This window comes from Falco punctatus (assembly GCF_963210335.1).
Source record: "Falco punctatus genome assembly, chromosome: Z".
Lineage (NCBI taxonomy): Eukaryota > Metazoa > Chordata > Aves > Falconiformes > Falconidae > Falco > Falco punctatus.
In genome coordinates, this window is record NC_137586.1 from 3892682 (window position 1) to 3964770 (window position 72089).

General features: G+C 45.0%; 1 long non-coding RNA gene across 1 annotated transcript; it reads left to right on the forward strand.

The window, feature by feature from the left end:
* The first annotated feature begins 287 nt into the window (after positions 1 to 287).
* LOC308056368 lies at positions 288 to 10734 on the forward strand. The gene is made up of 2 exons (XR_013924797.1): positions 288 to 893; positions 2506 to 10734. It is a non-coding gene; the product is annotated as an uncharacterized lncRNA (long non-coding RNA).
* The last annotated feature ends 61355 nt before the right edge of the window (positions 10735 to 72089 follow it).

Here is a 72089-nt window from a genome sequence, read left to right on the forward strand (position 1 = left end):
CTACCTTGCTGCAAAGTGAGCTTGGTATTTCTCTTCTGTTTGGTCTGGCACTGGTGAACCAGTACCTACTGGCCAGCCTGGGAGCAAGTGTGCAGCATGGCAAGAGGAGATGCTATGGGTGGGAAAACTCTCCTTGGTGACCTCCCCAGTGATGGAAAGGGTTGAAATTCAACAGAAGATCTGGGAATAAAGCGCCAGAGGTGGATGTTTGGAGGTGATGGGGAAGCAGCACGTATAGCACTGGTCTTGTACAACCCTATGCGAGGTGACTGGACGAGTTGGTAACGCACTGACCTGAGTTATAGGTGATGCAAAACATCATACTGCTTCAGCACCAAACATCTTGGCAGCGTCCTGGCTCTCAGCAGGGTCTGGTTGGTTGACTCCTCCATCAAACTACCAAAGATTTTCTGCACAGGTATGTTCTGCCCAAATTTCATTACTGAGATAATACTCTGGGCTTTTGGTGCTGCTGCTGCTGTGGCATGAAAAATAGCGATTTATACCTTTTAAATTAGCTACTCTTTTCCACGAGAAGTGCAAAACAATGCCAAAACCCTTTACAAATGCTGTAGTTTGGAGCGATTCTCGAAAGTCATGTGGCATGTCATGAAGAAGATGCATTTGTGGTATTGGATAGGAACGGTCCTTGTCTGGGGCAGCTTTTGGCTGCTGGATGATTATGTCAGCAAAGCTGGCTGGGAAATTAAATGTGCATTGCTTTTCTTTCTCTGCCTGCAGCTTCACTTCCAGTGCATTCAGCACCAAAAGATCTCCAAAACGCTGTGGTGCCCTGCTCAAGACGAACCCTGCCCTGTGTCATCTTGGGCATCCACGCTGGAGAACTCCTGAGCAAACGCGTGCAGGAAATCTGGCCCTGGGGTCGTGCCAAGGTGGGTGCTGGTGCTAAGTCCTGTCACTGCTTAAAATCTTGCCTCTGCAGGCGTGGGATTTACAAGGGAGGTGCTGGGAGCAATAAATAATGCCAGTCTCCCAGATGGAGTCGGATCCAGACCACTACCTTAGACACAAGACCAAGACCCAACAGTGCTGCCTGCTGGGTCTGGCCAGCTTGTTGTGGTCTCCAAAATCAGATTGCTCTTGAGAAAGGGGAAAACAGCAGAGATCTTCCTATGTCTCCAGGATCCCATGGCTTCGTCTGCATGACTAAAGGCCGGGGAATCTCCTGCCCGTGGCCTAGATGGTTAAACCAAGGGAAAACACACGGTTTTGCGGCTTTAACCTGAACAAAATCAAACATCCACCTGATGGCAGCAGAGAACGGGGAATGGGGAGAGCCCGGGCTGGCTGTCCAGCGCACCAGGGACTTGCGAAATGTGGAGCGTGGGTTGGTGGGGTGGCCTTCCCGTGGCAAAAGCCGATGTCCAGTGTCCTGGGGAGAGCTCCCCAACGGCATCTCTGTGCCCTCCTGGAGAGGAAAAGGCTGCACAGGGTTTGGGTACCACTTTTGGGGATGCCATGATGCGACGAGCAGCATGAAGAGCCCCGTGCGCTTGGAGGGTGGCTTCTGCCAAGCATCAGCATCTCCAAAAACGAGGTGGTGAGGGCTGGATGACCATGGTTGCTCCTGCAAGTGGTGCTGGATCCGGCCACAGTCCCTTCAGCCACCGGCACTACTTCTGGTGGTGGCTGGAGGTGTCAGAGTGACAGCGGGACATGGATGTAATGGAGAACATGGGAGTTTACTATGGGGTATTCAAGTGTGAGAGCTCCTGAAGCAAAAACGGGGAGGTGTTTTGCAAGAACAGAAGTACTCAGTAGCAAGAGAAACGCTGGTACCAAAACATGTCTCAGGGAAAGGGGTGAGACACACCAGTGACCGCAGTTTGGAGCAGGCGCCTTTCTGCTTAACACAAATAGCATTTTCTGGCCGTCCCACCAGCATCTCCCCAGGGCTTGCTGGAACAGGCAAGGACGTGGATCTTCCCATGTGCCATGGAGTTGCAGCCATCCACAGCACGTTGCGTTAAAGGAAACCAGGGATAACTTTCTTAAGTGAAACTCCTGTTGAGGAATAACCCCACTTCTATGATTTTTAGCATTGCTTCTGCCACACTTCTTGGGTCACAGGAAGGGGATTTTAAAAAATGTAAGGAATGCTTCAAAGGAACGCTCTCAAAGCAAAATAACTTTTTCTGTTCAAAATATTTTTTACTTAAAATTCAACTGTTGAGCAAAAAACTTTTAAACGCTCCAGTTGAGAAAGAAGTTTGTCCGCCAGTTTAACTTTTAAACTTATTAATACTTTTTGCTTTTATACTTCCTGTTACGTAATCTTTTGTAATTGCTAGAGAATGGAAAAATCTGCTGTTCATCTGCAGTGATGGCTGTTGTCACTGCTACCCTGTGGCATATTTGGCGCTAGACAAATAGACACTATGGTGAGAAGTGAAATGAAGTTACATGAAAAAGAATGATGGGGGAAGCACAGAAAAATATTTCTTTTTGCTTAGAATAATTTTTCTCTCCTCTTACCCTGTGCAGATCCCACATACAGAAATGGCATCAAGGCAGTAACGGGAAGGTGGGAGCTTCATCTAGCATAGGAAAGGTCTCTGGGGCAGGGGCTGCCCCAAGCCTGCCCTGCCTGGCCCCTTCCCGCATGACATGCTGTGATGGCAGCAGGAGGTCTCATATGGGAATCAGCAACATCTCCACCAGCCTGTTCTGTAAGTGCCTTGAACTCTGAAATGACTGTGCAGAGACAGAAGAAAAGGTAAAAAGCATCCACTGGGTATCACACTGCTCAATGTGAAGCCCCTCCTGCCCCTTCCCTCCCCCAGTCCCCTTAGGATGTCCCTGCCATTGCTACCGCGTCACCAGCCAGGATAGAGATGCTTTGGGCTAGTGCCATGAAAAGAGTGCCACTTGGACCCAAAGCCCCTTCCAAAACCAGCCAGAGGGTAGAAGCTTGTCGTCATCCCAATGGCAGATGCTGTGTCCACACCCTGCTGCCTGGGCTCTCCTTCCAGTGCCTTTCAAAGGACCAAAGGGAAAAAACAAGGAGGAAAAAACCCCACCATAATATTTTGAAAGATATTGCATGCTGGCAGAGTAACACAGATGTTTTTTGAACTGGAAAAACTAAATTCAAACGGGAATGACTGCTGATGTTAGCCTTAAAGAGCTGGCTGGTCTTTGCAGGATTACTGGCCCGTTTATGAGAAGAATTGGAAAACAGTACTTATGTCCATGTGACCTTTCATTGACCAAGTAATCAGAGCAACAGCACATCAATGATTTGGTGTCAGGTGAAAAGCTGCTGACACCAATAGATTGAGGCTCAGGGAACACGGCAGCGATGGGCTGGAGGGCAGCCTTCCTTGAAGACCAAGGAAAGCCGAACAAGTTGATTTCAAAGATAACCTCATTCTGCATTCAAAGCAAACCTTTAGCTAATAATATTAAATGCTAACAAAAGAGGCTATGGTCAGTTACGAGTAATAAACTATTAATTAGAGCTTTGTCATAAATGACTCTTGAACTTTGAGCCAAGACAATAAGCAATTGGGGATCCTTTGTTTCCATGCTCTTGACTCCAGCAGTGTCAAGTGTTGGATACAGGTAAGTTATGTTGTTCTCCCCCTTTGGGAAAGGTGATGCCTGGTAATTTGAGGCTATTTGGCAACTTAGAAACTAATTAGTTTAAAATTAAATTTTCCACTCTGCCAGATCAAGCACAATAAGACAGGTCTTAAGACACAAGAAACCACTTTGGAAAGGAGTAAAGGGAGAATGGGCACATGAAAGAGCTGGCACACACTTTGGGCAGATCCCGCCACCTTAATTAAGTGGAACAGAAAACTGTCCCCCTGCTCCTGCAGACCTGAGCTGGTGTCAGCGCACATGGGGTCTCACAGCCCTGAATGTTGCCAGGGGTGGGGGAGGCCCCTGTGGTCCCCTGATGTCCCCAAATCCTCCCCATGTACCTCCTTGCCATGGGCTGGTCTCTGCCAACCTATATGTTCTGATTCCTTTTCACCCTGCTCCATGGTGCTGGGACTCATCTGATGCATGCAGCAAACCGGAAGGAGAAAACAAGCTCAACTACCCAACTGAAGGCCATTTAAAAATTAAAAAAAACCAAAAATTAAAAAAAAATAAGATTTTAAAAATCATTAAATTAATTGTGGGCTGAACTGATGGGCTTGCAAGACAGCACTGTACCTGTTAGGTCTCATCGCTGATCGGACTGAAAGTCTGCCTGTGAAGTGTAGTGGTCCAAACCCTATCTCTTCCCTTACCTTGGGATTTCCTTCATTGTGCTGCTTGCCTGCAAAGACCCTCTTTGTGTGAACCAGTTGCTCCCTGTTCCCAAGGTCCTGGCCAGCTCAGGTTTTCTGGGAGGGCATTTGTGGGCTCCTCCCACCCCATGGCCATCCCAGGGCTGAGTACAGCCAAGAACTTCCAAGTTCTTGTTCCAAGTTCAGTACAGCCAAGTCTTCCCTTCTTGGCCAAACACGTGGTCATGGGACATGCTCCAACACGCATGGATAGAGTTTGTGATGTCTGTGATGAGGAAGGTGAGGTCTGCCTGTGGGATGTGCTTCACTGACTAGAGCCTCTCCACAGCATCCAAACTCTGGAAATATTTGCAGGATTTGGCTCCAGTTGAGTAAGTCCTGCCAGGTCGGAATCCCCTCTTGAGTGTGATCAAGTTGCAATTAATCTGGGTTCCTACAGAAAGTTCTTTTTAAAATAAACCAAACCCCCCCTTCTGAATGCCCTCCAAATATATACATTTAAATACACAAAACTAGAAAGGGTTATGTTAACATTGCCAAAAGCCCTTCCCTGCTCCCCCAAGAGCCCCAAGCCCCCACTCTAAGCCAGCTCTGCCCTGCAGTTCCTCTTCCTTGTGGTTAGTGCCACTGAACGCTGGAGAAACTGTAATTGTTCATAAGCAAAGTAGCGCTTCCCAAAGTACGGTATTTGCTTAATGGATCGTTAAACCAATATAAATAACACTGAAGCATGCATGGAAGCAACGAGGATTTAAATGTAATTACACAGGGAAAGTTGGAGCATGACTGTCCGTTCTCTGAGGCTGCAGTGCAGCATGAGTAGCATCTCTGAAGTAAGGGAATTAAATCGAGCTCAGGAAGGGTTTGACTCTCCAATGCATTGCTTTGGGTTTCTGCATTTCTTTTCTGCTTATAGAGAAAATTTGGGGATGGGCTCTGACCATTTTACTTTGTTCCTGGAATAATTTCCTCTGTAACAATTCCATCAAGATCAGTGAAATTAAATTAAAAAACAAAACAAAGCAAAGCAAAACAAAAACAAAAACAAAAAAGACCACTTCTACTGCTGTGGATGCTGCTGGAAGTGAATCAAGATGTCACACCGTTTGAGGCCAGTTTTGGAGAACATTTCAGAGTTGTCCTTGTGTATACTCCACCTATAGATTCAGGCTCTAAAGGGGAACTCAATGATCGTTTCACTGGGGCTTTGCCCCACCATCCCTGCCTCCAGCCTGGAAACTCCCAACCCTGAAGACATCCACCCACCTTTTTATTTATCATGGACTTTGCATCGTGCAGAGGTAATGCAGGTTTATTTGGGAAAGCTGCTCAAGCCATAAAATAACATAACGTTAAAAAATTAAATCTACATAATGAAAGCCAAAATCTGCTGCCAGGAAGGTCTATGCAATATGAGCGAAGTGTGCATGGGAGCACAGCTTGATATGTGGCATTTGCAGCACAAAATGCATATTCACACCACACCTGGTAGCGAATAAGTTTTCACGTCTCTTTTCCCAGGTTCTAGCCAGCCTGGCATCAGTGAGCGTGAACTTGGAGTTGGGCTGATTTTGGCTATTGCTCTCTGGAAGCTGCACCGTGGTCACCTGAGACAGGGTGTCCTGATCTTACGGTCACCGACCTAGCGCTGAGAAAGTCAAAGCTCCCAGAGGAAGGTCACAGGATGCTCAAAGAGGTGAGTATTTCTATTTTATCAGCTAATGGTTGCATGTCACTGGGTTACAGCTGAAGTATTGTTGGATTAAATTAATCTGTGCTATTAAAGCAAGTGAGACCAGGGAGGAGGCACCATAGGATGCTGATGGGATTATTTGCAACCAAAGCACCAAGTCAAGGATGGTTTTGACTTATGCAACTTGTCTCTTAACTTCTTTTTGCTGCATGGGAAAGTAATTTACTTCTCTGAAAATGCCTGTCATCAGCCCTAGTGCAACCTCGCTGGCTGGTACAGACACGTAATCAATGAAAGTTTTTTATTCTCTTCATTATTACTTAAGTTAGAACAAAGAAATTTGCCAATAATAAAAGATACTGCACAAGAGAGCATCAATTGTGCTAATAATTTCAATGCTCTGCATACAGCAGGAGCAGAGATGCATTTGGGAGCTCCTAATATCCAAAATATGACTGTAATCTGAACTGTGCAAAAGACACAGCATCTTCAGTGTCTTCATCTTCCTAACCATGAGTTTTAAAGTAAAACACTGGGAATCCCTTGCAGAGGAAGGGTCAATCCAGTCCTCACATGCCTCCACCACGAGGATGTGAGGTCTTCACGCACACCCCATGCACTGGAGAGGAGGTTATGTTCCCATTTTCATGTTGAGCAGAACCTTGGGCTCTCCACTGTGTTTTAGTATCTAAGAGTCATGGGTTTCATCCTTCCTGTATTTCCATGGGTGTTGCAGATGGAGTAAGAGAGAAGCAGCAATACGTTTTCTGATAGAAAACAGAGATTTAACAAAGTTTAATAGTAAATGCGACAGCGGTTTAACGAGGTTTGACGTCAAGGTGCACTTGATTATTTACTGCACAGAGGATGGGGTCAGACAGAACTGTCAGGGAGACCCTCCTGTTGGGCCATGGGGTTCAGAGGGGACCCCTCGCGTTCTAAACCCCTTCCCGGAGGGAGTTCAGGTGCAGCTGGATCCAGGCTTAGTCCCAGATTTGGTTGACAGTTTATGTCTGTAAAGGATTATTTGTGCGCCATCAATCCCTTCTGTCACTTTGGTAAGATTTCCCAGTTTAGCATGCCGTTAATCACCTACCGAGGGTCTGTTGCAGCAAGGCAAGGGCTCTCTCAGCCTCCAGGAGCCCCCCTGGGAGGGTCCCTGCTCAAGGGGAGCCCCTGGGGTGCAGCCCGCTGCGTGCAGGGGGGCTCCGCGGGCCTGGGCTGCCGCTGGTTCGGGCATCGGGGAGCTGGCTCACGGTCGCATTTGCCTTCCGACTGCAGAAATCACTTTCTTTTAAACTTGGTTTGAGTTGGCCTTGCCCTGCGCTGCGGTGAGGTGGGCACCTTGCTCCAGTTAGCCCTTGGCTATCCTGTTATCTTTCTCCCCTGAAACCACTTTGAATCCAATGCAGCCGTCATGGCTAGACGCACACATTACAGCCACCACCGGTGGTTATCACTTGGGTAGGGCTGTGGGAAACAAAGGTCGGGGGGGAGCACACCATCACAGCGGGTCCCCATGTTGAGGTGTTGTGGGGAGGAGGTGACCCCAAGGAGCCATGTAGCTCTCCGGCTCTTGCTGCAAGCCCCTGGGCATGTTTTGGCATGCAGCTCCGCACGCTTTAGGGAATGTCTACGAAACCCTGGCCCATCTAATGTGTCCAGACCACTAAGCTCTGTTTTTTCTATTTTCTAAGCAGCTGGATGGCCAGAGGGACCTATCCACCCTCCTTGCATCTCCTCAGCCACCCCAACCCCAGCTCTGGAGCCCAGCGCTGTGTTTTCCTGAGCCAGCACCATCCAAGTGATGCTACCAGTGATCCCAGGTTAAGCCCAGGCAGGCTGGGACACCCAAGGGTGCCCCAGGTGCAGCATTTCCCCCATCTTTCCCTGGGATGGGAGAGGTGACAGCTCTTCCACCTTCCTGGACCTGGAGAGGGCAGCAGAGAAAAGCGGAGCATCCCCGGCTGCTAGCGCCTGGATGGAGCAGGAGCAGCTGCGTTTCAGTATCCAAACACACTTCTCTGTGAGGAGGGTAATTTAGAGCAATTACACCGATTATTATTGCTTTTCTAATTAGTGCTTTTCCTACAGAATTAGCTGAGTGTTTATTAGGAGCCGCTTGTTGCCAATAGCTTAACTGCTTCAGTACCAGTTTTTATCAAACATTAGAGGGCTTAATTTTTTTTTTTCCCCTATGTGTAACTGGTTTTGTTATCTGGTTTCACATAAAAGCCCCAATTAAATATTCATTTTGCTTTGTTACATATGGCATTAAATTTTCATGAGCTGTATGTTCTTCTTGAAATTTGGGGGGGGGGTGGTGGGGTGGTGAGGAGAGGGGCGAAGTAACCAGCACTGTCTTAAAAGCAGGGGTACACTCACATGTATTTGCTTTAGTGTTAGAGAGGGAACTGAAAAAAAGAAGAAAAAAAGAAAAAGAAAACAATAGGAAAAGCCTTTTTCTCATGTACTATAGAGATTCAGCTTTAAACCCATCAGCTTAGGGGAAAAAATCGCGAGGCAGGTGGAGTTTCGGTCCCTACCCTCTTGCATTGCGGCACAAGGCTGTGGCTTCAAGGCTGATCCTAGGGGAAAAAAGATTTCCTTGAGGACTGAGAAGACAATTTTCACTCTCAGCCCTTTTTCCACCTTCCTTAGTACCTTTGAGCAAGTTTCATGGGCCCGTAGCCCATGCGGTCCATCCTCTGTGCAGTCAAGGTATAAACTTGTACTCTGGGGAAGGGGTTACCTTGTAGTGATGCTGAGGAAAAACGCTGGGATCCATGGTGGCTTGATCAGGGGAATAAAAAAAATTAGCAACAAAATAAAAAAAAAAATAGCCACAACATTAACAACAATTAAATCCTTACCCTCCTCTCTGCTGAGGGGTATGGATTTAAAGAGCTTGCATTTACCTTCCCAGGTGCATGAAATTTTAATTTGCCAGCGTTTGGTTTGTACGTGCGGCTGTAGCGCCGGCTGACCTGCCGGCGTTCCCGAGCATGAGGCGTTTTACCTGGCTTGGCTGATCTGCAGCGGGAGCACGGCTCTGGGGCTTCTTTCTGGAGGAAAGGTCCAGCAAAGCCGAGTGGTTGTGGCCCCGTGGGGTTTCATGGCATCCCAGCGGGGAGCTGCCGGGGAGGCTCCAGGTTTTCCCCCCAGCTTCAGTCTGGGGATATCCCGAATGCATTTCCTGGAGGAGCAGCAAAAAAGTTTACATGGAAAGCATGAGTTTCTAAAACATATGTTGTACTGCAAAGCGAAAAGGGAGGAAATGCAAAATTCTGACTTTGTTTTTTAAGTCATTTTTTAAGCCAGGAAATTTAAATTATAACAGCAAAGACAAAACTGCATTTGAAGCAAATGTCTTTCAATATCTCCTATAAAAAAACAATTAAATACTTTCCCTGAAAATACAACTTGTTCTTAAGACACTTTAGAGGTTTGGGGCTGGGCTGGATTTGCTGTTGTTTTTGGGGTTTTTTTTGTTATTATTATTATTGTTATTGTTTTTTATCAAGGAGGAAGTATGTTTTTGGTCAATTATTCAATTTTTTCAATTCTTTTAATCAGTTCTCAAGTGATCTCATGACTTTGATAGAAATGGAGCATGCTCTTCTGTGCATAAAGCGCAGAAAACTATAACCCTTCCCACCTGTATTTGGAATTTAAGAAGGGAACAAAAATTGAAAGATGAGGGAAAAGTGTTATTTTCCATTTTTCTTCCCCTTCCCTGGCTTTCAGAGGGCAGATGGGGGTGGTGGAACATGGAAAGCCAGGACAGAGCTGTTATCTTTTTCCTCCTCCTCCCCTCAAAACTAGAGGAAATAACCCAGTTGTTTTCAATAAGCCTGTGGTAAGAATATTTCTGAGGACTTTAGCAATAATATAGTGAGTTTTAACACAGGATACAGAGAAATTCACGTGTCTCAGCAGCAGGTGATGGGATGAGCGTGTGGGCTCTAGCTTACCAACAGAGGGATAGAAATTATTATCCGTAATAAAAAAAGTTTCTAACTGGCAGCATTGCTGCTAACTCTGGGTAGCACAGTCATGCCTGGCCGCCTGTCATGAGCTCGAAGAGCTGCCTCAAGCAAGGGAATGCCTTTATGTGCCTATTTTAAGGTAAAACAGGCTCAAAATGCTTGCCTGACTTAAGCAAATCAAATGTCCTGTGTGTTTCTGGTTGTGTTTGGTATGGCTCTGATTTTATAGATATAACACAATACAAGTGAAATTATCTCTAATGTTTTTAAGGATGTTTTTCTCCACAATATTAGGGCTTGCAGAATAACTCCTTGACGAAACATTGAGCAGAACATCAAATCCTTCAAATTATGTCCTACTTATGGGTTTCCAAAAGCGAGCTTTAGAATAAATTCCCAGGGATAAGTAGGATGGGAAATACACAGGCTAATATGTGTACACGCATTGCAAGCGACGCTGTTGCAACTGCTCAAACAGAGGAAGGTGGCAAGATAAATGAAATTCATAGTCAATAGATCATTTCTTATCCTCCTCTTGGGGCAAGGAGTTCAGGTTTTGTTTGGGTTGGAATTTTTTTCTTTTTTTTTCCCCTTTATTCAGCAGTGATTTCTCTGCAGCTATCCCTGAATGTGAGAGTAGGAGTGGGGAGACCTTGGGGTACCGATGGGACCATCCTGCCCTTCCCAAGGTCTCCAGGCACATCCATGCCGCTTGGGGATGATCTCCTCTGAGGCACCAGAAATTCTGGTTTTGGGTAATGTAATAAATGTTGATCTCTTGTTTGTTTGTTTGTGGTGGTTTTTTTTTCCCCCCAACATGAATTATTAATTCCTTTCTTTGTTTTAAATGGCAAATTTTAAAATAAGCTTAATTGTGAAGAAGCTGTGGGGCATATTAGAGGTGAATGAAAGTTGGAGGAGGGAGAAGAGAAATCATTCCCTTGTTAAAAGGTGCACTTGGGGGTGAACAAACCCATTCATTAAATAGCATCAAATTAAACACATTTTGTCTAGAAAAAAGTGACTCAAAAATTTAGAGGTAAAGCACCACTGTAAGTTAATCTAAATGCAATATCTATATTTCTACATAGTATTTTGACACTATCCAAAGTTAATTCGAAAATGTGAAGCCCTTGCACCCACTGCTTTCTTGGAAAAAAGTAAAACAATTAGGGTTAAATAAAACATTCCCTTTATTGAAAGTAAATGTTCTTAACTTTAAAAGAAAAAATAAAAAAAAACTTTGCTTATGGGTTAGACAACCTGTTTTTCTCCAAAGTTTTGCAGGGGTTAGAAACAAGGGAGGATGGTTCACCTTGATCCATGGGACAGTGGACGGTTGGTGGGGAGGACGTTGAGTGCTCTGGGCAGGATGGGCACAGGGGTGGCTCCGCTCTGCGCCAACATCTGTGGAAAAGGGATTTTGATGCCCAAACTTTCTCTCCCTGTTGGTTTAAGTATGGCTTTTTTTGGGGTATGAGCACAGATGCATCGTGCTTTGAGAGTTTGTCGAGTTTTGGCATTGAATTTTTTCTCTCATATAGCATGCATCCACCTTTAGCTTAATTCTTGGAAAATTATCCTAATGTCACCCTCACCCTTCCAAGCCTGTTCCCATTAAAAGATGAAAGGTCTTTTCTGGACAAGCCATTTCCCAGGGCAATTTGTGCAGCCCTTGCAGGTTTTCCTCGAGAAGGTGAGACAGATGAGACTGTAGCACTACAAAAGGGTACAGGAGGTGCCTTTGATTCCCTGAGATAAAGGGGAATTCATTGAAAACCGGGGGGGGGTTTGATTGTGGAAAAGCTAGCTGCCAATTTTCTGCCTCTTCTTAACATTGTTTAAGTCTCTTCAGAGTTTTGTTCCAGATAGGGGAAAACACAAGCTCTGCTCAGGGATGAGTTCATCGCTCTGCGAAGCCGGTCATCCCATTTGTTTCATCGGTTTCCATTCAGTTAGGTGAGTAACAATTTGAAAAGTAATTCTGGGCACTTTGCCATGCAAATGGCTCCAGCTTTCCCATTGCTGTTGCAAATATAAGGACCCAGGGTCTGCTGGGCCCAAGAGAGCTGCTTGTGTGCCAGCCCACGGTGCTGCCCACCCTGCTGCACCCCAGATTTTGGTTCACTTCAGCAGATTTTGGAGCCGCCAGCAGGATCAAGGTGCTGAATTTAGTGTTTTCTCCATTGACTGTCGTTCCCTTGAAATCCTTTATCTCACACCGTATCTTCCTGCGACTCTAAAGGGGGTTGTGTGGGGAGAAGACGGGACAGAAAAATTACATTCTGCCTAGCAAAAGCAAAAACCCCACAGCTCCGTTTCATCCATTAAAAAGTGGGAGGGGTTTAAAACTTAAAAACAAAATTAAAATATCATCTTGGGAGTGGTTTTAAACTTAAAAAAAAAAACATTTATGAAAGGAAAACAAAATATTTGGAATCAACCAAATGCTGCGTATCTAACCACAATTTCTCTGAGTTACAAATTCAAGGAAAGGCTTCTGCTTTAGACTGAAGCCTGAAAGAAGATCAGCTAGCCTAGGTCTGTGTCCTGTACTCCCAGCCAGTTCTTTTTTTCTTTTCCTAAGCACTAACGTGAGCAGGCGCTCGCTGCCCTTCGTCTGCTCCACTGCACCGAGTGGGAGCCGGTGTCGCTGAATCGCAAAGCGCGGCCGTGCAGCGTGTGAGGCTGCATCGTACATAGGGGTCTCCAAGAACCAGCTTTTTGAGTAAATTCCCCGGGATCAGTGGGATCGAATAAATACACAGGCTAATATGTGTACGCACATGGTGAGCAAAACTGTTTTCCTAACAGTTTAAGTAGTGCAAGGCGGGCAGGGATGAATTGTGATCGTTGCAGTTCATCTTCACCCACGATGCTCCGGTGCTGCCAGGTGTTTTTGGTAGCCAGACGGGTACCAAGGAGGGGTTTGCTGCTGGGATGGTGGGATAAATCAGCCCAGCAAGATGGTGCTGGGACAGTGCTGGTGTGAAAGGGGACAGCTAATGAGGGCTGTGCCTCGTTTGGAAAATGAACCTGTGGGTATTGGGGCTTTTTGGAGAAAGTGGCCAGTTTTGGATGGGTATTGCTGATTTTCTGGCCACAAGCCAGCTTGTGGCAGTGACGTAGTAACTTGCAAATAGTGCCTTGCTTGCAGGACTCAAAACTTTCCGGGAAAAATTTGGTAGAAGAGCAATTAACTACAAATCTAGGTCAACCCCATCTTCACCCCAGAGCTAATGAGGGCTGTCTGGTGGATCTCCTTTTCTTGCTTTCCCCATGTGGAAATGCGTCCCTTACTTGGGAGGAGCCGTGACACCTTTCCTTCTGGTGACAGCCACCCCGCAGGGATACCAGGTGTGAGGAGCATCTTGTCCCCTGGAAACCCCCACTTTCAGAGGCTGGTATGCAATTACCCAAAGCTGGAAAACAGCCAGGGATGGTGAGGGATCCATAAAAACCAGCATGGGCCACCTCTTAACTGTACCAGCCCCACTGGGAGAGACAACCGCAGCAAGGCAAGGGCACTGGACCCTGATCCTCCAGCGTGAAGATCAGACTGTGTCTCTGTAGGGCTTGGGTTGGAGGTTGGAAATCGAGCCGCGTTTCCTGGCCCGTAGCTTGATGGCATGGAAACAGAAACGCCCCAGCAGGTTAAGAACAGGCTCTTCCACCTAAAGGATGAAAAGGAGAAAAAAAAAAAAAGAGAGAGAGAGAGAAAGAGCTGCTGCCATTGAATAATTGATGAGTTTCAGACCAATCAATGCGACAGCAGAGCAGGGCTAATTAAAGGTTTCTAAGGAATCCCTGTAGTAATTTACTTGAATGTAAGAAGTTCATTCTCTCTCTCCCTTTTTATCCCCTCCCTGTTCCCAGGAATTCCAGTTTTAGGCTTCGGCGGTCTCTAACCACCGCTCACTTTTCCCCTCCAGGGGGGTGTTTGCTATGGAAATATGCAATTAATATTGCAGCGATCGTAATTGCTAATTATTAAAACAATGCTACCCCCTTTTTCATGGCCTACTTTCTTGCTCAAAATCATTTAAATAACAGGGAAAAGAAAAAAAGAAAAAAAGAAGAAAAAAAAAAAAAAAGCCTAGACAGGCTGGCTGGGACTCAGCTGAGCCAGGACGAAGCGCTGAGCGTGGCTGGGTTTGGCTGTAATTCGATGCGTTCCTGCCACATCTGCCTGAAAACTGAGGGCAAGGTGCTGCTGCCGGTGGGTGCCCCTGGCCGTAACCTCGAGCCATGCCGAAAAAATGCTCCATGATGCTGGAGCAACCCTAACCCATGTAGTGATCGGGGTATCTGGACAGTCCGCCTGTGTTTCTGAAGCAGACGCTGTGGGGGCATCCTGGTGCTGACTGCTGCAATGAAATATTCATAGTCGGTGATGAGGAATTAACTGTTGGAGGTGTAGGCTGTCAAGGGAAAGGTGAATCAGGCAAGGGAGAGGTGCTCAGCGTGAGGGACCTGGTCTGGAGAGGAGATGCAAACCGCTCTCATGCCTGGCCAGGACCTGCGATCCCAAAGGAATACAGAGCTTTTGGATAGCCCAGATGTTGGGATCCTGAGGGAGCAGAGGAGAGCATGGCCAGCTCGTGGTGCTTCCCACAGGAGTTAAAAACCCAAAGCCATACCCTGATGGGCAAGAGCCAAAATGTGTGGGGCTGAGCTGGGAGAGGAGCCCTGGGGCTGGCTCTGGTTGCTCCCCATGCTTTGCATCCCAACCCTTTCCTGATCCATTACTTGAGTCACATCATAGGGGAGCTGGACGAGGGTGGGATGGGATGGAGGGGAGCACACACATGGTGTCATATGAGGTTGCATGGATTTGGGCATGAGTGAGAGGCTGTGGCAAGAGCTGCTGGTGGAGGAAGCCCTCATGGAGACCTCCATGCCTGTGGCAGTTGCGAAAGCACGGGACTTAAATAACAGACCGCACTTACAAACAGCGCAACCAAGATGTGCAGAGCACTGGTGGGTTTCATCGTCCATGTCAATGTGGAGCAAAAGAAAGGGTGAAAAACCTGCTCCTGAGGGTGCTGGCAGTGTGTCGCTCAGTTTGTGCACCGAGCATCAGACTGCAGGAATCTGGAGAGGATCTGCCGGGGGTTTCTGGAAGCAATGTATGTGGAAATAAGGCTGAAAAAAAACACAAGTCCCCTTGTGTGTTGAGGCTAGTAAAGCAGCCATTTTCTCCTGCACATAAATGAAAGCAAAAATTGGCAGGGTTATAATAAAACATGAAAGGCTTATGTGTAAGCTAGGAAGCAAAGCTTTGAATGGGTTCCTGGTGGTCTCAGGTGGTTGAAGGTGTAGCTATAATACAGCAAGCAATTAGAAACAGGTTTGCTATTAACTGGCTGGCTTCGCTGGCTGCTTTGATGGAGCTGACCTTTCCCTCCCAGCCTGTCCTGGAGCAGGCAACAGGTTGGAGACTGCCTGGCCCTCACCCCTCCGCGTTAAGCACAGGTTTCGGTCCCACGTATCGGAGCTTTTGCTGCCAGAGGGGGAAGGTTCGGGGTCTGTAGAGGTGATGGTGTGATGGCTGAACGCTGGCTCTGATTGCAGAGTGTAGGCAGTACGAACCTGGGAATGGGAAGGCAGGAGGGATGGGCTGAGCTCCCCATCCTCCCTGCAAGAGCCAAAAAAACCCCTGGTGCATCTGGGATGTTCTTAGGAACTTTTTTTTTTTCTTTCTCTCGTGGTAAATGCTTCACCTCTAAAAATCCCTATTTATTTTGTAACACCGTCAAAGGTTCATTACAGGTGTTACCAGCTGATTTGCCTGGAATTGCTCCCATTCTCCTGATTTGCTGATTTTTTTATTTTTAAAGGACTTGAACTAAGTAATTTTTTCCTGCAGCTCAGGAAGCTGCCTGGAACTTACCTGATCTAGTTTCAAATCCACCACTGATCCTGCTGGGATTTGAACTGATAATTTGAAGCAAAGCTCTGCTGCTTTCCTTAGGTGTGTGCTGCTTTCCACCGCCACCGTCCTGTTGGGTCACCCGTGACGAGCAGGGACAGCGGTCAGGGGGTGGTTGACTTCTGCGGAGGGAGAAGGGCAGTTGCAGGCCCCAGTTTGGATGCGCAAATTGGTTTTGGACTGGGTATGGCAGAGGTGGGAGAGCTGCCTCTGAGACAGCTCCGGCCAGGTGGCTCCTACCTCCATGTTGATGTTCACCACACCTGAAGCGGCATCTTTTAGGCCTGAATAAAAACAAAATACAGAGGCAGAAGCATCTGCCAGGAGTCACTCAAGGCTTCTGAGAAGCCAGGAGGGTAACCGAGTCTGCTTCACACCTTTTCTTAACCTTGTGCTAGTCAGAGCTTTGACCAACATAGCTTCCAAATCAGTTTCCCTCACCTGGTATCTTCCTTCGCCTCCAGCACAACCTCAGCTGCAGCTCGCTCTGCATCTGCAGCTTCAGGGAATGTCCATAGTCAGTTATTTAAAATAATTCCCAGTGTTGGTGCTTTCAGGCTTGAGTATGCCTCCAAAACACTGTTGAGAAGATCCACACCAGGCTCCTAGTGCTGTGTCTAACTTGTCTCCTTCTCAAACCAAACCACTGTGTCTTCATCCACAGTTGGTGGGTGAGAAGTTCGGATTTGCCCCAACTTCTGAGCATCTTGGAGCCCATTGCTGGTTTTTGGGAGGAATTCGAAGCACAGATGAGACCATCCCCACCTCGGTGTGAGCCAGCAGGCTACGGGGACCCTGTGTGCCAGGAACCAACTCTGCTCTTGGAGAGGAGCAGATGGTTGAACAAACTAGAATGTTAATCCAGCCAAATTATGGCAACATGTTTGAAGATGTTAACATTCAAATTCAAATGTTTGCCCTCTTGGATGAACTAGGTGCGATAAGGGTGTTCGTCGATTAAAAGGTGGGGAGAAGGAAAAACAAAACAAAACAAAACTTAAGAAAAAGGTGGTTGTGTCACAGCACTGGAAGGTTTTTCACTGCCTGTAATCAGGTGCAAAGGGAAGAGGGATGGACCTCACATGATAAAAGAGCAGCCCGTGCGCGCCTCCTGCTAGCCTCCTGGGATGGATGGAGCATCCCCAAAGGAGAGGAACTAGTTAAAACCGCAGCTCCTGTGTAGCAGCAGGATCCGCTGCGTGAGTGGTGAAAGATTGGTGGGCTGTAATGATGTGCACGGGCTGTATGGAAATGCCCACCAGCCCTCGGCAGCGGCCACGGCACAGACGGGGGGACGCGGCACCGAGAGGCAGAGGGAGCGTTATTGATGCGCTCGCCTCGGGGAGGGAAGCGGATAATGGATGTGGGATGTTGGCCGTGCTTTGTCATCAAACGAGGGGCCTGAAAGATGGTGCGCTGGAATATTATCAGTCATTCCTTGATCAAGATGTAATGCTCTCAGGGTCCTTCTCTTTTTTATTCTTTCTCTCCCGCCGCACCGGTGAATGCTTTTATTTCTTACTCTTTGACCTTTTTGTTCCAGCCTTTGGGATGCTCGGATCTGTTCCCCTTTTAGCCAAGAGCGCATCGCCCTCCCCTGTCGTCTTCCCTCCCTTCCCCCAAGCCTGAAGTACTGGTGTGAACTCGAGGAAATAATCTTTCCCAGTCGCGTGGCCTCATCTTGAAAAGGCCTCTTGCTTTTTATTCCCCTCCACCACACTGTTAATAGATTATGTGTATGCATACACATACTTAAGTTTTATTTCTATGGTACTATAGGTAAGAATAGTGCTTCATAGACAAATAAAAAGGTCAGTCCCTGCTTTGAGATTGCCATAACACAGCAAGAGATGTCAAATAAGGGGGTTTATTACATCTCACCTGTATTTAGGCAAATCAAACAATTGCATTTTTTACAGCCCTGTGTAATGGCCTGATGCAACCAAATGAGACCTCTCTCCCGGGGAGTTTAAGCAGCATATTAGCTTTATCACTTGATGACCCATAAAATGGTTGTGCACCCCTTAATGATTACCTGACTCTGCAGGGAGGATATTTAAACATTTTTTGCATTATCAATTTCATAATGTCATAGTTCTAGTCATCAGCCTTTTAAAGGTGGTGGCTTTCCTTTTCATCTTTGTATGGGGTTAGTAAACTAGGGAAGGTGGGAATGGGAAGATAAAAATCAGGTTTCTCCATGTCTTGCAGGTGAAACTAGAATTTGGAGCATCTTCTCTTCCATCCTGTCTCCTCTGATGGCATTTCAGTGCATGAGAAACGTGGTAGTTGTGAACCTAATTGTGATGATGGGCAGAGTAAGTGGAGAAATCTTCCCTCCCACGGGAAGCGGCACAGCATCAGTGTGTGCTGCGGAGTGGTGTTAAGACACAGTACAGAAAAGCAGCCAGAGTAAATCCTGGACGTCATTGCTGCAGGCTGCACGTGGCCTGAGAGCCCCAGCTCCTGGGCTGATCTTCTGGGCTGTGGAGCACTTCATCCACCTTCCCACTCTGCAACCAATTTTTGTGCGTTTATCATTATCTCTTTGCTAGTTATCTGTAAGCATGGGGTGCCACACCACCACCTTCATGTGTCTCAGTATCTTGACTAGGGTTCATTTGCAGAAATGCCAGCTTAGAGGCTGCTCCCTGGTAATGGCTGTCCACAAGTGGAGCAGGTGCTGAGAAAACCCTCCCCAGCATCCCATTAATTCACCTCTCATAAATGAGAAGCATCGCTTTTCTGTGGCTGACAGAGGAATTTGTAATTAGAGGAACTCCCTGGGTTGGCATTAGAAGGAGCATTTCAAAACACTTATGGACAAACATCTCCTCCACTCCGTTTGGGGTCATTTCTCTGTTCTTGAGAATTACTCACGCTCTGCATATTCCCAGATAAAGTGTGTGATAACAGCACCAGCGTTTGTATGTAGATGAATTCCAGTAAACTCCAGCTGGAAAAGTAAAGAAAAGTGATGCAAAAGGAATGGGCTTCAGAGCAGCTTTTGAGAGAGCAACAATAACTGGGGAGGAACGAGATCCAAACCCCAGGGCCTTGGAACAAGAATTTCTACCGACAATGTGTTTGAGCATCTTGGTTTTGGGGAGCTGCTTTGTGTGTACAACAGTTTGGAGAAAAGATACTTTTTCATTTTGTTAAAAACTTCAAGGTTTCAAAACTCACATTTTACCAAGATTGGATGAAAAGCCAGTATTTTGGTACCTATTTGCAATCAAATTTTGGAAAAAAGTCTGACAACTATTTCATTGGGAAAAAAAAACCATCCTACATTTAAATTTGGGGGTATCCTACTGAAAAGATGCCATGAAATAAAGTATGTCTCAAGATAAATTGAAAATAATTGAAATGACACCTCAATATTCTAAAAGGTTTTTCCATTTCTGTATAAAAAGTCTTGTTGCAATCGGTATAGACATGAGAAACTCTTTGGTATGGCCAGAAGTGCGTGCTTCTGGGGCATATCTTCTAATGATAAATGTGTAGACCATTCTGCTTTTTAGGTAGGCACCATAGACCCTGCTTCCCCCCAGGGAATTATTTCCTCTGGTGTGGGCTTCTCAAAGGTAAACCCCACCGGTTCTGTGGCCTGGGAGTTGCCCTCGTTTGTCCTGGTCACCACACTTCTGTGGGCAAGAGCTGAACTACAGTCTGCAGAGCCTGGAGCTGAAATCGAGTGAAAACAGAGGTGTTCGATCACATCTGAGATGCCTCAATGCACCCAAGGTGATCACCAGCTGCTGCACAAAAGATGTGTCTCCTGGAGGTCATGACTTCGTCCTGCTATCCCCTTAGAGATGTGTTGGATAGTCTTAAGGCATCTTAATGGAACCTCATTCCCATACCCTTTGCAGTTTGGCCGAGAGCAGCTGTCCAACCTCTCTTGGTTGGAGGACGCATTGAGACTCATTAAGATTCCATCCCGCTGACCTGCATCATTGTGGGGCTGATGAGATGTCTGAGCATCAAGGCTACCTAAAGCTCCTGCACCATCTTTCCAATGGACCCAAATGTCACCAGCCTTGAAACTGAGTCCAAAGTCACACCATCTTTGGGCTGCAGAGGAGGTTAATAGTAGAGGCTGTCCTGTCAGCCTCTCAGCACAGCATCTCCCTCTGCCCGCGGCTTGAGGACCACCAGGTGCCAGGTATGAAGGCTAATCTTCCTATCTGTGGAAAATTTTAAGGGGATGGGGTGAGCTATCTTTTCTTCAATAATTCTGCACACACCTCCCTATTTTTACTGATTTTCTTTCATCAATCACACTGAAACTTTGTCGGTCTCTGTGGGAATTCAGTAAACGGATATCACAAAGGGTGTGCGTGGCACAGTGATAGATCATCTATCCTGAAGAATGCACACTGAGCATCTCAGTAGTAAGACTTACTCCCAGGAGCATCCCCCAGAGATAGATCTCAGGCCTTAGTTAAAGACCACTGTCTCTATTCATTAGCTTGTCACTGGTTCCAGCACTGGTTTGATCTATAGGTGGTTGTGTAGGGAGCAGAGCTTAGTGACTGGAGGAGGAGAGCACTTTGGGGTTCTGTCACTGACTACATGGACTCACCTTGGGGCAAGTCATTTGCTCCTAGGTCATGTAAAATACATTAGCACTTCAAACTTTTTGACGTGGATGGGAGATGGTGGGGGTTTTGGGGGATGTAGACCCTCATGTCGCATAATCGGTGTGTACTTCACTTCCAGGTCCTGGGGTTAAATCTGCTGGAGATAGAGTGGGTGGGAAGGCTGCAGGGTCTCACAGGAGCTGTAAGAGAAGGCATCATTTGGTGGCATCTAGAGCAACATTGGGACACTGCTGTCCATTGGAACAATGTGCCTTGGGGCAGCTGTGGGGAAGGGATTTATAGGGAAAGGGGGTTTGGCAATTATGTGCTGAGGGTCCCATTTTACTTGGAGATGTTCTGCAGGTTAGGAGGAGGGGAGATGTTAGCTACTACTCTATTTAATGACCTTTCTCAAAGTCCTTTCTAACGAGCAAGGCAGTCTTCTTTGCATTTCTAACTTTATTTGGTAGGTAGTTGAACTAGATCATTGTAGGTCCCTTCCAATGGAACTGTTCGGTTATTGTTAGAATTGATCCTATCTATCATTTTCGTGTTTGTTAAATTCACAGAAAACAAACTACCCATCCAGCCATCCTAATTTTTCCTTCCCTGGAAAAATTCAAAGGGCTGAAGACTGCTATCTGGACGTCACCAGCTGGAAAATACTCAGCCGAGTAAGGGCTAAACCGAGGTAGGTGGCATTGACTCATTCCTAATTTGCTCAGGATAACACATGTTCTCTTCTCATATGCACCAAAGGCTGAAGCTTCCTTGCCTTTTTCCATTTATTGCTGCTCCACCAAAAGCGCCTGTTGCCTTAGAAATTGCTTACATCATTTTTCAGCTTGCTTTTGGATGTCAAACCAAACAAAAGTCCAGGCTTCTGAGACAAATGTGCCTTCTTAAGCAATTTTTTTGTTAGTCTTCAGTCTGCAACTTCACTCAAATGCTTCCTAAATCAGGACTCTGCTTCGGCTTTGACAATTCTTCAGTGATTTCTGGGACCTCAGCAGCTGGCTGGTGGGGGGTCTGCTGCGGGTGTTAGTTTGTGGGAACACATTCCTAACTATTCTGGTTTATAAATACTGAGCCTAATGCTGTGAGATATGCATCAGTGAGTTCACTTGCAGCATATTGGCATTTTAGGTTTTGACAATCCCATTTAACCATCTATATAGATTGCAGGTTTGGGCATATACAAAGGAACCTTTTCAGGGGGAATTTGAATTACATTGGAGCACAAGGAAAGCACCAGATCACTTGAACGCACTTCGATATTTAATTGGCAATCCTGGGATAGTGTAACTTCAATTAAAGTGAAGTCATCCCACGTACCTGACTACTGACCTAAGTTCCCACCTGAGCATGACAATGTTTGACAATGAGCATGGAGAGCATGCAGTAAAACAAGCCCGAGGTATCGGGTCTCCTTAAGGCACCCTTTCCTTTTGTTTTTTCTTTATCATTATTTTTTCCCCTGTGGTGGCTTTACCCACCTGTAATTGCAATAGAAAGAAGGAGCCAGGAGATATTTCTTTGCAGACGAGACAGTGGTTGTGTTATTATGGTGTATTATGTTACTTTCCATTAGACCAAAAACTTTTCATCTCTAACCCTAGGAGGTGACCTACAGTAAATACAGTGTCATATTTAGCTTTTGTAAATAGCTTAGCTCTCATTAATGTTTTATAGTGGGGTAAATATCACGTTATCTCCACTTATTTACATCCGCACGGCATCACAGAAGACTTGTTGGTATTAAATATTAATTGTAAGCTTCAGTGAATCTATGCTTTTGTCAAGAGTGCACTGGGCCACACATCTTTTTTGGCCTCACACGTCGAGAAACCGCATGATCTTCTGCAGAAAGAACTGGAAGTGCATTACCAGTGTTTTTAACCAAACTGCCCCTCAGCCTGGTGGCTGCAGCTTCCATCCCTTTCGCTCAGCTGGGAGGACGGGGAAGTCATGGACAGAGATGTACATGGCTGACCCACCACTTTGACCTTAGTCTATATATCTTTTGCATCCCAGGGCAAGTCCCTGTGGAAGGATTTTGGAGATTTATGAAGGCCAGAATGGATCAGCCAGTCTCGGTCCAGTGACCCCCTTGACTGAGCCAAGAACTTGTGTCTGCCTGAAGTATGTCTTCCAGGGAAGCAACCACGCTTTTGGCTGGAAGACATCAATCAATGGGGAATCCACCATGTCCCTTGGTACGGTGCTATTACTTGATGCATGGTTAATTAATTTTAGAATTACCAATTATTTCTAATGCCATGCTATGGTTTTCCTGGCTTTCACTTCCAGCCATGGATTTACGTTGTGCCTTTCCTGGTAGATTTTCAGACCTTGCCTAGTACTTTGGACTTTCTGCCTGGGAAGAGCAGGTTCTTGATCTCCTGAGGGAGGGTAATAATTTGTCTCTTTCGATATGCTAAATGCATGGAGCTCTTGCTCTCAGTCAGATGTTTTCTCCAGTTACAAATTGTCTGTGGCACTAAATTGTGGCACTTGTTTTTGTATCTCAGTCAATTTTTGCATCTCTTCTATTTTAGAGCAGGGAGCTGTACTCAGTACTCCGGGGTCAGTCTCTCCTTGGTGCATGAAATACATCCCCCTCGAGGCTGCTCATTCAGTATTGAGTCTTCTTCCAGAGTGACCATAATTCATTGAAAGCATTGGTTGTAAAGGATTATCTTTGGTGGTGTTTTTTTTTTTAATCAAATCCATAGGTTTTCATAGATAGGTCTTTGAGAAACTACTTCAAAGTGAGACACAACTTTGGACATGAATGAGAGGTGCTATTATTATTGTCTATGAGCACAGTTTATGTTTCCCCCTCAAATTTCAGAATAACTTTTCTCAGGCAGTGAGCATTTCTGATATTGCTGATCCACGTGCTCTGTGTACCCAACTAAATTTGCACTGAGGTGGCATTTCAGACATGACAGTAGGGATGCACAGAGCCATCAGCATCTCTGGTGGCTGGTTGCCATGTGTCAGCATGTGGTGTTTGTTGACTTCAGCAGCTTTTCACTGACCTAACGTTCATTGAGTTCATGTTCACCCATACTGGTGCACCTCTGTTGCCTTCCCTCATGTCTCTGCCAAATTACAGAAATATGGGAGAGTAGAAAATAGGCAAATTGGGCTAAGGAGGTTAAGGACCAGCTCTCAGTGGAGGGAACAAAGACTTTATGTCTTTGAGGTATTCATTTTTAAATAATCCTCCAGAACGCTTCATCTGAGAGATGACTTCTCCCTTTTCCTGCCTGTTGCTGGTGCCAGTTGGGGTCATCGTTTATGCTCTGGCTGGTATCGGAAAGGTGGTTACTTAGGCAAGGAGGAAAGCTAGTGTAATGGAGTTTAACAGCATTGATTTTACACGGAAGGCTCATTCTGCACTTAAACCCCTCCTTTCCCCATGAATACCTTATTTAAATGGTCGGTATATAATTTTTTAATGAGACGTTCCCTAATCCATCCGACCAAAGACTAGGAAGACTATGACTATACAAGAGGGACAAAAAGCTTCTGGTTTTGTTAACTGTCTGATTTTCTGATTCATTGACTTTGGTGGCCTTTATTTGGCAAGAGATTCTTTTCTGCCCCACCTGACCCCAACCCATTAAAAAGATTGGAGAAACCAGAGCAGTTGCTGGTGCATGCTGGAGTTTGTCAAGAGTAGCAGCCTGGTTATTTTTAATCAACGCAAATCAAGTTTTGAAGCATCCATTATGTCCTGGTCCAGGGACAAAGTAAACTACATTACAAAACACTTAAGCCCTTTAAAATTTCCTGACCTCTGAAATCTCTTACGACCTAGTTGCAGCTTCACAATGTCTAGCGCTAATCTCTCCATTAAAGCCTTTTCACCTATTCCCTAAACTGCTGCACAATGTATGTATTTAGACAAAACCAGCAGCTTTCAGACCCATTAAAGGCTCAAGCCAAAAGTAAAGATGATTTTCTTATGGCTGAGGATGTCTGACAGCCCAGGGGGGTTGGACAACACCATGTTCTTCATCTGACCCTTATTTAAGATAACCTGCGAGTGTCAGGATTATGATGCTAAGATTACTGTGGTATTTAAATATTATGTTATTAGTCAAATATTGGCATGTATAAGCCCAAGATAATTTGGCTGAGGGGAGGGGCACGGGGAAGAGAGGAATTCAATGCCAAGGCTCAGATTTAAGCTGTTAGATTCAGCTCACAACTGAGTCTTTAAAAACATGCTCTTCCCCCTTATAAACTGCCATTTGTATTTACGGCACCAAATTAAATCTTTCCCCTCCAGCGCGGTGATCTCAACATGCTTTCTTTTCATTTACTAATCGGCAAATGACCTTTCTAATTAAATCAAGTGTGTTCCATTTGTGGGAGGGTGCGTGAAATCTGCCTCGTCACTTGGAGGGAAGGAGAACCCGAAGTCTGTGTAATTCTCCCCAACTTTTTAAATTCCTGAAGCTCCCAGGACTCTTACAAAGGACAGGCAAGAAAGACCAGGGACTTTTCTCTCCTAAGGAAGAGCTCGGCTGCCAGCTGAGCAGAGGGTTCGCTTTGCTGAGAAGAGGTGGGATGTAAAATCCAAATTAAGGGTCTCTTTCAGACTCATCCTGATCCTTCAGCCTTCCCACAGGAAGAGCAAGGATCCACACGAGGTCAGAGGTGTCACCTCTATGAATCTCCTTCTCCACCAAATGGGCAGAGTGATTAGTCTAGCTCTCAGGAGCGCAGTCACTGATGTTCGAAGGTAAGTGGGATGGTTTCTACCTCGGCACACACACACAGTTCACCTGCTTTGCAAAATACCTGTTGTGCAAACACAATCCCATTTGTTCTACAGGTTCATGAGATAACGAACCCATGGGTGCACAGGCTCTACTGTGCCTGCATCACCTTCCCCTGTGGAGAAGTGGGACCTGCCCAAACCCCTGAGAATTTTGCAAACTTCAGTGCAGCTCGTGTAGCTTAGACACCATCCTTAGGGTGGCCCTAGTTTAGATGCATCATCTGTAGGAGCCTTGGGTTCCTTCTCTTAAAAACCAGGGTGGTTGCAAAGCCCCTCAAGATCTACATGTGCAAAATGCAAGGACTGGAGCAAGTTATTTTGGAGCAGCAGACACGGGGAGGCACGGCGGACAGAAGGGAGTTTCCCGCGGGAAGCCACTGGCGTTGCCTGCACTGCCTGAGGTTGTGTTGTTCGCCTTCCCTTAATCTCCCGCTTTTTACTGGAGTTTTGTTAGTTGTCATTCTTCACAGCACTGTGGTCTCAGGATCCAGTTAAGCAAACCCTGCATTATCCACACTACCTAACAGTGTGACATCTGTGAATGGCTTTCTAATTACTCAAATAAATCAGCATGATTGGAAATTCTTGAGATTTTATTGGGAAGGAAATTTATAGTAATTAAACCCAATTAATTTTGGATTTCTGTTAATCCAAAGATGGTTTCAGAAGATTTGGGTTCGACCTGCGCTGTCTCCAGGAGGTGATGTGGGTGAAAGAATGAGAAATTAATTTTTTTTGGACAATATAATAATAATAGGAGAATTTTTCAAATGAGTTTGTTATGCATCTTGCATCAATTGCAGAGGCTCTTGTCTGGCATCTAAAAATATCGTTTGGGGCTTTTACTAAAGATTCAAACAGACTGAAAGGAATCTTTTTTAATCAAAATAAAGAACCCTTTTTAATTACTCAGACTCCTTCACAGTTGGAGGTAATAATTGTCTTACGTTCTTAAGTAGTGCTGTTATTAGCCTGCCCTGGGGCTCTTCTATTTTCCAGAAGTTAGCATTGCTCTCTCTTGAACGCCAGGATAGAGTGTGCGATAGCTTAAATATTTCTATACCTTCGATGCTGGGAATGACACAGATTGAACCCAGCCTCTTCCTTTGGTGCTGCCACTCCCAAAACATCTGTACACACCAAGAGGAGCCTGGGAGCAGCGGTTAACACCAGGGGATCGTAAGCCCGTGTGCTGCAGAAACTCATGTTTCCAGGTCCACCTGTAAGACCACTGTCTTTTGTATTTATTTTTCTCAAGCACTTTTTTGTTGTTGCATTAGAGTGGGGGATTTTGGCAAATAATTGTCAATCAAGTGACTAAATGTTTTCCCTCTCTGGTTTTTGCTATGTGTTTTAAACTTTCCCTCCACCACTGATGGATGGGGATGGAGAGCATCCAGGCAGTGCCATGGCCCTCCAAGTGAAGGTTTGCAGACTGTGCTGCGGGATCATCAGGATGGGAGTAAACATTTTATGGGGAAAAAAAGAAGAATTTATGGGACCTAGGACTGCTTCTTCACAAAGACCTGCTTGATGCCCACTAGAAACCTGGCTTTTAATAACTAACTTCAAATTAACAGCTCCTGATGGAGGGAGAGTATTGCAGACCCTGAGAAAGGCTTTTGAATATTTATGCTAGATGTTTGTCTCTTCCTCATGTTCTTGGTACTGGAGATTGCTCCTGCATCCATCTATTTTTTGTCAAACCACTATTCAGTTGATACTTTTGGTGCCTGTTGTTTTTTTGTGGCTTCTTCCAATGCTGAGCAGTATGACGGTGCTCTTGAAAGTCAGTGAGAACAGAATGAGCCAGCAAGCCTTTATCCCTGCCATGCACCAGAACACAACATAGGTATAACATTGACGGCTTTGGAGTCTGTCACTTTGTCAGCTGTAATCTTTTTATGCACCACTACTCCTGATCAAGCACTCTTGCCCCTTCCTCTGTAGGTGAAAAAATGAGGTGAAGTAAAATGAGGCTCACCCCAAACTGCTCAGAGAAGAGGCTGGGTGCCCAGCCAAGGCATCCTGACCCCCATGGTACTGCTGTGAAGTGACCAGCTCTCCAGTTTGGTGCCTCCTGGCTTATGCAGTCTGTCTCCTGTAGGCTGCCTTAAAATTACAGAGTGATTTTGCTTGGAAGGAACTAAATGTGTTTCATTGCTATGAGAAGGGAAGCACCCAGGACTGGCAAGGAAAATTAATCCATCATGTACAGCAAGACCTATAGACTACAAGGTCTGCTGAGAGAGGGAAAGAAAGAAGAAAGAAGAAAAAGAGCAAGTGGACTGACCGTGCGGATGTTCCCTCTGTGATTGCAGGTATTTGCCAACCATCTTTGGTTGGGAGGTAGTTGCACTGCCCAGCTGCATGCCAGGCTGAAACAGTGATGTTTCCATATTTCCCACCAAAAGCCAAGAAAAGCCTTGTGCCATATTACTGGGAAGAAGAAACTACTTTGGAAGACACCCCAGACTTCACATGTACCGGCAACTGGTGTAACGGCTGCATTGCAAACCCTCGGTACAGCCAAGCAACTACCTTCCACTGAAGCAACTTCACAGGGCTTGAAATACTGAATTTTCAGTATCTCTGGCTCTAACCGAGGCAATGTCTGGGTGAAGACCCAGCAGGCAAAGATTTAAGCTGCTTTCATGTTCCAGGTACTTTCTGCTGAAGAAGCCCCGTATTGGAGGGCTGTGGCTTTCTGCCTGTGAGTTTAGACTGCTTTTGTGCTAATGCATTTATATTGTGATTGTGAAAAGCCTTTTTTAAAGAGGAAGGTAAATCTTACCCAAATCTGATAATCATTTTTTAAAATTGCTGCTGAGATTTATGTAAAAAAAAAAAAAAAAAAGAGGGAAAAAAAAAATAAAAAGGAAAAACAACCACCCTACTGCATCAAAGACAGAAATAATGGCTTGTAAGTACTTAAAAGCTTATGGATAGGAAACTTAAAATACTGGTCGGATTCAAACCAAATCCTATCAGATTTTCTTGGTTCTCATAAACCTTTAATCAGCTCCCATGGGGCATTTTTGCTAACCATAAAACATGTGATTAGAAGACACATGAACTACTGGAATTATGACAGCAAGATGGGCTTTGACTTTAGTCTGACTTAAGAATGGGAATTTAAGATGCCGTTGCAGTGATAGTGGTAGGTGGCTGCCCTGGGAGGGAGCACAGCACACCATCATTTCTATCACGAAAAGCCAGACTGGTGGCAGGACCCTCACTGATTGTGCCTCAGCCCTATGAGGGGTTTTTAGAGTCCGGGCATCCTCCTTGATGAAATCCCAGTGCATTCTGTGTGGGATGCGTGTGCAGGTCACTGGGCTCTGGTACCTACTGCTGCTAATGGGGCACGGGAATGGGGCAACCCGGGGGGGAAACAGCACTGTATTTTCAGCAGAAAACTGGGATGGTACTAATTGCAGAGGCAACGTGGCACTTTTCACCGACCTTTTCTACGAAATGATGTCTGGTTGACAAGGGTAGGGTTAGCCCCAGGGTGCCTGGTGGCATCCTGCCCCATCCAGGTCCTGGTACGTGCTCTGATGCCAGCCTGTGAGCTTGGCCCAGCTGCTTTCCATCTCAGGGCTTTGTTGGTTTGAAACACCAGTTTTCTGGAGCATGAATTCCCTCTGATGAGACAGGGCTTTGGAGTCAGATGCAATTCAGTCAGGATCTCTGGGTGCTTCTGTCATAGAAATAATATCTGCCGGGGCACAGTTGCTGAGACAAGAAAAGATTTTGAATTAGGCTGGAAACAGCTCTTTTGCTCCTTTATGGGAGAAGAGAAATATTTTATAATCTATGTGTAAAGGTCCCAGACTTCAGCAGGATAGAAATACGCTATAAATAAGCATAGAAATTACCAGGATGTTAGGCATAAGCTGGCCTTTCACTCTATTAAATGTTACTGACAAACATGTGATTGACATGTGAATTTGTATTTCTGTCATTCAAAAAATGCTTTATTTGGAAAAAGCAGTGGCTAGAGAGAGACGGATGGGTCTTTGTAGGACACTGCGTGTTTGGGATGGGGGTCCATGAGATGGAGGACTGCTCCAAGGGGTTTTTTAGTAACTAGTTGTGAAGTCTCCATGAGATGCCTGCAACTGGAGCAGAAGCAGATTTGCGTTATAATAGCCTGGAGTCCCACAGGTGTATCACCAAGCTGCTTGTTGAGTCTGTTCTGGAAGGACCCTCATGGCTCTAGAAGTTGCATTGGTTGGACAGCTGGGAAAATTCTAGTTTGAAGACTCCATCCAATGAGCTAGGATGATGCCTGGTGGACGCTTGACCACGAGGACGTATACACTCCTTGCAGGCATCAAGGGGCTGCAAGTCTTGGGACAGGCAGCATCTCTTGTGTATCCCTCAGTGCTTGTCACCATTGTCCCGTGGCAAACCCTGCAGGCAGCTGTATGACTTGCACAGAAAATCTGGGGCTTTATACTGGGTCCTGCTGCTTTGACATGAACCTACAGAGTCCTCAGACACCTGAATGGGTATCAGAGAAAGCATGGGGTGATGGTGCAGCCTCTGATATAAGAAATAGAAGATGGTAACCAGCCTGAACCGATCACCCGGGGCAGATACTGGAAAAGGAGATGCTGGCAGATTTTTCCATGAAGGATATTTTGTTTTGTAAATGACTTTGGTTCTGAAACTACGTCATTTCTCATAGTGTTTAAGAAACATTGCCTGTCCTATCTTTTTAGTTGGGTGAATACACAAGGCTGGTATTTTAAAGGACAAAGGGGTTTAGGATGTACCTTTGTTGGGTAATTTCAGATTAGGGCAAACTGCTGATCTTTTAACTGATACCACTGCAATTTAAAAATTACCTCACAAAACACATTTGTTCTTTGTACGTGGCTATGATAAAAATTCCACTTAAATAAAAAAGGCGAACATAATATCTCTGCTAGGATCCCAGCAAACAACTCGAGCCTATTACCAAAAACCTAACAACATAGTCATTTTAGCACACCGTGCTAAAATAATTTCGATAATTCTGTATATATGACACTATTTTATCCAGCTACTAGGAAACTGCACAAATAACTTAGTTCAATGTCTCTGGTCTTTTCCAAATTCCGCAGGAACTTTCCTGAGTGTATCTGGGAGGATTATGTAGGTTTACGTTACGCTAGCTACCGCAGCGCTCTTTACTGTAAGATAAATTTGTAATTCCTAATGCTGTAATGTCTGCAGGAGGATTATTGTGTGTTAATGTGATTGGACTGTATACTGGCTGGAACAATACAGAAATGATAAAGAGCCTGATACTGTGAGTTACAAAATACAGAATTACTGGTACCAATGAACTCCTGGAAAAATACCGAACTCTACAAGCATTACTTAGAGCAAAGGACTAAGCTAAGAGCACCGGAAACACGAGGTTCATATTCAGACCAAGGACGAGCTCAGATGCTTCCCTGTATTGGGTGTTTGTCCTTAGGAGTCTGGTTTGGCCAGGCAGAAGAGGTCATCTTTGTTGTGGCCATCAGCTGGGTCTAGTTTCCCAGAGAGGTGCCCGATGGCCCATCCCTGGGAACATCCAAGGCCAGGCTGGACGGGCTCTGAGCAACCTGATCCAGCTGAAGGTGTCCCTGCCCATGGCAGGGGGCTGGGCTGGAGGGACTTTGAAGGTCCCTTCCCACACAAACCATTCTGTGATTCTGGAGCACAGACAAAATTTGGGAGCTACTGGGACCCTTCCCATGGTAGGACCCTTTGAGGTGCCAGGATGTGGTCTGCAGCCTTCTTGAGTCAAAAATGGGACTGCAATTTAAAAAACAGCCCTCTGCACTGTGCCACCCACTTTGCACATAAAGGGATGACGGGTTGCTCCTTACCAGCCCTTCGCATCGTGTGGTTCTGCTTTCACCACAGGGGACATGGGCCATTGACTTGAGCTGCTCTGCGAGACCTCATGTCAATTCTCAGCCTCCCTTCTGGTTTATTTTTTTTTCTCCCCAGGGTTCACAGACATTTCTTGGATTTTCTAAGCAGTGCCGGTCTCATCACTGGATAGGAACCAGCTAAGGAGACTGCAGCAGTGACAACCATACAAGTCACCAGAACACGTACTGTTCTCCGTCAGGGCGAGTGATCACCTTCCAGCCTGGCATTGCTTTGGAGACCCAGGGTCAGTGACCTGAGCAAGACCAGCTGCTTGGACGTGGTCCCTCTGCTCCACGTGGGTGGGTAAGAGTGGAGTATCATTGCTAGCATCCTTCGTGGAGGTGCTGTGGCCAGGCTGGAGCATCACCATCCAGGCACACTCCATGAATGTTTTGGGAAAGGCGCTGTGTCAGTGTGCCCCGTTATTCCCAAGGCACGGGAAATCTGTGTGTTACCCAGAAAATACAGCCCAGTTGTGCAGGAGCCTCCCAGGTAAGAAACAAGACCTCCACTGGGAGCCCAAAACTAAGGTGCCACATGCATTTTCTGGGAAATCGGAGGGAAAAAAATCCCCACCTCGTATTTTCCTGTGGCCACATGGCGATGGCTCGCATGGAAATACTTTGGTCGTTTGGACTGGAGTCTTCAACTCACAATGACTTTTAACAGGCAACATCTGACAGTACCAAAGCCCTTTGCAGCCCTGGGTGAAATTATGATAACAAGAGAAAAAAGCTATTACTGCCACCATGCTTTCATTATGCAAATGATATTAAGATAGGCTGTGCAGATCGCCTGTGGCTATGCTATAATCTCCATGCAGTGATTATAATGTGTCAAACTTAGTCATTTTGATTATGACATGTTAATTACATGCCATCCTCATGCAGACATGAATATTACTCGCAGTCAAACAAAACACAAATTGGGGGCATTGTTTTTTGTTGTTGTTGTTGTTTCATCTTTTTTTGGTTGGTTTGTTTGAAATTTTGTTGATTAAATGGATTAAAAGATAAAGAGATACGTAACATTGCAAACTCATTAAACATCGGCTAAGTCGTCCCTGGCTGCCTGGGTGGAGAGGGGGGCTTCCATCACAAAACCAGTCTGTAGCTTTGCTCTTTTTCTTTTTTTTTTTTTTTTTTTTTTTCATCCCAGCAGGGGCGGCATTTTAAAAATATATAGTTTATAAACTAGAGAGTTGTGTAGGGTTGAAGAGCATTGGATCTGTTAACTCTTTCTGGTGTTTATCAGAAGAGGGTGCAGATGGCTGGGGTGTCCCCAGTCTCCATCGTGGTGCAGCGCTAATGGGTCACTCTGCTCTGGATGTTTCCCATCATCATCCCCATCCTCAGGTAACTTAATTTCACAGTTTTTTTTAATTAAAAAACAAAAACAAAACAAACAAAAAAAAACATTCCAAAGTTTTCTGAGGACAAGCCCTTCTTTCCTGCAGCCCCACCCTCGCCCTATGGCAGATACTCCTTAATACTCCTACAAGAAGAACAGAATTTTTTTCCTTATGTTTTCCAGCAAAAACATGTTTTAAAATATTGCTATTCCAAATGTCTCTCGCCGTAAAAAACACAGTTTCAGGGGAGGTGGTTCAATACAATGTTTTCCCATGATGAAATATACCATTAAATATAGAAACAGATCAGATATCTGCTCTTCCCACCGAGATTCCCTGGGATAAGATATCTAGGTAAGAGGCTGAATTACTGAGACACCTCAGTAGGTATGGGAGTGGAGGAAAATGAAAAAGACACCTTGCAAGGGAACAACACTTAGCTAGGCTTATAAAAAGCTGGGACTGCAACTTGCCTGATTAATTTGGGAAAATAAGCCTCACCAAAAGTGTTTTGCAAATTCGTCAGATTTCCTTCTTTAGCCCTCACTGATACTTAAAAATAAGATATTAGCATCAAAGCTAAGACTTTGGTATAGGTAATTGAACACTTTGAGTTATTCATTCATTATCGGGGATCTCTGCTAGCATTGTCTCCTCTGAGTTACAAAAAAAAAAAAAAAAAAAAAAAAAGAAAAAGAAAATATAAAGGGTTAATGGCGATCAAATTCAAATGTGCACGATAGACCGTTTGCAGCTCAAATTTGCATGGCACCGGGTGGGACAGGACTGAGATAAGGGAAAGAGCTGAAGGCTATCCAAACATCAAGGAAGAAGCTTACAATTTGTAATCACTGCACCCAAAAGCAAAGCCTTTGGAGTCTGGAGAAAAGTCCTAGCAAAACTTTTCCCCCTGCTGCCGCTACACAGGCATGTTGGAGGTAACAGCACCACTGGAGCGACCTGCCATTGTGGTGATGAGCGCAGCAGGGTTGACCTAGTTTTTTGGGTGGAATTTGGGACACCTGGGCTGCGGACTGACCTTCCCTGTGATGGCTGATTTTCAACTTCATACCACAGTCACTGTTTTGGCAGCTCGTAGGCAAGTTGGGTGTTTGCCTTTTAATGTGTGAAATAAATTTTAAATAAAATAAAAGGCATCCCCCTAAACATTGTGTTTTTACAGAGGGACATTTCAAGGCAAGTTTTACACAGGTTCAGCCCAGAGGGAAATTAAACTCTACATGTAAATGGAGATTACACACAAAGGAATCCATTACTTTCAATATTTCTCAGCAGGAGGGTTCAGAGTTATTTAAATAAGTTTAGATATTAAACCTAAAGTAGCCATTAAAGGAATGTGGATTTGTTTGCCTAGTTTTTATATAATTTTTTTTCCAACTGACTGAAAAATCCATTGCTTGCATGATGGTGAATATTTTTAATGCATAAAAATATCGAAGAATTTTCAATATAATACTTCCTTTGAATTTTTAAGCACCAAATTACAGAATACTTATTATAGGAAAATGTCTTCTTTAGGAGAGATTAAACTGCAGACATTTTCCTTACTTTTTTCCCTTTTCCATCTATTCTTTAGAAGAGAGCTAATATAAACACTGACATTAAACCATATTGGCTATGTAAGGCACTTTGATTGTCATTGAGATTATTTTAAAAGTTATTTAGGTCCCCGTGTTACATCTTTGCAACTGCATGGAAAATGTTTCACCATGTTTCTCTTTGCAACATTTCTTTGGGGATTCATAAATATTGATTGTACCGTAAAAAATTGATGGAATCTTGAAACAGACTGCAGTCTTGGTAGCTGGGGAATTTACTCAATTTTTCTCAATAGCTGCAGTCTATAAAAAGAGGAGATTTTGCAAATTGTTTCTCACCTTGTCTTTTTAGTATTTAATAGCTCTCAATTCTGTAGCCTTCTGAACCATGCACCGGGTGCGTTTTCCATCAAAACTGTATCAGGCCTATTCAAAGGGAATTAAAAGGCAAGGTGTGACCAAGGGGTTAAACTGCCGCCACGGCTGGCAAGCCTGACTTTCATTACTGGTGGCAGTGTAGAGCTATACTACTGCTTTTTGTGATAAACTTCTGCTAAAAAAAAAATAGGTCTTTATAAGTTAACGGATGTATGCGGGTGGGCAGGGGGTGGGGGGGTGGGGGGAGGGGAACCCGAAGCCGGAGATTTTTTTCTCTTGGTTTAAAAATAAAATTAAAAAAAAGAAACAAAAAAGAAAATGTTTCCTTGGATGGCAAGGAATCCTTCGGCACTTTAATAGTAAGTGCAGGATATTCTTCTTTGACACGGAAAAGTTTTAACTCCATTCACCCAGGACTGGCAGTGAAGGAGATGCCCCTGGCAAAGCCCTGGGATAAGCCTGCGGCTGAACCCCAACCCGTCCCGTCCCATCCCACCGCACCAGCTCCAGCCCATCCTTGCTGGAGCATTCGCTAAATGCTGGGATAGTTTGGTAAGTGTTATAAAAAGGACCTGTTTATTCCCTTTCAAGGCTCTGGTGGGAGTTTCCATGCTCCTTAGCCAGCCACAGGCACAGCGAGCTTGGAGGCAGCAGCGACTTCTCATGGGCTTGGTCCTGGCTGTGCCGGGCAGTCATGGGTGGTGACAGTGATTCCCTCTTCCCCAGCTGTAAATATAGATTTCCCTTTGGATTATTTAGCTTTCTCAAGAAAAACACCAATGTACACCGCAGGGCAGGTAGGGCTGTGTGCAGGCAGCAGTACCTTTGCTTTGCTTCTAATTCAGTTAATGAGCGTTCCATGAATAAATGGGAATAAAAGGGGCAATGAAAGATTACTGTGATGCTGGTGGGCTTTGATTTTGCTCATTCCTGCTGGGGGCAACCCTGGGATTTTTTTGTGAGATGATGCCTGGGTGTGCTGTGGAGCCATGTTTTGCTGGAAAGCTGCTCCGAAGCTCTGCCTGGGGGTTGGCTTTTTGCAAAGGCTCTGGCAGTGGGGCTCAGTTGCACATCCAAGAGCCATCCTGCCCTTTTCTATCACTCTAATAGGTCAGACCTAAAATCATGGTGAAAATCTGGACAATAGATCACCCAAGCAGAGCAACAAGCAGTGGGCAAGAATTGGGGTGAAAATAACCAGCCCCTTGTGTTGGGAGAAATAACTCAGAAAAGCATTTTATATGCTGCCACCTCTGCCGCATGCATCCAGCACTGGGGCTGTCGTGTATTTAATTTGGCTCCCATACATCAGCCAACAATAAGCAACTGTGCTGGTGATGGGAGAAAACATTCTAGTTAACCAAGAAGCTCATAAAAGTATCTTTTTAACTAGGCAGCTAGATGTCCAGAAGAAAGGTCCACACAAAGGTTCCATCCAGGTGTCCACAAGACATGTACTTATCCATGACATGGATTTTCATGTGCCAGGACTCCACTTTGCTACCTGTTACAGACTGCAGTGTGGATTAGGCTTTCAGCCAGTGCTCAATAGGAATAATAAGCAATAACAGGAACGTTGCCCATGTGACAATGGATGCTTTTCCTGTCAGCTTTGAAACCCACTCACTGCCATTAGAAAAGCCTGAAGAGTTTTTGATAACCTTCACCCAGTACATGCTCTGTAAAGAAAGCAGCCAGTGCTATCAAGACTGTCTTTCCTCAGAGTCTTTGCTGCTCCTCTTGGAGTGTAACATCCATTAACATTAACATTAATGGCCATACAAGCTATGGAAAAAGCCTGCACAGAAGCTGGGCATGCTGCAGTGATGGATGGTGAGGTCCATTTTATGTACTCGATACTTTAAGTTTTTATTCATACAAATCGGAGTAGGAAACCCAATGGCTGGAACCAAACAGCAGAGCCAAGCTGCTGCTGCCTTCAGCATGAGCACGGTTGGCAATAGGACTGTAATTATGGGGGTTAAGTGGGGCTCGTGGTGGACCACCATAGGCATGTGGCCAGTACTTGGGCTAGGGCTGGCCAGTACATGACTCGGACTGCACATGGTTAGGTCCTGTTCATGGTTTTCCCATCCACAGGTCATCTCTTGCTGGGCTGGGAGTCAGTGCGTGGTCTCTTTGCAAAGCCATGCCTTCATGAGAGCTTGCACCATTATATCTGTTCATGTCATGCTGCTGTGCTTTAGAATGGCCAAAGAAGCTGAAAGCCTGAAAGTCAGTGAAGGAAGTTGGGACAAGAAGGGAGAGGATGTTACTGCAGGGCTGTGTGGCCCCTATATTTCATCACAAGAAATACAGAAGCAAGGTTTCCTTGGAGAGTATCCGAGAGTGGAGCATTAGCACCAGTGCCTCCTTGGCTCCAAACCTGACAGCACCCAGCTTCTCAGGATGAGGTTACCTTATCAGCAAGCAGCAGCAGTAAAGGCCAAATCCTGCCCACATCTGGTAAGAAATGGAGAAGATGATGCCCCAAAAAGATGCAAAGTTGGGGATACACAAGGTATCGGAGAACTGGGAACTGGTCATGTACAGTTACCTTAAAGAACTGACGCAAACTCTAGGGGAAATTGCTGAAATGTTATATTACTGTTGTAACTCCTGTTTTTCTTGCAGAAATGTTTGTCTCCTACACTGCCAGGGTGGAGGCTTGAGCATGGGCATCCCTAAATCTTCCAGCTCCTTAACCTGCACATGAGTACGAGCCATCATGTCTTTCTTGGGGATGGCATCTCTGAACAACAAACATTGCTGCTGCAGCCAGGAAGCTGCATCCCTTTCCAGTCACTGAATCAAGACCAGGACTGATGGTTTGAAAGGCTGTGGGTGATAACACTCAAGGCTCCTTTTGTACAGCCCCAGTTCCTTTCATTGCCACCAAACCGGGATAACCTGATAGCATAATTTAGCAGAATTTCTTTGGGTTTGAATCTGGGTGATGCTCAGTTCGTTGCTCAGTTCTGTAGCGCTGAGTGGTTTATTTCCTTCAAGACCCAAAGCTCCATTTAGGGACTGAAATACATCCTGATTTAATTTTTTTTTTTTCCTAGAGATAGCAGAAACGTCTTCCTCAAAAAATCCTTGGATTTGCTTTGCCCAATCTGCCAATCAGTTAAAATCAGAAGTTAACACAGTTTTGCAGCTTGCCTTAGCTTGCTTTACCCAAGTTAAATGGTTCTAATTTTGATATATTTTCTGCTGAGACCCAGACTGAGTTTTCCCATCACTTAGTCTCCTCTCACCACACTTCCTTGAAGGAGAAATAGGGATCATTGGAGAAAGAGGTTGTGCCAGACATCATTTGTGCTTGAGGAGATGGCAGCCACCCCACTGAACTCAGTAAAAAAATTTGATTTTCTTGACCGTTGCAGAGCTTCAGCCAGATAAGTCTTAGGTAGTGGTGAAGTCCCACAGATTGTCGAAGGAACTGTTAAGTAGGCTGATAAAGAAAAGCATGAAGGGTAAGAAATATTTGACTATTTAGCCTGGATTTCTGTGGATTTAAAATTATTCTGAAGGTCCAGATTTTCTGGGTTTGTGGGTTTTTGTTTGGTTTTTTTTTTTTTTGGGGGGGGGGGGGGGCGGGTGGCATTGCTCCATAGAAAACCAGGCCCTCGGCTCCCAAACTTTGGCACGAAAAAGCTGTACTGCCACAAGAACTGCAAGTCGGTGGGAATCATGGGAGCAATGTTGCTATCAGGTCAGCTCCACCTGAGTGTAGCAGATGGAGAGATGGGAAAGACGGTGAATACAGGGATTAGAAGAAGAAATAATCCATGGCAGCTCCTATAGGAATGCCCCTCAAACCCAGTTTAAACAATGTGATCCTGGGGAATGGGACCATTCCAGTGACTTGTGGAGGCAGCATGAATCATGGAGAGCAAAGTGCAGGTGTGATGGTCCCCAGATCACAACCCAAACTTGGTGTTCCAGCCTTCCCACCTGGACACCAGCCTCCTCCCAAGCTCCAGTCAAAGCCCCAATCTTCATTTCCTGGATCTTCTCTCCTGGGAGGTGGGGGACTGGGATTGGAGCAGAGACAGTCTTTTTGCTCAGCACAGCACTTGTACTTTGATTTTTGGGTGTATGATGATAGGCACACGGATGGTCTCTCCCTCTATTGGATCCCCCCCTCCCAACCTTGGTGATGAGGGTGATCCTCAACATTTAATGTTATGCTAATCCCTGCCTCACTTGGAACCTGGCCAGTTCATTTTCATGCTACACTGCTCATTTCCAGCTCCTAATGTATTTTTAAAGTTGCATTAAATAAAGAATGGATGTAAAAATCAAATTAATCACTGGACACTCCATGCTACTTAATTTTAAGGCTCCCATTCCACCAGTATTTCTTGTAAGCACAACAAGCTGCGGAGTGCCAGGACGGCCGTATTGCTTTTAAATGTGTTGATTAGAGACAAATATAAAATGGGGATACGTGTTGGAACATTGATTTGCAATATTGTTTGGAGCTGTTCTTTGCACGTAGCAGTTTGCTTCCCTAAGTTACACAAAGCATCTACGACCTTAGGTACAACCCCAAAACTGAGCCACTCCATTTGCTGCCGTGGGAAGGGGACCCCCTGTTGCTCTGCAAGCTGGGTTTGCCAGCACAGCAGCGTCTGTGCTGCTGCCCCAGCCCATCCACCTCATTTTACATCCCATCCAAGGATCAGAAGGAAAGAACCACATCAACAGAGTGGAACGGTGTGCATGATGCTCTTCAGCTACAACCTTTCAGGCAGACCCTGATAAATCCTCTTCTTTGAGGGAGATAGTTTAAAGCATGGAAGAAGATGTGCTGAAAAGATGCACTTCTCCCTGTGCTGGTTAGGAGGCAAGACAAAAACATCTTGGGTGACAGGTGATGGGATTCAAAATACACTTTATGTTAAACTTAGGGGGTTCTGTGATTGCTAAATTGGGATGAACTGTGGCATTCAATCTCCTTTAGACAGAAAGATACTCTGATCTTCTATTTTTCCCAAGAACTTGTGACGCTTTAAAAAATTTTTTTCTTTGTCATTTGTTTAATCACTACAAAATTCCAGTATTGCATTTTTATAGGTAGCCAGACAGTCGGAATTTGCCAAAAAGATGAGTTAGTTTCACTATGCATATAATTTTCAAGGATGAATGTATCTCTTTTGTGGGAAAAGTGTCATAGGTAACATCTCATGCCAAGTCACAGCCTTTTTTTCTTCCATTCAGCTCAAATCTGTAGCTAAAACCAGTTCTGCCAGACATCAGTGAGGAGAGCCTCTCTTCTCCTCTTACAGAGCCCCATGCTTTTTGCATTTTCTATTTCAGCTAATTGCACCTTGGTGCTCCTCTATGTGTTTGTTCGTTTTTTTTTAACACTGCTGGGGTTTTGCCACTGCTGGGTGCTGAGGGTCTTTTTGCAGGCCCTCTTGTGCACAAAGGACAGCCACAGAAGGCTCGTCCTTCACACAGATATTTCTCTGTTTCCACGGGCTTTTTCCACTTTACCAGGGTGTGGAGGGACTGACCCAGCACCCAGACCTTTCTGCAAAGGAGCAGCAGCGGGGGAATCCCAACACATCCTCCCTTACAGACACCAAGGAGAGGGAGGATGCTTCAGTATTTCAAAAGAATCCGAGAGCATAGCGGCCAACCAGGGCCTTTGAAACCCTTAGAAGTTTATTTTTATTATTATGTTCTATTATTTTTTTACATCTTATTTATTTTGTTATACTTGCAAGAAGGGGAAGGATGGAGCCTTTAGATTCTGATGGTAAAAACGGGCGAAGCGATGGCACGGAAGGGGTTACACCTGCACAGCCATTCTTCATGGTGCAACTTCTTCCAGGACCCACACAAAAACTTATTAAGTGGCTGCCTGTCACCTCTCCTTAATAAATAAGAATCTCTTTTCAGCCTCTTTGTCTCCTTCACCTCTGGGGCCGGCGTCCTGTAAACACACTGCCAATTAAACCTCACGTCTAGCAAGGCCACAACTAATGAAAAGCAATAGAGAATTCACTGCCTTTTAATGAGGAAAACATTGCTTTTTACAGGGAACAATTTATTGGGCCAATTCCCCCCGTCCATCACCCTGGGGAACCGCTGCCTTTTTTACCCCCTGTTTGTTACTTTGTCAAGCGCGTGTAAAATTGCCCGCTGAACACAGAGGTGAAGGCTCTGACTCAATTTACGGTGTGACATCTCTGATCTTGCTCCCCGGATCAGTAAGCGATCCTGGCAATGATATGCATGGAAATTAATTACTGTGCCCGCCAGCGATACAGCAGGCCCCTGCCGTTGATAATAGATCAGTTTGCAGGAGTTTGTTAGAGGGGCGGTCGCGTCTGCTCCTGTTTGCTCACACGCAGATAATGTCGGTGAAGTGCAAACCACCGACACCATTGCCCGCGCGGCCGTGGGAGGGGGGTGGGCTCCTGGCGAGGGAGCACAAGGGCTGCCAGCGCGCCCCTGGAAAAGGCAAAACAGGAAAAAGGACAGCAAAGTGGTGATTTTTTGTTTACTTTTTTTTGAGAGTGAAAAGGCAGCGTTAACGCCGTAGGAGGAGTGTGGTATTTAAACAAGGGAAACTTTCACCGAGCCTAGACTATTAAAGGGATATATATTTAAATGACATATGGATCAAGAGGTCAAATTGCAAATAAAAGAAGTTTGGGAATAAATTCTAGATAAATACCTTCAGGACCATACATCCATGGGTATAATATGGCTTGGCTCTGTTAGCTTTACAGCCTTTTTTTTTCCTAGAATTTGCAGTTTAAAATGCATTCCTAGGCTCTTGGCTGCAGTGTTTTGCCTGCTTCTCCTGAGCAGCATGTTTCTTTCCTGGTGGATGCAGCAGGTTTTCCTTGGCTTACCTCACCTGTGGTTCAGGACAAGGAGGGACACTCGGCACATAGTGGGGGTGGCCAAGATCAACCTGCTGAGCTTTGCGGGGTGGGTGGGGGGGGAAATGGGGGAATTGCCCCAGAGCAGTTGTAGGAAACCCCTCCTCACTAAGCTGTTGGGCAGAGTGGTCCGTGAGCATCCTTGCATCCCTTCCCAGGTGAGCCCTCCACATGAGGAGTGGTGAAACCAACCCCTCATGTAAGATGGGTGGAGAGATGGTGGGAAGGGTCACAGATCCCAGCCCTGTCCCATCACACCTCTGCTGCTCCTGGCACTGCCACCTACTGCACCTTGGGATTTTTGGCTATGGAAAAAGGGTACCAGCCACTTTCCTGCACTTCTAGGGTGAAGATGGGAGAAGCATGCAGAGACCCAGTGGACATCAGAAAAGCCAACTCTGCCAAGCACTGTCATCGGGAGCCTTCATAAAATCCTGCTGGCAAGTTATTTTTGTTTGTTATTTGACATTTTTTAATATTATTTATTACCCCTTTAGCAATGCCTTTTTCTGTTGGTCCTGTTCACATACTCGTTGAGTTAATCTAAAATTACATTGAGCTTAGGTATCCCCTTGACCAGCCTCCTTGTTGTCTCCATACTGTAGTGCTGCAGTTTGGTCACTGCTTCACCAGCCTGTTTTAAATTTTTTTTTTTTATTTCCTTGTGACCTCCCCCATTCAGACCCTTCAAAACGTTAGGATTTCCTTTCTTTCTCACCGCTTCCTTGGTGGTTTTGTACACTTAGGCCTAAAAGGACTCCATACTGGTTTTAGGACCAGGCAAGTAAGGCATGATGTCCATCTCAAACCCCAGCTCTTAGGTACCAAGGGAAACAGGGGTGATGCTGCACTTGGTCCAAACATGGCAAGATTCCTCTCAAAAGTAAATGTTCCCAGAATAACAGGGGACCCCAACTCCAGACTGTGACTTTGGGGTTCCTACTCTCAACCCAAGCTATCTCCTAGTCATAGTATTATTTTTTTATTATTATTGAATACTTTCTATGGACACTGTTTTCCAGTTCCCCATCTATGAAACAGCTATAAAAGCCTTTCATGGCAAGACAGGCACTTTAAAAACATGTGTCTAAAAAAACGCAAAAACCATCAGAAATGGGCAATAATGAACACCTTCAAAAACAAGGCAGATGGAGAGGAAACAGGGGTAGCCTTTAGCTGGTTTTTGATGCCTTGAGCGACAGCAGCGCTTGTTGCTTCTGTATCCCCACAGCTCTCATGCTGTGATCCTCTACCCGCTGCCACTTTGCATTTGGTAGGGGAACATTTCAGAAAAAAGTGGATGAATAAAAGAATAAATCATGCTTTTGGATTTACCTGGGTATCTTCTTTGACCCAGTTTGCATATGCATTGAAGAGCAAAATTTGATTCTTCCTATTTACCCCCTGCTAGTGAAATCTAGAAACTGCCTGTTATATATAAAAAGCCCAAGATTCTTTCAAAGCTCTGGAAAAAAAATAAAGGGGGTGGGGGGTGGGGGGCGGCGGGGAGGGAAAGCTGTGAAAGATCATTTCTTTCCTAATGCGACTGTTAGATTTGGCTTCTTTAGCAATTAAACTTTTCCTTTATTTATTACCCCTACAGACCCCTGGTTAGAATAGGATCCTGAAGTTGAGTCCGCCAGAGCATTGGGCTTACATGATTCAATTAACCTTTAAGGTAGCTCTGGAAGTTGGTACTCTAGGAGATCCTTTTGTTAATTGGCAGCCTGACACAGACAATTAAGTTTGATCAGATGAAGAGGGCATCAGGGACATCATTAGCATACTGTACTGAAGACTACGTGGTGTGTAAAAGTTGTTTAATTTCTGCCAAGGAAGAAAGCGGGGGGCTGGGGGAGCCCTCCTTGTGCATACAGCGTTTTGCTTATTAAATATTTCATTTCCCTTGCTATAAGCCACGAATGTTCCTATTTTTTACCCCTCCTTTTTGGTTTCTTCCCACTGCAGTGAAATCCACTGAATGATTGTTCCTCTCTTATTAAAACTTCTACATTTCACTTGAGGTATTGCATTAAAAAACCCCAACCAACAACAAAAAAGACCAAACAACCAAAATAACAACAAATCCGAGAGGATCAGCAGGGAGATTTGCTTCAGAGATGGTCACAAAGCCCATGGCAGATGGAAGAGCAGGGATGAGCAGGGCATGGCTCAGCGGTTAAAGCCGGAGCTGGGCTGGGTGAGCTCTCACATGCCCTTCGATCAGCAGGGACCTACACAAAATTATACCTGCGGCTCTCACACGCAGCAGGTCTTGTAATGGAGGTGGCCGTATGGCTCTGGGTTGCAGGGGGAGATGCTGGGATGAGGTGGGACCGCATGTTCATGAGAGGTGGTTTCTCTGAGTTTCTCTTGCCTGGTATTAATGATGGTCACACTGTTGAGGCTTTGGAAATGTCCTTTTTTTTTTTTTTTTTTTTTTTTTTTGCAGGCACCACCACAGAACAGAACAGAGGTGAGCCAAGCTAGAGCCATCTGCAAGGTTTACCACCCTTCTATCGAACAGGAGACACTCTGGATTCAAACCTCCTTGTAAGCCAGCAGGGCTTTGCTTTTCCAGCTTCCCATACCTAATGCGAAGAGCAGCCTGCCCAAGACTATCTGCTCTACCACCTACCAAAGACAAACATCTGCCCAGGCCTGAGTAACCTGCCACAGTGAGGATCTTCTTGCTGGTGTGGGTTGCCACGGCTCTGCTCCTCGCTGAGGTCTGGCAGCTGGCATCCCAGTGAGTTCAATATGTTGTCACAAGCAGAAGCAGAATTAGCAGCTACATTTGATATGTGAGCTGGGCATGAGCTCTGCCCTGTCACTCCAAGCTTTCAGAGAACCTCGCTGGGCTGTTGTCCCTCCCCAGCTCTTCCATGTCCACCTCAGATGCCCCAGCTCGTTGCTGAGCCAAAGGCAGCACAGGGGGAGCTTCCCCAAGCCAACACAGGACTGCAGGGCAACAGGTGAAACAAACTACATTTCCTCAAAGACAGAGCCTTTCCCCCACCACCCCCCACTTTTGTGGGGAACATTTTAGGGAAAATTAGCTGCAAGCAAGACTCATGCAGAAGCACATTTCCAGCAGATACACAACCCCTTGCTCCCACGTACTGCTGTGCTGTCTTTTTTGCACACTCCCCTTCCTCCAGCCCTTTTTCTGGGAGCAAGAGAGAAGGCATCTGGAAAGGAAACAAGGCACGTAAAGGCTAGTAGGCACATGGTATCAGGATTTTCCATCCTCCTATCACATAGGCGGGCTCTGCCCTTTCTCATTAGCCTTGCACAGTTGCTTCAGCAATTACGATATATATTGCATAATTCTTATAGCATTAGCCTGGCTACATAAGTCATTAATGTGCTAAGTTAGTGATAGCAGCAAATGTAGACTCTTGCGCTATGTGATGCTAATAATATCTACGAGATTTTAGTCCTAATCCGGTGAGACTTTTTAGCCCTCTTCTGCCATAGCATCGTGTAATGGAAAATTAATGGCAAGTTGAAAGGGCAGAACGAGCATGTTTTGCTGTCTTGCTGGCTAGCTGTGCTGCTTGTAAGGGTGTAGCACAGGAACAGAAGAGCACAGACTAAAGATTAATCCAGAATGCCATCCAGCAGTGACCGACACTGGGTGCCTTGGGGAGGATATGGGAACAGGGTGAGCACACAGAGGTTCCTCCCCAGGATACTCTCCCAGCCTCCAAAAGCCTTTGGCTCTGGGACCTCCCAAAGGTGCAGCCTTTGTATTCAGTAGGTCTCGGCGTATGTTTTTTTCTGCAGATTTTTCTGGGCTTTTTTGAACTCGCACAACCTTCTATTTCACTGACTCAGCTGGTAAATAACAGAAACAGGCTGTAAAGTTCCATAATGTTCCCACAGCAACTTGTGGGTGGCTTTAAGCTGGTGCTAAGTGCTAAGTAAATGGAAATGCTGAGATTTTTAGGTGTATTCATAAATCTGTGCCAATAAATCCCATTATTGTTAGGCACTTGGTGAAAGGCTCAAGGCACTTGGTGGAAGACTTCAGGGCAGCACTGAGCTCAGGGAGACCGAGTCGTGTTCTGCAGGTCTCTCTCTGGCAAGGAGAGATGGAGATGGGGCAGCCACGCTCCGAAGCAAGCTGTCTCCTGGAAGCACCTCCTTTTGGGTGGGATGAATCCAGCCAAGTATTTCCTATGTGGGGACCAAGTCAGTCATATGCACGTGGGTTTGGTCTGCCCATGCTTCCTCTCTGGCACTCAGGGATTCCCATTTACACCCTGCTATGTTTTCCACATCTTCTTCCTACGGGAACCTCCTCTCAAAAATGAGAAATCCCAGATTTTCAGTTGACCAAACTGTAAGCAGGAGAACAAGCAAAGGGAAAGGTCTCCTTGGTCTGACATGGTCCTTATGTAAGGGCCAAGGTCCCAGGACAACCAGGTGAATGGTAAAACTTCCAGTGCCCTCGCCCCAGGCATCCCTCATTTCGATGCTGCAGAGCTCTGCTCCTTTTTTCCAGTGAAATGGTCAGAAACCTGGGATAGCAAACCCCACCGAGAAAGCAGCGCAATTCTTTGAAAATCTATGCCATTTGGGGGGAAAAGAGCATTCATCTGGATGTCACTGAAACAGTGAGAAACAGATTTTACCAGCCAGTGGCGGTGAAAACTTTGTAAGCAAAAATCTATGATTCTGCAGGTCCTTACAGAGATGGCAGGGAGAGGCGAGGAAAGGGACAGGAGCGGCTCTGAGTCATGAAGTTTTACTAATGGGCACGAGTCTCCAGCTCACTGACACCCGTGGGAGGGTATGTCAGAGTATGAAATGGTGGAAAAATTGTGGCAAGAGATGGAAACCATGCCTAATTCCTCTCCAGCGGTAACTTGTGGAGTGGGACTTTGCTGCTGTCCTGCTTGTGTCATGGGCAAGTCTGGATGCAAACTTAGAGACAAATAGATGTCTTCATGCTCCACCTACCAAATTAGGAGCATAAGAAAAGGGTGCAATGGGATTTGTAAAAGCAAAAAAGTGCGTTGAAGGCAAATCGCTGCACTAGAAGGCTGTGCTGGCTGCAGGTATCACTTGTGTGAGTGGGCGAGAGGCGTGCCCCTTGCACCAGGACTGAGGTTCGCCTGCTTCTGCATAGCTGCAGCAAAGAATGGTTTTGAACCATAAAGGAATAATACTTGAGATGTATTGGCTGTACAGTTTCATTAAGATGACATAACATCTTGGGTAGATTATAATTTTATAATACCTTTGCATGCCACTGCTATTACTACTATGTTGTTTTATGACGATGTTAATATACAGATGTTTCTTTAATCTGTTTTTTAATTTACTTTGTATATCCCCTACGTACATTTTGTCGTAAGGTAGTTTATTTTGTAGCAGCTCATTTATTTTAAAAGTTGGAGGTGTTTTTATATCACTGCTAGCATGCTAATGACATTTATACATGTGTTCTCTTCAATCTCTCCCCTAGTTGCCTGGTACAGAGCACAGACATTATAATTTCGCTGATTTTTCTAAGTGCTGAAAACTGTTCTATTAGGGGTTTTATTTTAAGGTTTAATTTTTTATTTTGAGGTTTACTAAGTACGGCCCTGTAGTACTGTATTTTGGTGTGCTATGCCTTCCCCTTGCGTTTTCACCAATACTGTCATTATCTGCTAAGCGCTATTGCTGTAGAAGGGTTTGGTCATGTTACCCTCCATCTGAGCATCTGATGCTCCCTAGGAAGCTCTTGAGAAAAGGCTTTTAAGGCAGCCACATGCTCCCTTGAGTTAGGGGCAAGGTAAAGAGCAGAGCAGACCTGAAAGCATATTGAACCTCTAGCAGTCACATCTCATCAGGACCTGGATTTAAAAAAATTTACATCCCTCTGACAAGCCAAACCTAAGCCCAAAGACTAGGATGTTCCCATGATTGGATATAGGTGCTACAGGCAGACTGTAGAGGAAATTCTCCCAGCTGGGTTCAGGTAGAGCAGGGCTTTGTATTTGGGGTTGTACTGGTAAAGCAAGCAGGTCAGATTGGGGAATAAGGATCCCGTGGCTGGAGGCTGGCACAAAAGGAGGGGGAGGCACGACCTGGATTTCTGGACTTGACTAACATCACCAGCGTGTAGGTGCGTGTGCAGTTACAACAGCAACATGATGTCCCATTTCAGAAAGGGCTTTGTGTGGTGCAGAGATGCAAAGGAGGGGATGGGTTTGCTGGGGGAATGAGGAGGAGGGAGCAGCATCCTTCTGAGCAGCTTCCCATGCTGGACTTCTCAAATGATGTCTAATTAAGTCTGCTGCCCAGAATGGCAACAAATTAGCAAGTGAACAAATTGCATTGATTTTGGTGGGATGACTCCCTGGCTTCATCCTGCCCCGCGGCTGGACTGTTCTGTCTATGGCTCTGCCCCGCTGAACTCCTGGTGAAACCCCTCCCAAATCGAGGAGAAATGAGCATCCACCCCTCTCCGCAAGCTCCAGCTCCACTGCCCCACTGTAATACCCCGCCAGAGCTCTCCAGCCTCCTGGGGGACACCTCCCCGCTTCCCCGAAGAAATGTACATGGGGAAAGGCCTGAATATTTTTCCCATAACTTGGTGGGACAGAGCTTGAGAAATGCTGCCATAGATGGTTTCATGTTGCCAAAATGTACTTGCTATTTGATGATGTGGGCTTTCGGAGGGCCTGCTGTTCCCAATTGTCCATTGCATATTAAGGATGGTTATAGCCAAGAAGACTTTTCTATTTATTTGCTCCCTTTTCACTGTGACTTTATTATGCATGAGCAGCTTGACTGTGATACTTCTTTTGTTTTACATTTTGCATTCATTAAAAACCAGTCATCTGCATATTTTGTGAACCCTCAGGGGTCTCTTCTCCCCTTGATGCATGTGTGCCAGTCCCATTAGCATGGATGGGAATTAGGAGCTCATGCTGAAGGAAAAACACAGGAACTCCTCCCCCTGTTTCTCCCTGTACCACTCAACTAGGATATTAAAAAAAAAAAAAAGAAAAAAAAATTACACAGAATATTCATTTTGTGTTTTTTTAAAGAAATTAAAAAATAAAAAAATAAAGAAGAAAGAAGGAAAACTTGACTGTGTACCTCAGGAGATTCTTCTTATAGCCCAGGACCAAAAGCTGCATAGACAGAGGATGTAAATCATTTTAGCATCACCAGATTTACAGCTGCGTCTTTACCAGTAAGTACAGTGGGCCAGGCCCATTCCCCAACACGGAGGGCAAGCAATGTGGTACAGCTCATGTCCACACCAGTGCCCTCTTCCCTACCCACTCTTCTAACATGTGAGTGCGGTCTGTACCCTGCTTTCTGACCCTGTTTCGGTCACTAAAAGTCACCAACAAGGGTTTGATCCCATTTTTCTTATCCCACCAAATGTCTGCAGGTTGCACCATGGTGATGTGGATGAAGAAGTCTGGTGGTCTCCTAAAAGCAGTCTCTGGGACATCTTGCAAGCTCCTGGCTGACCACTCCAAGGCTGGTCATCACCAAGCCACCTAGCCGAAGGGCCATAGCACCAGGTGATGCTACTGTAGTGGAGGGGGAGGGCTGGTCCTGCTGTTATCCCTCCCCTGCTCCTGCTGAGCAAGGGCTCAGGCTGTGCATTTTTGCTCCCTGCCAACAAAGAAATTTATATTGTTTTTTTTTCATTTTGGTTAAAACTACCAGTGCATGGTGGCCTCCAGTACAAGGATCCCTTATTCTCTCTGCCTCATCTCTGAGGGTTAGAGCAATCACGCTTCTCCACCCAGACAGAAGTTTTCTATAAAACCTCCCCTGCTCTTCTGTGTTTCAAGTTTGGCAGTTCCCCCTTTCACAAGTGTGTGCACGGGAAGACATGCAGAGAGATATGAATTTATTTTCTGCATTGTTAAAGCTTCAACATTGCCCTCAAATCATCCTGACACAAAGGCAATGCAGCTCGGTTCACCAACCAGCACATTTTGCCCTGAGCAAAGACACTTTCCCATGCATGGAATGATCTCCCACTGTTTCCCATAAGAGCGCCGGGCTGGCTGGAGAAATCGAATCAAAAGCTTTCCAAGACAACAACCCGCCTGAAACAACTGGAAACAAATGAGGGCTCGGGCCGCGGCCGGACAGCGCTGGTTGGAGCCGCGTGCTAATTGCAGGATTAGGCAAGAACCCCGTTTGTTGCTGCTGCCGTGGCTGGAGCATCCTGCGCTCTGCCAAGCATCCACCTGGTCTCAGCAGCACGCTGGCTGCTCCCAGGACCAGGTCTCTCTGACAGTATGTTTGCGTACTTATCCGTGAGCCATACATCGTGGATACTGGCAGGTTTGGGCACAACACGTATTTTAGCACGTCAGCCACGTAGACAGAACCTATCTTGTCTGAATAATGGTGGGTAGAGGGGGAAGGACAAATCGTTTTGGAGAAGGAGGCATTCCTAGCACAGCTTCCTGGCTGCTGGGGCTCTGCTTGCTGTCCACATGCTCTCCCAGATTAAAGTACTGCTCCAAGCGTCAGAGTGGGTGTTTGACCAGAGAAGCCTGATTCCTGGCTGCTTCTCAGCTATATATCTCCCTGCTTTCTTTCTGCTGCTCTATGTCCTTAGCAGCATATCCACAAGTAGAGAAATTACTTAGCTGGGACCCAAAGCGAAAGGGGATCATTTTCCAGGGTAAGAGATGTCACTCAGCACTTGCTCAGGACCCGCCTCATAATTCAGGCTGCTTGGAGACAGCCCACAGGTAATGGAACAAAATAACAGCCTCCCGGTTCCTGGTTTACTCCTTCCTTTGGCCCACTGATGTCTTTTTACTGATGGACTGCTTGATCAGCTGAAACCTGGAACAAAGAAACATTTGCATAGTCATGCCAAGTTAGGAGGCTGTAAGCTGTCCCTAGGTCAGCTCTGAAGCTTGGGGACATTTTGGCATCCTTTGTATAAGGTACAGAGAACTGCTGTTTGCCTACTTTGCACACCTCACTGGCATGGGATTTATACTTGCACCTTGACTTCTTGCCACCCAGCTGGTTACTCTCAGCCTGTATCTCCTCCTGGATAACTTTGCTAAAGCATCTCCCACCCAGTGCCTTGGCCACACAGGTGCTTCGCTCAGGTTCAGAGTTTCTGCTTAGAGCCCACAGTGGTTGCACTTCAGCTGTGAGCAACAACCACTCTTCAGGATCAAGTCTGAAGAAAACTTCAGCACCACTGGCTCACTCTGCTAAAATAAAGCAAAACCAAAAAGGATGGGAAATGGTTTTACTGGAGCAGCATCAGCATCAGCTATTTGTGAATCTGTTTGTTAAGAGAAGGAGGCTCCATTTAACTAAAAGGTGCTAGCTAAATTGCATGACTGGCCTTAATGTCTCCAGCCCTCTATGTACCAGCTTTGACTCAGCAGTCTGCAGCAGTGAATCCTTAATGGTTCCAGAAGAAGCACAAGCTATTTCATAGCAGAAGTCTGAAATGGGGAAAGAAGAAGGGCAGAACAACAGACTTTCCATTCACAAAATGCAGCATTGCAGTCATCTTGAATAATGGAGAGTGCAGGGAAGGCCGGAGGCGTTCACTTGGTTAAATATTTACCACATAAGTATTATTTCACAGAACATTTCTGGGACTTTACCTAAGCAGGGTGGAGTAAGTGAAACATTTGGATGGGTCAATAGGACCATTTGCCGGAGTGGCTTGTTCTTAAATGGGACTCAAAAGTTGACCAGAGAGAGCACAGTAATGTTTGACTACTAAAAGCATTGCTTGCAAAAATGCAGCGCCGTGCTGGCTCCAAGAGAGCAGCAAACAACTCGTCTCCTTGGCATCGCCGGGATTTCCTCTTCATTAGTGATTATACAAACTCCTGGAGATCAGCGAGCAAGGGGATGAGCTTCTGGTAGCTTGGTAGGAACCTGATGGTGCTGAGAAAAGGATCAGTGAGGATGTGCACGATATTCCCCCAAAATCACCTTTACTACTCGTAGAAATGACCCATGTTTAGAATGGGTATAGCCTGCCACAGGTCCTGCAAACACCAGCACTTCAGGTCCAGCGTTACCTGGATGGCATCTGAACCTTCTCCCCAGCACCCAAGATTTTGCTCATAATTAAATTACAGATAACTCTGAGCCATCCAAGTATGCCAAGCCACTAGGAACCGACAGAAGATTGTTTTACTAGTCCTTGCAAGGACAATGCAGAAAGTGCTGCTCTGTAGATGCAAAACCAAAGTGAAGACATAATTTTGTGACATAAAAAAAAAAAAAAAAAAAAAGGCAAGGGGGAGGGTTATGGTTATTTTAGGTTACACTTTAAACAGGAATGAAGTTTTCCTTTCTCCCCAGAAGTTTTTAAGGACATTTTTACTGAATTAACTGCAAGCTAAATTACTCCCATTATCTACTTGGGAGCAAGCAACTGTATTGCCCATGAAGTCGTTCAGGAGTAAGAAGATAGTTCTTACAGGCACAGATTGGCCCTGGGCCACCATCAGGGCTGTTTCCGCATCTCTTTCTGGCTGGAGGCTCTCAGAGAGCTTTATGGGCATGGGGGAAGGGTGTCTGCAGGGTAATTAGTACCGATACTTGTTTAGGAGGTGCTGACTAAGATGTTATGCATACTTACTTTTCTTCTAAGTTACAGGACAATTTTACTTTTTTTTTCCAAATTTTTTTTCTTTTCAAGTAAGATTACATTGTTGCAGAACACTTAACTGTTCCAACTGTCCCGTTTTTTCAACATTTTTGCTTTTTGGCTATATTCTTATTGCCTTATTTGCCCAACCTAATTTTTTCCCCATAATCTTGGAAAAGACATACCTTTTCAAACTTCCTGTTGGCAACAAAAAATACTCACGGATTTTCTTTTATAATCTCATCTTTTGTATTACTGCAAAGCTTGGGGAATGGGAGAAAGTCTATAAAAGGCATGTCCCCAGCAGGCTGTCCAGAGGAAAGGGGGAGTGACAGCTGGTGCTGTGGTATGTGTCCCCAGAGGAGGACTGGAGAAACTCTAAAGGAGGGGGTTTTCACCTGTGGATAGCAAGTGAGAAGATTGTCCTTTGGGAAGGCATGTGTTGATGGGGTGTACAGTGGTAAAAGAGCCTTTGCTTTGGCCCTTCAGGCATGGGAGAAAATTACTCTGGATTATACAATGAAAACAGAGCTGCAGAGTCACCCTGACCTTGGAGAAGGAATTTTTCCCTGTGCAGCAAGCGGTTCCTTCCATGTCTTGCAGGGCAAGACCCTACCTGTGGGTCAGGGAAGAAATGCCACTGGATGTTTAGGTGCCTCTTATGGGACCCTCCCAGCTCCTCGGATGCTCTTGTCCCCAGATGGGTCCGTATCAGCAGCAGAAGAGCAGTTTCTTGCAACTTTGGAGGAGACAGTGCTTCCCTGGAGCTGCACGATGGAATTGGGCTGTTTGGAGTCTGTTGAGCAGAAAAGTGAGTATCTATGGTATTTCCTAACCATGGTTTCTTGCTAGTTATGCGAGAAGTCTCATGGGAATTGAAAATGGGATTCATTTGTGATGCCTTGTTTTCCTTCAACCTCTTTTAAGACAAAAACAAATCTCCCATAGCATGAAAAATGCTTATTTGTGATAGGGAAGAAACTCTAACAAGAGATGGCATACAAAGCATCCAAAATGGGATTAAAATTGCTAAACAAATTATGAAGAGTCTCATGAAGGAAAGCCAGCAGTTATTTTTTGCACAAGAAAGTTGGATGAAGCAAGAATGTCCACCAGTGGAGGGAGGGCAAGCCTGCTAGACCCAGATGGGTGGTGTTGATGTCCACCACACGCAGCCTTCTCCTGCACTGCATCCCACCACAGCAGAGCGCTATGGAAACTCACTGGTTTGAATCTACCTTTCATCTTTAAAATGTCAATGCTTATTAAGGCTTCCTCTGAGCTCTCTCCCAGCTCCCCCAAATTTCCATATTTTTATGCAACCTGAGCTGGATACAGTTGCTCTGTGCAAATTGCCTCCCTTCCATGAGCTCATCTGTCTCCCCTTGAGCTCAGGCAGGCTTTGAGCATCCAAGTGTGATTTAAGGAAGCCAGGCGTGACAAATAAGGACAAGTTGATTTTTTTTTTTTTTTTTTGAAATTATAAAGTGCAAAACACATCGGCAGCTAATTCTGATTCACAAATACACTGGAGAAACTTGTAACCCAGGAACGCTTTGTAAGCGGGAAGAAGCAAGCGTGAAATTTGTCATGCCTGAGGAACCACTCAGCATCTTTGCACTTCCAAAATTTACATCATGCTGGGCAGGTATGCGGTACAGGCTAAGTTCAGGGAATCCAGCCCTTGCTGGGGGCTTGCTGCACTGCTAACCACCACTTTGATTTAAGTCACTTCAGACATTTGAGTAGCATCCGAAAATTAAAAATGCCATTAAATATTTTTTGAGATCGCTCTCCATTCAGTGAATATCAAAAACCAGTGCCTCATCTTCTGTCAAAACTCGGCATTTATATCTCAACCTGTGTAGACTCTATGTTGTTAGAGACAACATTTGATGAAAAAATTCCATTTTTATTTGTGATTTCTTGGCTTGCACTTACCCTGGTTCTTACTGGTTCTTAAGCAGCAGGACTTCTGAAACCTGGTCTCCCAAAACTTGCATTCCTAATGTTTCCCTTCTGTGTCTAATAATATGGCTGAGCTCACCTTGGGCCTTTCTTCCAGGAGAACAAGAACATAATTTGGTGCCCTTCTTTATTTTTAACTGGCTTTCTTTTTTTTTTTTTTTTTTTTTTTTTACAAGGACTTATTTGACCTATTTGTCATATTTGTGATAGTCAACCTTTTGTCATATTTGGTTGAAACTGTTTAACAGCTGCAGAAGTGATCAACCTCATTTCCTTAAGCAACATAGTTAAAAATATTACTGTGACAGCATGGCATATTTTGTCTTTAACCTGATGGCAGGTAACGATTGGCAAAGTTATGGTCTAGTCTCTGTTCTTCTATATTTCTCCTGGCAGCTTATCCTTGCTTTTGTTTTCTCTTTAGCCATCCGTATTCCTGACCACCTTACTCTTCACAACAGCGAGTGCTGTGCCAGGCGAGAGCAGAATCTGGTAGCCCTTTTCATTCGGTTCTTGCAATGCCTCCCAGCTTGCTGCTGTCTGCAAAATTAAGACTCTCCCAGTATTTTCCATAATCTGAGAGTGGCCATACTTGCTCAGATGAAGGGTCCGTCTAGCTGAAGATCCAGTCCCAAGAAGATGTAGTTCTGAGATACATCAGAAATAATTTTTTATATTTATTGGATTGGATCTATTGATGTTTTGTGATGCTTTTAGCCTGGATTCTTAGGGAAATGAGACACTTTTGCAAATTAACCAGTCTTCTTGCCATAAAAGCTCTGTAATCTATTGCTCACCTTCAACCACTGGTTCCTATAACTTTTCTTAGAGTATTCAGGTTGAGCAGAAAATGATCCAAAGAATCTGTGCAGAAGAGCAAAATTAGAAATATCGTAAACCCAGGAAGGAGGATTCTGAAAATGGGTTTCCAGGCTCCTTATGGCACTGCTCGTTTCAACAGTGTCATACGGAAAAGTCAAATATTTTGCTAAACCTCAGCCTGATGTATCTCTGTGATTACCTTCATTGACTCATCAGGCAGTCTCATCAAGGAGCAGAGGGATTTTTTTGGAGGACTATTTCTATAAAACCACATGTTGAAGCACCACATCTCCTTACCTGGCTGAGTTTTCACTATACATATTCCTGGTTGTCTAAACATAAATAGTTTCCAATAAATAAATGATAAATACCTACTTTCCAAATTTGCAGTGGAGGGTTGTGGAAAAGGCTTTCGCTTCTAACACCAGTGTTGACAGACCTGTAAAGCTGATGAAATGATGGAGGGCAGTTCAGGGAAGCATATGCCTGATTGGGGTCTGGCTTCATCTTCATGCAGTTGGCAACTCTTGTTGGTATTGAAGGAAGATCAAAATTGGGGGTGGACAGGGACAGGTAAGGAGGAGGCTCCCACCACTTCTGACATTGACTCTGATTTATCTTACAAGATACAGTGGTTTGGCCTTTGATACCAGTTTTTACTATGGGTAAAAGTGGTTGTGACTGATAGTAATTTTTACTACATGACAAGAGAGGCTGAGGATGAGAGGAAGAGTGCATCCAAGCAGCACATGTGCTGATCCAACCAGCAGCAAAACCGTGTCATAGAATCACAGAATTCTTTAGGTTGGGAATGACCTCCTAAGATCATCAAGTCCAATTAACTGTAAACCTAGTCCTGCCAAAGCCACCACTACACCATGTCCCTCAGTGCCACCTCTACACGTCTTTTAAATGCCTCCAGGGATGAGTTTTGCACAGAGGTGGGACTCAACACCCATGCCCATTGCTTGCTGTCTTCATCATGTGCCCTTCCCCCTCCTCCCAGCATCTTCTTGGGGTGCAGCTCGGATGGAGAAGCAAGGATTGAATTAGATGCTGCATTCAGAAGAAGGAATTCTTACGGGGGCATAGATCGGAGTGGTGTATATCCTCATCGGCACAACAGGTTTGTTTAGCCTGGATTATTTTCCAGCCGTAATTGCACAGCAGAGATGACTTTAAATGTGGGACCCCTCGCTCGCTCTACTGTAGCCTGGGCAGGCAGGAGGTGTATTAGGAAATCGCTCAGATAATGTTAAAGAGGATGGATTTGTGATTATGGTGTTTTGACCCACCTGGTAGTCTGCCCTTGGAGCTCTACTTAACAGGTCTTCCCCATGTCTTTTCGAGCAGTTAATTTTGTGGCCAAGTCCCTGAACTCTCTTCCTGTTCCTTTTTCACATGTAGGGCTGTTTGCTTCTCTGCCATCCAGTCATCTTGCGAATGCTTGCTCAAGGACACCGTGGAAGATTTGTGCTAATAATGAAAAGCTTGAAGGGGGCAGGAGATTCTCCCCAGGAAAAATAATGTCCATCAACTCTATTGTGTCTCCATCCTGTTGAGAAGAGGGAGCTAATAACAGAAAGGTTAGCTAACGGGCTGGCTTTAAGGGGCTGGGGCTGTGTGAATTCATGCGCTCTGTTTGTCTAAGCAAACTTCTCAGCTACCTTGTAGAGAGTAGGGATTTAGAGTATTTGCTTCTCCGGTTTATATATTTTTAATTTACAAAGAGATTTTTCCAGTCTTGCCTTCTCCTTCTGTCACAGCCCAGTAACCAGGAAAAGAGAGGTGGTTTCTTTCTGTGCCGCTTCTTTGCTTAATATCAGGATATTTTCAGCAGTCAATGGGGAATATATTTCTAGGTTTGGGGGCTGAGGCTGGCTTTTTGTTGGCGTTTGCTTCTCTTTGCACCACAAACCGCACGAAGGGTCCGGGAGGATTGCACATTACATAAGAGTGGCCCTCCACACTTTAATGTGGGTCTGCGCCGTGCCATGCAGCGAACATAATGTGTCCTCCCAGGGACAATTTGCATAAAGGATAAATAAGAGAATCACAATGTGAAGTTTATTCATTTTTAAATCCTGCAGCGTTTGTGATTGAAGGCCCAAGCTCAGATGTTTTCCTGATGTGTACCATTAAGAGTCAGGGCTTTGCCTAATGTCTCTTCTGTTACTGCAGGGGGATGTAATATGCAGTATTTCTCCACACTGGAGTATCATTTTCAGTGTATACCACTCAGCTAGGGAGTGAGGAACTGCAGGCTGCATTATCTTGTACCGGGCCCACTCTCCTTAATTTGCTGTAACTGAGCCAGCACATTAAATACAAAACATATTGATGTTCTCTGAGAACCCTGGAGGGTCTTTACCCTTCCTTGTCAAAGGAACTGTGCAATCCGGGAGGAAAGAAAAAAGGCATTTTGCCATGGTGAAAATAGTTGCGCTGCTGGCATGTCATGGCTGACATAACGCTGTGCTTCCATTTACTTCACTTAGAGGGGAAAGTCATAACAAAAGCCATTTTATCTCCTAACTCCAGATGAGGGTCAGCGGAGAGAGGTGCGCTGAACCCCAGCTCAGGCGTTGTTGGTAGCCAAGGCGTTACACTGCACAGTAGGAGACTTGCCGGAGTCATGGAAGCAGAGCAGCATTTTGGTTGGGAAAAGAGCCTTGAGACTATCGAGTCCAACCATTAACCTGACACTGTGAATTCCACCTCTAAACCGTGTCCACTCTGATGAACTCACAGTTGAAACCTGGTGGTGAAAGGGTCTGGTCCTGCCTGGGCACCCCAGGCAGGAACCAGTACAGGACATTCCAGCGATCCTCTGATAAAGGTTAGTAGAGTTGGGCCGATGTGGTCATCCACGTTCAGATGTGGTTTTGGTTGTCGTGGGTATGGGCTAAGCTTCTTTTTGGGCCTACTGCCAAAAAAATCAATGCAAGTCATTAACTAGAACAAAAGCAAGAGCATACATGTCCTACCAGATCTGCTTGTGTTCCATCACCTGTAAGAGGTGTAATAATAGAAATACCCCAGCATCCCAACCTCCCACATCAGCTTGCAGGGCCTAGCACTGCACATCTGTAGAGGGTTGCCTTGCATTGTCCAAAGTTTTTCCGGGGCTTGAGGACCGCAATTTTAGCAGAATGCCTTCAGCACATCCAAAGTGACCATTTGAAACTATAACGACTGCTTCTTCATCACTGGTGAGTTTGAGCTTTCCTCGTTTTTAGATCTGAAATCTCTCTGGCTAAAGTCAGAAGTTGTTCTTCTCCTGTGTCTTCTGAAGGTGACTAACAGCACCTGTCTCATTGACACGAGACCTGATGCAATGTGGTGGTTTGTAGATTTGTGTCCCGTGATTGACAGTCTTTGGTACCCAAGAGGGAGTGAACTCAGCTAGAAGGTTTTCTGCACTTGTGGGAATTTGTAAGATCTCTCATATTGGCTCTCTTGAGATCGTCTAAGATGAATTCCAACTTTCCCATATCCAGAAGGTCTCTGCCCTCAGCCTGCTTGTGCTCATGTAATTGGTAAAGACTGAGCAGTCTTGGGCATTTCTATCTTATTATCAGTTTTGGATGAAACAAAGAACTATAATAAAAAAATGTACGAGGGAAACCCTCAGCTGGAGAAACACAGACAGAGGTTTCCTTAAGAAATCAGGCCAGACTGTGGCAACGTAGAAGTATTACTACTAAGCAGTTTATCTGAAAATTATGTGTAGAATAAACCTATCGACTGGTTACTCACATTGTTGCATAAATTCACTGGGTATTCACCCATTTTTATACTAAATCATGCAGTTTTTATTGCATTAACTGAGAACTAGCATTGATCTTGTGCTCCGCAGGTTGAACCCAGGAGTTTTGACACTGTACCCCACCATGCCCTTGAGAAGGGAGTTTGGGCTGGATGTGTTGCATACGTTTCTCTGGGAACAGCAACCCAGAGTTCCCCGGTGTTCAGACCCGGTGATTTCAGGTGACACAAACTTCAGCAAATCCTGCAGGCTCCAGCTTAAGACACAGGATAGACCACGTTACCATAAATCCGGGCACAGCCCTGTTTTCTTTTACAGCACAACAAAACCTGTAACAAACATAGTTTGCAAATGTATGGCTTTGAAGGGAGGCAAAACCCGACGCAAACCCAAGGCAGCATTTCTAAGCTTGATACATTGAGTTTTTTGCTTTTCGTACTGAAAGCTCATGCCTGGCTCATTAAGTTAGACGATATTTGCCATGGGTAATGTTTATTCCAAACCATTTTATGCAGCTCTAGCCACAATCCTTCAGATCCTGTGCAATCATTTGTTGTCTTTAGCGTTAGAAAGCCTTTGTGTAGCGAGAGAATACTAATTGCCTCCACAGCCATGGGTTGTAGAGGGTTCTTGCACTGCGTGTGCTGGCATTTCCCTTTTCCCACTTTTCAGCGTGGAGGGAAAGATTTTATATAAGTCAGAAAATATTTTGTAAAATACATTACCAGGAGTGTGGAGGAAATGGTGAGAACGTGCTTAGGTGAGAACGTGCTTAGGTGAAATTGTTGTCATTTACAACCAGTAGTAAGGAGCCATATAGCAATTCTTGGGTTTGATTGAGAGAATTTTTATGGTCGATCCAGCATGGCCTATTCCTTTAGATGGATCAGTAAAACCCATTTTCCAGCTAGGAAAGAGGGGCTAATCCACTGCCTGGTGAAAATGGCAGAGCACCCTTGAAGCCAACTGGTGTCATGAAGGAAACCAGAAGTGGGAAAGAAATGCATACAAACAAGATGCTGGCTTCGTGGAGTTGGGCTTTAGCGTTTATTCTGTTACCTTTCAAAAAGCTGTTTTTTTGTTTAATGGTTTTGGTTTTAGTGTGTCGATGTGATGCCTAATGGGCAGACTTACCAGTGGCTGTGCACCACTGAGCTGCTCAGTGGATCTGTTCCTGCGCTATAGGTGAGTCCACGTTGGATGACTGGTGGATCTGTCCCCACCAGGTCCCACATACTTCCACCCCAGCTCCTTCCTGCCCTGTGTATCACCTCTGATTCCTCTCAACCACTCCTTAGCCCTGGTGGGCATCCAGCCCTTGCACCATGCCTTACCAGGCAGCAGTTCCCGCTCTTCACCAGGGCAGCCCCAAAACCTCTCTCCAGGTGATGGGTTAGCTCCACTTTGGTGGTGCACAAGAAGAGAACATCAATGGGGAGACCTGCCCCATACAGCAGTAACACCTCAGCTGTTTAATTCACGTTACCTGTGGCTCCTGGAGAGGCTTTTCCATGCTCTGGAATTATCCCAGTAGAGCGGGCAAATGCCATCTCCAGTTGACACCAGTTCTTGACCTTATTGAGGTACTTACTTCAAATATTGATTAATGAGCATCCTGAGGAAGGTAACATATCATTGTGAACTTCTCGTGGTGGAGCACAACATAGCTTTCACTGACACCTCCAAAAAACCTACATTTCTTAAAATTCCTGAGTCCAAGGCTTCCAAGCAATGCTGGGAGGGAATTGCAAGAAATAGTTTAAGGTCAGCATTGCTTTTCCTCCCTTGGAGAGTAAATGCAACAGAAATATATTATATGAACTGGCTTGGTCAGGGGAGATTTCTTGTTATTCATAGTAAAATTAATCTGTGGGAATTTCACAAGTTCTCTTGCAACATGGGAAGTAGCAGCACTTTATTAACTCAGGCAATGAGATCCCTTATACAATGAGGATGCTGGTTTCGAACCTCTGGTGGCATTGAAATACAAAAATACTTTTCTTCTCCATGCTCCCACCGATGCACCCCAGTTTCTCTCCCTGGTGCCAGTAGGACCTTAGGAACATCTCAGAAATGAGCAGGACCGTGACGTCGGGACATCTGGCCATCAAGGCAAGGGACACTATGCACACCCTTTGCTGCACTTTGCAAATTTCCCATTGCATTGAACCCAGGGTCACCTCACCCCACAGGCCCCTCCCAAAGCCACCAGCCCCAACACCCACTCCAGGGGCCCCATGTGATGCTCGCCTGGGGAAAAGCAAATGCCAAAAAGACCAGTGGGGAGCTCCAGTGTAGGCTTAAATATTGAATGGTTGGTTCATCCACATCTTCCCTGCAAAATACACCCCAAGCTCATCCTCTGTCTCTCCTTTCTCCCTCCCCAGAGCCTCAGCAAAGCCCTGACACTCATGGTTTGGTTCTGTCTAGGGGAGCACATGTGCCCGTGTATGTGTGTGGATTCTTTTTTTTTTTTTTTTTCTTTTCTCCAGAGTGACTTTTTTGTGCTGTCATCAGCCGTTGTTTTGGTAAATGGTGAGTTAAACAGATATATCCAAGCGTAAAATCTAAAAAATGTTCCCTGTGGGTGCCTGGGGGGTGTTGTTTGAAATCAACTACATATCAATTGAGCGGCGGCGAGCGGATCCGATGATAAATTCCAGTCCACAGACGCCTTATAAATTACATTTTTTTGTTCACGATCTAGCCTCATCTCAGCTCCCCAGAGGCCCTTAGACTGAGAACTATGATTGTGTTGGAGAAATGTTTGCTCAGCTTGAGCGATGCCATTAGTGTTACATGTGCCAGGCCGCTCTCGCCAGCACCCCCCACTTCTATCCCCTCCATCCCCCCAATCCCAATCCAATCCCCCTCCCTCTTCCTCCCTTTAACGAAATGCAATATGGGCCTGGTAATTTTTCTGTTCATTATCTCATTGTTTTCTGTAAGTACAAGGTTAGATTGAATTACTGCAGGCTCTATTGTCTATTTGTAATTCTCCTTCCATGCCGTGCTACTAATGAATGGGCAATTTAGTCAAATCTTTGTAACGGCTTCTTCTGTGCGTCAACCACTTAATTACTCTGAGCTTTTCTCACTGCTGCTTTATTGCATGGAAACTCAGGCTGCTTCCAGGTCTTTGCCAGGGGATCTCAGGCTCTGAAAGAAAAAAAAAAAGAAAAAAAAATCATAACAATAACCAGCCCGGGTCGTCTTGATTCCTTGGTGCAGCAGCATCCTCAGCACGCGGGACCTTACCCTCCCATATGGTTCATTTTCTCTGTAGCTGGTGGTTTTATTATTGTCGTGTCCACAGAGGAAACTGTCACCATGTAAATTAGACAAAGTACACCTAAGGTGAAGGCGGCCTAGACCCTTTAACATGACGAGAGCTAGAAAAAAAGGTGAATTAAATAAATGCACAGGACGTTGTGTGGAGTATGCCCCACTCCATGCAGTTCCGCTGAAACTGAGATGCTAACCTCAACCTATTTTGGGATCGCCAAAATACAAATTCAGCTTGATTTTGGTACCAGGGTTAGGAATTGTGCTTTTCCTGTTTGTTTGCAAAAAGGTCATGTTCACCTTTGTGTTCAGCATCCAATATTTCAATCTGGAAATTAGGGGCAGGGCATGGAAATAAATAAAATTTTTAATCCATTTAATAAAATTAGATGTGATCATTTATAACTAGCAGTCAGATAAGTGTAGAAAGCTTTAAAACAGCCCCTTTGCATGATAAATACTTCTTCTTTTCCTTAATAACAGGATACAAAGAATGGAAATAAGAGGAAATAAGGGGGTTTAAAAGAAAGTGTTGTGAATAATAAATGATACCCTGGCAGATTATCTCCATAGATGATCTGACTCACTGATTTGAATTCCTAAAGAGTCTCTATTCTTTTCTTCAGTGACTGAAACATTTAGGGGCTGGTAGGGTGCAGGACCAGGCCCAAAATCACAGGTAAGGGGACTCCATGGATATCTCTGTTGTATCTGCGTGTTTAAACCGGACACCAATGCTTTACATCAACCACATTTTCAGCAAACTTTACTGCATTAGTGCATTTTATTTTTCTCACTTGCACACAGATTATTATCTTCAAGGAGGAAATGCTCTAACAGTCTTTCTTTGAGCCTGTTCCAATTCATATCTACATGTTGTTACATGAAATCCAAAGCTTTGGTTGTACTTTTTGGTCATGTTTCTCAGGTTTTAATTTAATATTGAAACTTTGAGCTTGTTCAGGGATTCATTAATTTCTGTCAAGTTGACCTTTTACAGAGGGTTTCATATCCATGTGACAGACAGGTGTAGACTTGGTGGTCATTTTGCACAGAGGATCTGCAGGTTCAGGGATCTACACAGATATTTAATATGCAAACACCAAGCTCAACAATATAATATCTTTTCTTTCCAGCTCCTATGACTGGAAAAGAGATTCAGTTTAAAATTCTGTTCTGCAGGTCTTCAGGGGACAGGTTTATCCCTCAAAACTGTTAGAAATTAAGGAGAAAGATCCTTCAAGCTTTGTAAGAGTACAAAAAGGCTCCTAATAGATTCCTGTAAATATTAATAATTATAAAGGTCTTTCAATAGACTTTTCAAGGAATTTTCCTATAGGGGAATTTCCCAGCCCCCAGAGACAAATTGCTGAAGAGAGCTGCAAGATAAAAAGTCATCTTGCAGAAAGATGTTAGAAGTCTTTTTTTTTTTTTTTTTTTTTTTTGAGAGAGAGAAAGAGACAGAGTTTTTGACTAATGCTTATGCTCATTCTTGACCCTCCAGGTCAAAATCTTTACTGGTCCAGGAGCAGTCGGCAGGTGGAGAGGGGCTACATCTCCCTTCCGCGTGGCACCGGGATGGGGCAGGATGATGTGTGTGCCTGGGGCAATCTGCAATGTCCATCCCAGGGGCTTCTGGCTGCTCTCTGGTCCCTTGGCTGGGATTTGATTTACCACCTTTCATGGTGGGACCTCACTTGAGCTTCACGATAGGCATGTGTAGCTTTAGTCCCCTCTCTTCCCCAGGCCAGACCCTAAAGGTAGTGGCCACCCAATGCCTATTACACAACAGTGGGACCTGGTGCCTGACTTTCTTTGGGGATTTGCTCCTTGAAGATTAAAGTTCTTAGGTTTCAGTAGAAATCAAAATAACCCAGTTTTTGTGTGGTTACAAACAAGATTCATTGCACAGACACAGCAGAAGTTGGCCAGGACACCAATATGAACCTCTCTGCCAACCTCCAAAGCAAATCCTTGTTTCAGTGAACACGCACTTCAACCACAGCGGTGTCATCAGGTCAGACTGACCATAACTTTGATGTGGTTTTTCCCTCTTCAGGCGCAGGGAAGTGTGCTGAGCTCAATGTGACCCAAACATCACCACAACATACTGCTTCTCCTGCCCTGTCCCCATGCGTCCGTGTGCTCCCCGGTAGTTCATGCTGTGCTCATTCTCTCCTCGTGTGCAAGGGTGGTCTTCAGGTCCACCTTAGAGATGCTGCAAACAGCCAGATCCTGCCCAGATATTTGCATTTAACCCTGGATGCACCAAGGATCTGCTTGGATCGGGAACTGCTGCACGGTCCCAGCATGGCATGGCCATGCCAGAAGGGGTTGTCCAGGTCTCACTGGCCTGGTGGCTCTGTGACGGGCTCTGCTGCCATGCTCAGTGTGAAGGAATAAGGGGATTTCTGCTGGCGGCCGGATCTGTGAGTGCTGGATTTCTACCCACCCCTCCTTGTGCCGCCTACAGAACTGAAAACGCCACGTGCCTTCAGAAACACATACCATTAAATAGCAGGTTATTTCTATTTATCTTTACAAAATAGCTGAAAACGGGGGGAGAGGCAGCCTGAGAGCGAGCTGGTGCCTCGTAGACCCAGATAGGCTCTTTGCCTGCTTTGTTATAATACTTCATTGGAACTGACACATTGATAGCCACAGTTTTTCTAGGAAGTGACCTTCATGCTGCCCATTGATTCCCAGTGGCCATCAACTCCTTGCAATTGGAATGACAGGCCAGGTTAAAGGTCAGTCCTTAAATAAAGCTTCTGGATTACTAAACACCTGAAGTTCAAATGAAAATGGAAATCTGCACCTCATTTTATGTGACATGTTACTGCTAATGACACTTCAGGATCTTAAACGGCTCCTGCTCTTTAACTCATGTGTGTGTTTCACTCAATAGCCCCTTAAACCGGCTCCTCTCCCCACCGCTGCTGGACCCTTACAGGACCAGAAGCAAGGGAAAACAATCTCCCTGGGATATATGGTTTCTGGGGAAAAAAAAAAAAAAAAAAAAAAAAAAAATCTTTTGCAGGAAAAGACATCAGAACCAATTAAAACATTTGCCTTTTAAAGTGATGGCCAGAAACAATCATTCCCTTAATTAAGATTCACAGTAAAAGGATTTTATTTACATGAGCTGTGGCATTAAAAAGGCCCCAATAGTACAGCCGTGATGGGGAAGTGAGATGTGTTTTGTTTGCCGGTGCATGGCACTGGACCCCTCGGGTGTGCCTGGCTATGGGGGTGGGCAGTGGGGTGTTCCTACAGGGAAGAGCAGGGGGTTGCTGTCTCCCCACACCTTACAGAGCGGCTGCTCCCGTCACCTTCACGCTGAGCCTTGGTCCCAGAGCCAGATGCCCTGAGCCTCGGTGGGAGTCACCTCACCATCTGTGGGGCACCCAGAGCTCCCCCGGGGCTCCCAGCACCTTCCCCTTCCCCACAGGACCCCTAAACCCCTGAGGGTGGTGGGCTCAAATTTACCTCTTCATCTTCTCCTCCAAATTTGTATGTATTTTCTGCACCATGACTTGATTGGGGAACGTTGGTAGACCAGACAGCAAACTTGTCATTGCATCTTCAACAGTATTTATACTTATTCTGTAGCTTTTGCAAAAAATACTTTGACAGATTCTGCTAATTTACTTCTACGCTATTATAACATCACCAGTTTCCAGCCGAGATTAGCCTACCCTTATGCCAGATGTGATATACACTCCCTGTAAGATACAGTACCTGTCCCAAAAATCTGGGATCAGTAGCTAATAGCTGTCTAGAAAATAACATGAAGCTATTTGCCCCAGGGTAGGTTCATCTACTTCTGCAGTGTGGCAGGACAGCAGGTGCCAGAATCCAGTCTACATGGCAGAATGCTCATATTTCTTAATCCAGAGTCCCCACTGTTTAATAAATGACCATATAATAAATTATACTTGGCTGGGGCTGTTTGCTGGCACTGCAGCCAGCTGGCATGGGATGGCCGGCATCCATGCTCTTGGTCTCACGGTCCAAAGCAGGGCTACTCTGTCCAAAATACTGGCTTGGATGGATCGCTGGAAATCCCTAAGTCTCAAGTCATGCCTGGGAATTGGCTGAGGACTAGTTGTTTGGCCAAATTAGCACCAAGGTCTGTTCTGACAGTCTGAAGTGTAGTGACCAAGTTCCCATGCCCGGGGATGTCCCTCCTCTTTAATTTGCCGTGCAATATTTACCGTTAAATTTCTGAATACAGTCCTGTGGGTGTACCCCAAACACAGAATTTCTCCTTGTGCTAGATGATACCTTCATTGCGTTGGATGGTGAGCATGGGGCAAAATGTCTGGGTAAGGAGGGAAGAAACAGACTTTATCCCAAAATCTCACAGGTCCCCTACAGCTGCTGTTGTATGCACCGTTAGGTCACCTAGATAAAGGATGTTTTGGAAAGCAGGCATCTGACATATGGACTGACCCTTTTTTGGTTGGAAAATAATGCTCGAGAGTAGCTTAAATAATTCCATAGGCAGTGGAACATTCCTAGTACTGGACCCCTAGCAGCAGGGATTGCATGGATCAATAGTAGAAGATGCAGTAGGGTATGGTGACTTCCACTTCAGGCTGGGTCTGCCACTGCTCTGTTGGAAGCCTGCAGGACTTCCCAGTGGTCAATTTTGGGGATTTCTGGTGACCATCTGCAGCAGGAATCATTTAATCACTGTCCACAGCGGTATCCCTAGGGGGCTGGATGGACACGGGGTTGAGTTACGTTCTTGTTGCTCAATATGGTGCCTCCAGGCAGCGGCTGTGGGAAGAGGGAGCTGCTGTATCGTAACCGTCCAGGTGATGAATAGTCTCTCATCCCCGCTGCTGTCAGCCTGACACTGCTCACCAGCATTAAATTAATCTAAACAACAGTGTGTAACACGGATACTGCTAGAGTTTGCTAATGCCAGGCTAATAAAGTAGGAATAGCAGAGCCGCTGAGCACAGTTTCATAAAGTGCTTTAAATGCACATTAACCTGACGGGGTCTGGTGTAATGGGCTGGGAACGCTTACACCAAAACCTGTTTTTGCTGTTGATCTTCTTTAAATCTTTTGGTTAGTTTTGGTGGTACTTCTTAATGTAAGGGGTTTCTGGTAGAAAAAACACATTTCTAAGGGAATATTTCAAAACGTCTGAAGATATAACTTAAAAGTTAAGGTGATCTCTCAAAATAATCCTTTCGTTCTGCTCATATTTAAAAAAAAAAAAAAAAAAAGATAATGATCTAGTTTCACCTAGTAAAATCCAAGGAAAGCCCTTGTGTAACATTGGTATCATAGAACTTGTTTCAAACAAGCTTCCAAAAAATGTTTAAAATGTTTCCCCTGGCCAGAGACCTTACACTGAATTTCAGCCAGCAGCAAATTTTTCACAGCCAGTGTTATAAATCAAAACTGGGTTTGTAATGAAATTGCTGACACAACTTTAACTGTAACGGTACTTTCAGGCAAAACTGTAAAGAAATTAAGAGAGTTACATTCTGTCTGCTAGTGCCATATCCAGAACTGCTTTTTTTATCTTTCTCCTGAGTGCTTCTCTGCCTCAGAGCAACGCTGAGAGTTAGTGTAATCATCATGTAATGCAGAGTGTTCGTATCTGCTATACCCAGTAAATTTCTACAATATAAACCCTTTTGTTAGAAATACCAAGAGTTCAAATTGTCAATTTTTTTTTTTAATGAGTTCTCTATGAAATAATAGGTCGCTGTGCAAGCAGCTCCCCAGATCACTTAGCGTCACATTTGCTCCCTGACTGGACAACTGACATCTTTAAGTATTAGAATAAGAGTAACCAACGGTCAAATAAGTGTTCTTGGTCTAACTCCTAGGTAGAGCAACATTCTTGACATCTGGGGGGAACTGCAAACTTTTCCATGAATATCTGGCAATCGTCTACTGGAAACACATGACTCCTTTGAGGCAGAGAGACCCTGTCCTGGGTGCTGCTGCAGCAAAACTGGTGAGTGATATAATTTTGGGAACATCAGTCGTCCCACAGAAGCCACTTGCTGCACAAGTACGGGAAGGTTTCAAAGGGCATTGACCACTGGATCTGTGTGAGCTTCCCCTCACCATCACCTGGGGTCTTACGGCCCTTCCAAGTTGGTTGGTTTGGAAGTAGAATGAAAATTAGGATTCTACTGATAATTTGAAACCTCTTAAAAAGCACTGGTTTGGGGACTATCAGAGGGATTCTGCTCAAAGATATCCCCCAACAGAAGGGGTCTGGAAATTTCCCAGCAAGAATTACAAATAATCCCTGATTCTTCGGAGCAAAAATATTTCTCAGGGAACAAGTTCATTTTCAGTGAAATTCCACTGAAACACAAGAAGGTTTTCCATTGGAAATCTGCCTGCTTCCCTACCAGTTTACTGCTGTGTCTCAGAGTCTATAATATAAGCATGTATCACCATGAGGATTTCAGACTCTTCCTCACTATCATCAAAGGAAAGCCTTTGAAATTAATTTTCCTGCCTGTTCCCCATGATTTTTGGCAACGTCCAGTCAAAGGCCAGAACACCATGCTTCTTCAAATCCAGAACCTGGGAAAATGCTTTGAAATATGTTTCTAGGTAGCCTAAAGACCTTGTTATTTTGTGGTGATCAATTCAGTCCTTTTCTTTTGGAGTTTCCAGATTAAAGGCACCCAAGACATAGAGGACAACTTTTAGGACAATGCAGGGCCAATTTTAAAAATACCAAACTGTCTGCAAGCATTAAAACTGGCTGTGTAATTGCTGATCCTGCAAGGCAGTGTCCTCCAGGGAGGGCGGGAGATCTTTTTTTTTGCTTTCCTCAACCACAACATGGCATTCACACTATTGCGTATAGAATGTTGGGTCTGAGTTTTCTCTCCAAGGTTGAGTTACTTGAGTTTGATGGTTTTATGTGATTCTTTCTCAACGGGATATGAGCTAGAAGGGAATCGGGCTTACTTTCCTGTGGCAATATTATTTCTTTAGTAGTCACAGAGCTGAAAATAGGTTTGTCCCTCCATGCGTGATCCCAGCATGTTTGGATTAGAATTTTACACTGTTGGAGGCTGCGCATCTCTTGAGGACAACTTCAGAGGCCTCTAAGGTCTCTGATAAAGACTGTGGCTCCAATCCTCAGCAGCTGGAAGTGGGCAGAGCTGGAATCGGTGCCACTGTCCAGCTGAGGTCCTAGATAAGGCTCGTGTCATACCTGCTTATGCTCAGTCTTTTTGCCTCCTGAGAACTGTTGTGTCATAAAATAGCATCACTTGTCCCTTTACTGACAGCCACCGCAATTTTATCAGGCGACAGTAAAAAGAATAACTAACAAGAAATAACTTCAAGGAACAAAATAATTCATGGAGATGTTTTTGTGAATAACTGAATTTTGACTCGGGTATTAAAAGGAAGGGATGAATTTATGAGAGTATAAATCCCACCCTGAATGTTTCAGAATATTCAGTGGCTTGGGAATTATAGGGGTTTAGGTCAAATGGGACATTTCAAAGACTTCAACCAAAATACCTCGCTTCTTTGGAATATCTAACAAAAGCAAAGTAGAAGCACAGGTGGAGATGGCACTTGAAGCCAAAAGGTCCATACCCCAGCTAACAAGCTGCAAGTCATCTTTCCTATATGCTCATTTATACCCACTGTGGACCTACCAGCAAACAGGTGAAGCCTTTTGGTTTCAAACACTGTGGCATGAACTGCTTGGAGTCTTCCCAATGAGGTGAGAGCGCTACACCGGCTCTGAATTTCCAAAAAGTTTTGGTTGACCCCAAACTCTTCCAGGCACACCATTTTTCTTCAGAAATCAAAACACCCCTAAATTTAAAGGACTTGCTGTCCCCATCTCAGTGTTTATAAAGTACCATATGTGTGATATTCTGATTAAACTTTGATTTTTTTCTGTGATGACCTCAGGCCAGGGAGGTACTTGCTGAGTCTAGAGGCCAGGGATACTTCATCCTTTACATGCTGAGGTTAACTCTTCCACCTACAAAGCGGAGCAAGGAAGGGACACGTGGTCCCAGCACCTTCTTATGACCACGTCCAGTATCAGTTGTAAATCCCAAAGCCAAAGTGGCTGCTATAAGGCAGTTTTTAGCAGATATTTTTTGGACAAAACCTTACGTTCCTGCTTTTGGTGCCTTCATAAGACCTGACAAAGATCTCTGGACTTTCCAGAGATCTGTGTCCAGGGTCCTCTTCTTCTGTTTCCAGTCTGCCATCAAAACCTGTGGGTTTATTTCTGTTACATTGACAGGAAAGAAATTTTAATACAGTACGGTGTATTTACTTTATCTGCTTGTCTTTACAAATCACTCTACAATCCAAGGGTTTGGTGTGAGACAGAGAGCGAGCAAGCAAGAAGTAGTATTTATAGTAAAACATAGATAGTCAATAGCATGTGGGAAAACAACTGAAACTGAAAATGGTCCCAAAGGTAATTTGCAAATCTGCTGAAATCCCGAACAAGCTTTGATTTAACCGAAGCTTGAAATGGCTTTTATTTACTGTCTATTGTGGAATAAATGACATCTCATAAACAGGCTTTATCCATTACCACAGAATGGCGATCACTGTGTTAGGGACATTTTATCCTCTTGATATAAAACAAGATATGCTATAGTGTGTTATTACAAATAGAAAAATCAATGCTGAGGCACACACCTCTGAAATTTCATTTTTGCGGAACCCCATTTTCAAAAATGTATTCTCTAATAAAAACGTCTCCATAACCAGGGGGATTTACAAAACACTGAGCAACAAAGAACAATAACAAACAATGAATAAAGTGGCTCCATCCTGAGTCTTTTTGCTGTACATTAGTCACACACTTGCATACATTTTCTGAGCGCTGAGCAGAGCTCCCACTAGGCAGGAAAGTAAAACAGCTGAATTACCTTCTCTTTTAAGCGCTTTGTGGAGAACATACACTGCATGCCAAGTTGGGCTGGAGAGGAAAACTTTGCAGTAAAAAGAGCTTGATCCAGGATGGAGACATCAAAGGGAAGACTCCCGTTATTTTCTCCAAGGTCTGGGTCAAAAAACTAGCTAAATAGTTTAAACTTGGCTGACGCTGGTGTTGGCAATTACTTTTCATTCACAGCAGGTCTGATGTATTTGCCCCTTTTCACTGTTCATTACTTAATGCTGATTCATATGGTTCTGTTTCTCTGATAAATTTTCACCTGAAAATGCCTGGAAATAGATTTTCCTCCAGTCAGTCAGTTATGAATTGTGCAGATTGGCTGCTCCCTCTGTACAGCACATAGCTGGTCCCCAAAATGTGACAGTGTAACTGGCTGGATGCCCCTAGAAGTCAGATCACATTAAATAGTGTATAGCAAAAAGCAAATAGTGATAGCGCTGATTTTTTTTTTCTAATGCACAATTATTTGTCTCTGGAATTAATGATTCTTCTGAGATTTTGAGATTCATCAATCAAGTAAGTAAAATGGGGAGTGAGTCTGCCCCGATGCCATAGAATATGAGCTCTAAATGGTTGTGGAGTTACTTCCCTGAACACTCCTGAAAATGCAGATAAATTGCTTTTGAATTATTCAGTTGCCAGAAACTAAGATCAGATAGTCAGCTTTGGTGGGTCAGCATGAACCTGAACTAGGAACAAGGGTCCCCTGCTCACACAGCAACAGAAATCCCATGAAAAGCCCCATTTCCCACAGCAAGGGAGAAGTCACCATCAAACCCCAGCTGGCAAGAGATACGTTCCTGTCCTCATAAATCAAGGAACAGCTGCTTCCAAAAAGTCGTTTCTGACATCTCGGTTGATAGACTGATCTGGGCATTGCTTTAATAGATGTGATTTAGTTCAGGTAGATTAGTTCCTTAGTTACTTCTAATAGTCTCTGTTGATAATTACCTCGCGACACTGAGTTCCACGGGCGAGCACACGCGACGGGTGGGAGGATTTTCCTGGTCACAGATGTCAAAGACCAGATTTGTCTTTGGCTGCTCTTCAGAATGTATGACTCTCTCCTCTTCAGGCAGATAAGTGAATTTATTAGGATGACTTGCAAAGTACAGTGATCCTTAATGTGAGCAATCGTGGTGAGGTCACATTTACATTGAAAATGACCTCATAGCCCCTGGGGTTTCGCACCCAGCGCTGAGAAAGGATCCTCGCCTCTGGCTGTGCAAAATGCAGGCTAGGAGCTGCGTGAGCAGAGGGAGTGGTGATTCTGCCCTGAAACAGCCTCTGCAGAAGTTTCCAGGGCAG